A 72,089-nucleotide genomic window follows, 5' to 3' on the forward strand; every position below is an offset into this window, starting at 1 on the left:
GCATCATCAGGCAGAGGAAAAACAATATTATCCAGTCTGGGATATTGTACTCTGGAGCCTAATAATCTAATGTACACTAGAGCTGGTGTCATTAAAGTGCCAGTGGAGCTGTAGGAAGATGGTAGGTACACATCTGTCTCTTTCTGAATCCCCACTAGTGCTCACATTCTATCCCACCACCTGCCCCAAAACAAACACACACATACGGAGGAACAACACAAACGCACACTCAGTCCCAGAGCTATTTCTCTTGCTGTTGTGGTGGTCTTTCCAGTAGGAGGCAGAAGAAAGTGAGTGGAAAGGCACTGAGCTTCAGACTCATTGGACACTGGGACACTTTGGAACAGAGAGAAGTCCATGATAGCCCCATTCTGTCTGACGCATAGACCGTACACTACTGGGTGACTGATACAGAAAAAAAATATGCATTTTTTTTGTCAGACTGCAGAGTAATATGTGGCTGACAAAAGTGGGCATTCAGGCCTTTCATCCTTGATCTGAAAGTCTTACTCTAAAAGTCATTTGCAGGCTCTGGAGACGGACAAGAGCAGCAAAATCTCCACAGGGAACTCCACAAGTGCCGGACTTGCATTTACAGTAAATCTATGACCTAAGATAGGAGTCGACTTTAGAAAAGTGTGCACATTTGTTGAGTCACATCCGACATTAGCACACTTAGTACAGCGGTTAAGGAGCATACAGATCCCGTCTTTGTAGAAGTTGGTATCTTGTGAGTGGTCTCCTGATGATGATGGGGTCATCTTCCAGACTGCCTCTGCTCATCTGAAATCAGCGTTCCAAGTCTCAAATAGTTAAACCGTGCATGTATGTGGCAGAAGCTTTACAACTCACCTCTTTGTACCTTAACAAGTGCTTTTGTTAAAATAATGAGTAAGGAGGCAGTGAAGCACCGGACTACCCAGGTGGCGGCTGCAAGGTAAAGGGCAACAAAACAGTGCCAGTGTTGGAGAATCCATAACTCATCAGTTTCATGAGACACTAAGCCTCTGTTTCCACAAATCACATACAGTCTATATGCTGTAAACTTGTACCTGTAATAATCATTCACTGCCCCAGTTTTTCTATTAGCTTTTGAGTTTCATTATGGGCATATTGAGGTATAGATAAAACAACTCATGCATTACTGCTAAACCCTTTGTTCATTGACTTTCTACCTAATAAATCAAATATTTCCCTTCCATCTCTAATGAAATTTGTGATAATATGTGGACAGGTAGTTGATAGGATACTGAAGTTGGACTGTGTGGTTTGAATGTTAAAAAATGTGGTTAATTGGTTAGACAGATGTGAGGGAGCACCAGGTGCAGGCATCAGTGTAGTGAGTGATCGAGATGAACAGCTGCTGTTTGTAAAAGCAGGAGTGTGAGGTGGGCCCTTTTGAGGAAACAGATACTGTGGCAGGAAGACAACCTCAGTAAGTGCTTCTGCTGATATTCATTGATCGTAGTCATAGCTACAGTACAGTGGAGAACATACTGAGTAAATGCTCAACAATAAAAAGAACATAGGCCATCACGTCTGGCAACAGAGAAGCCTTCAGAGGACGGCACATAAATTCAGGACGGAGATGTGGTGTTGTAGAAAGGCCTTGGACAGTGAGAAGGATGAATTGATGCTTTGATAAGTGGCAAGTTGGAATGATGTATGTGCTTGTCGGAGAGAGAGTTTGGCTGAATGTGCACCTGTGCATGCATATGCATGCATCCCTGGATTTATAACTACTGTGTGAGTCTGTGCACAAACACAAGCATGTGGCGAGACAAAGAGGACGGATCATCTCAGAGCACCAGTGGACTAAAGTGGAAAGTCATGCTGTGGGAGTGAGGTGTGTGTGATAAATAATGGGTGTCGCCACTCAGTGGAGACTAGTAGAAGCGAAGTGGAGGTGGCTAAAGGTCTGATGGGGGAGCTCTCTCCATCTGTGACTGAAGTGTGAAGGTGCTACTCCCTACACACTAATTTTCAACTCAACCTCACTGAACAGACACAACAAATTGGGTCTTCTGATGCTCTCTGTAAGAGTCCAATGAATGGGAATCTCCAAATGTCACCTTCTTATGCCAGGCCTCCATTGGCTTATCAAATTCTCTCATTGACACACAAATCTATGAGCAGTTCTTCTGTGGGTTTCACACTACACAGTTAATCAGTAGTATGTCCTTCAAGTTACAACCTATGGCCTGATTTTTAAAAATACTTTGTTGCTTCATGTTATACAGGCTGCACGGGTTATTATTATCACAAGGAGTACAGAAAGTTTGTCCTCTTGATATCTAAAGGTCTACTCTGTTCAAAAGTGCCTGTGTGAGGATTTTATTTCTCACTATGACATCTTGTAATTTAATGCATTTATTGTTTGAAGACTAGTGAGACCACTCAAAATAGGGCCAAAAGAGGAAACACAAAAGGATATACTGCAATTTGTGGTTCCTGAGGTAAGAACTGAATTGGGAAAGACAATGCTCCTGCTGCATGGAACAACCTACAGTCTAATCTCAAACTTCAAAATGTAGTATCCCTGAATAAGTTTAAAAAGAAGGTTAACTCTGTCCATGAGTCCAGTTTGTCTGTGTGCACATGTTTTCATTGAGCTTTTCTTTGTTTTGCAACTCTGTGATTTTATGTTATGTTTCTATATTATTTCCCATTAAGACTGTGCTGCTGCCACTCTTGGCCAGACCGCTATTGTAAAAGAGATATTTGATCTGAATGAGACAACTTTGGTTGAATAAAGGCTAAAACTTTTTTTTAATTTTTTTTAAAAAGGGCAAAATGGGTCAAATTTCAGAAAACAAATCACATATACTTCACTGAATTAGGTGTAAAGGCTGTTGTCTCAGCAAAGGTTTAACCACAAACATGTGTTCATGTGACAATCGGTGATATTAACTGAAGATTTACCAGTTTTTCCTAGGAAGAAACACACTGTAGCACACAGAATGTATCCTTGGCTTAACAAAGGTGTTGAATGCATTTCCTTCCTCATCGCCCCTTGTTGCAAAGATGAAGTTTTGATCATTTTGAGAACAGTAGAAACGTGTATTGGTTCACCCACATGCTCGCAAGTGCAAATGAAACTAGGCACCGCTCACTGTTGCTCCAGTCTGCTATTAATGGTCAGAAACTCCACAGGGTACATTTAATGTTGCACTGATATGCGAGTCAAGTCATTATTAGGAAGTTATCAATTATATAGATGGTGCTGGTTATACAAGTGGTCCACATTATATGTTGAACACTGTTGAGAAAGAAGTTGTGTAGAAGTCTGTGTTGTTAAATGACAGAATTATTCCTCATAGTGCTCTGTTAAATTTCTGCGTTTGCATTGAGAAAAGTCCTATGACTGGATGCAATGTGATGATCATAAATGATGATGTTACAGTATTTTAATACCAATTCAATATGTTCCTCAGTGACAAAGAAAGGGAGTGAGTGCCCATCAGCGGGCAGAGCCCCTGGCATGTAAAGTCCATACCCTCAGCAGTGACTAATTGTTTGTTATGTCAGTGCTCGTGGTGCCCGTTTGTCTTTAATGGAGTGTAGTGTGGTGATCCATCAGGCTGTCGAGCAAGCCCCATGTCAGTTGAAGTGGCTGTGTGTCAGTGGGGCGAGCACGCCGTGCAGATTTGATTTACTGCCCTGCTTGTTGCGTCGCCTTGTGCCTTTCCTCTTAGCCACGCAATGCAGCCCACTCCTCTCCTCTTCCTCGCTTTCCTCTCCTCTCACCCTAGATTGATTACCACCGCAACTGGCTCATGACACTCGCCATCTTCTGGCAACCTTTTAGTGCCGTTTTATAGATGGTTAGCACACCTCATTTGGCTATTTATACATCTGTAAGTGCCCATGAAATATAGATTTGTCTTGATGGGTGTCAACATTGGAGCTATGGAAGCAGAGCTCAGTGACACCTCGTTATTTTAATGGTGTGAGATGAACAGGCTACATGGCAGGAGTAATTTTCAAACACGGTTAAATGATACTGTTTTTATTTTCATTTAATGTTTGCACTCATATTTTACGGAAAGCATTAAGACCTGTTTCTTGCAGTATTTGGCTGGTAATGAGAGGTCGAGAGACGATGAAGCTGAAAAGCTACTGAGGATGGACGGGAACACCACTCTTCTCTGTCCTTAACACACACACACACACACACACACACACACACACACACACACACACACACACACACACACACACACACACCACACACAAAACCACATATTCTATGTGAGTGTCGAGATGGTTCATGGTGAGAAGAACCCTTAACAGTAACATGATGTGTGACCTGTCATCCACACACACGTATGCACATATTTCACTCCATTCACAGGCAAGGTCTCATAGGTAATTAGGTGCTGGCACCCACTCAGTGCGATGTGCTGGTTAATTGAATAGTTAACACATCAGAGGCAGGCCTGTGCAGATTGGAGGTGACACCTGTCAGGAAGCTGCTCTCTCCCGACCCAGGACATTTCCTGCTCTGCCTGATACATATGTCATCTTTGTGGAAATACCAAATTAGGGGTAGGCAGCTGAGTGAGTGCAGTGTAGCGGTTGTGGAGATAGCTTGGGGGTGGAAGAAGGCAGGTGCTTCTCTGCTGTGTCCTTCAAGAGAATTTGTAAAGCTCAGGGCACCTATCCTTACTTCACCTCAGGCCATTTCCAGGGTTATGTGACAGGAAAGTGACAGTGCTTTCTGTTGGTGTGTGTGTGCGTGCGTGTGTATGTACACGCCTCAGCAGGCTCTGCCCTAGAAGTGTGCCCAAGGCATCCAGGAGTGGAGTATGCATGCTGCAGTGCTATGCCGGCTGAGCAGAGGTGTCAGGGGTGTCCAGACTCAACCAGCTCAAAGACAGCAGGTAGACTGAAATCTTCAAAAAAAAAAAAAAAATTAGCTGTTTATCAAATGATACCTTTCATCCCGACGTATAGTAAAATTGTGTGTGGTTAGTGAGTTCTTTTTCTAGAGGTGCTGTATCTTCAAGAGGCAGGGGATCGGCTGCAAGCAGAGGTCCTGTTAGTGTCCAGTCCAGTCAGCAGGAGATAACGGCTTTGGAGCCGAGGGTTACCACAATGGAGCAAGACCTGAAGGCTGCTCACAGCCAATCCACCGAAAGAGAACATGTACCAGCTGGGGCAGGTAGCAGCTGGGACCTTCCCTACAAATGAATTGCGCAATTAACTCACACACCTACAGTGTGACACACTATCCTCATTATGTCCTCTCACTCCCTCCACAGCAGTGCAGTGGATGAACTGTGGCATCAAGCAGAGATGGATCTGTTGAAATTACAGGAGTCTCTGTAGAGAGGCACAACTGCAAGCAGCTGGAGGCGTGCACAATGATGGCAGTCCTCCATCGATACAGCACACGCTGACCCAGCATGGCCTCCGCTCAGCCCAGCTGCAGAAGGCGCTCAGGGAAGCTCAAGACCTCTGCAAGGACTCAGGTATGGGAGCACAGTGCAGCTGATGTCTCTACCTGATTGAGAAGGTGATCCCAGTGGTTTGTGTAGAAATTGCAGTGGTGGAAAACAGTGTGTCTGTGCGTCCAGGTTAAATGTGACACATCGCATGTCATATCTTTGCCCTGCATGTACGATGTTTCCTTGCTACCAGATGGGACAGTCGTGTCCTGAAGTCTTGGTAGAGAAGTTGGCACATTAGTTGTATTTGCTTTACAGCCAGCCTCTCACCAGTCTCTGTGTGTGAAATGTCTTTTTGAAGTGGCTGTTAAATTACAAAACAAAAGAAATGGAAAAGACATTGAAACCAAAGAGAATGACTGAAGAAGTCAGAGAGAGAGGGAAAAAGGAAGGGCGTGACAGTGACAGGCTTTTTGTGTCAGGTCAGCTAGCCTCCAGTGTTGGCTTTAATATATTGGGCAAGACAGTCACTTTGGTGTTTGATGTGGCAGCTGCTTCACCTGCAAGAAAATATACATCGATTTCAACCATCTGCCTTTTGTGTCATACACACATCTCATCAAAACAAAACAGACACTCTTCGAGCACTCACTCACTCTAACTATGAAAACAATCAAGTTTTAATGTATAGATTCAAATGGGGAAAAACATATACAAAAAAGTAAATACATATAGCATACTTAGTAAACACTTTTTGGAAACCACACTTTTAACTGTACAAATGTGTACACTGATCAGGCATAACATTATGACCACCTTCCTAATGTTGTGTGGGTCTCACTTGTGCCTCCAAAAAGCCTTCTGAGGGTGTCCTGTGGTTTCTGGCAACAGAATGTTGTTAGTGGGGGTATTTGGGTCCTATGGATTGAGGGGAGGGGCCTCTGTGGATCATCCCACAGATACTTGATCAGTTTGGGATGTAGTGAATTTGGAGGCCAGGTCAACACCTTCTGCTGTTTTTCATGTTTTTTGGGTTGTTCCTAAAATGTTGTTTTTGTGTGTGTGCCGGGGTCAGGCTGCATCCTGCTGGGGATGGCTGCTGCCATCAAGGAGTGTCATTGCTATGGAGTGGGGGTGCCTGGTCTGATCTAGGTGGGTGGTACATGTCTAAGTAACATCCACATTAACGTCGGGTCGAAACGTTTCCCAGCAAAACACTGAATTGCCACAAGATGGTCAATACCCAATCCCAAAGTGCCCAAAATGTTATGCCCAATCTGTGTATTTTGGATGTGTACTTGTGTGAGAGTGCGTATATATTTGTTTTTATATATGTTCAGTTATAGATGTCTGCCTTCATGCATATGCTGTGGATCTGGCGTGACAAGTAGAAAGGTCGTTGTCAGCAGATGGCAGATGGCAGATGGCAGAGGTTGTTAGAAGTGAGTATTAACTGCAAAGCTACAAGTATACTGAATTCCCTACAGTGTTTAGTGCTTAACCCAGACATATTTAAATGATATGAAGTATCATTAGGTTGAATTTAATTTAAATCTCATATTATTACCAGTCACTGTGAAAAAAGTCAGGAAGATATCTGACTGCAAATAGATTAGAAACCTTCCACCTTCCGGTGATTGTTAGTGTCCCAGTCGTCCTATTCCACCCCATCCCTGTGTGGGCCAGTCGCTCAATAGTCGGATCATTTCAGGTCGGAGCCCTCGTGTGAAATCAGATGTTTAACTGGGCAGCTGAAGCGGGACAGGAGCATCTTAACCGGCACCTTACCAAAGGTCTCATGTTCACTCAGCCGCTGGGGCTGCTGTGAGTACGCCTGCCACCTGCCAATAGGCATTAAGGTGGATTTAGTAATTAAGTGATAGGCTGAGGACTAAATTGGGTGTTTGTGGGCTGGCGAGCCACCCCAAGGTCCCTACAGCCATGCAGATAGGGGATTCTAATTGCCAGGAATATTGATCAGCCTGGTGAGGGGGGCGCGCGGGGAATTCACCAGCCATCGATTAGCTGTTACTGCACTTCGCTTGTCAATGGAAGAGGGAGGTGAGCATTGGAAAGGCTTCGGGCTTTTCCCACACTATCCCACTACCAGCTCCTGACACACGCACATGCAGTCAGAGAGTGACACAGCGTGTTGTCATGAAAACACTCCATAAACTCTTCCGTATTTGTGAACCAACTTTCTCTGAGTTTGTAGAGCCTCTGAATTGTGGCTGTGTTCTGGTTAATGTTGAGGAGAAAGTTTGCATGTCCTCTGATATTTAATTAGTTGCTCCACCTTGCAGTTAATGGGTCAGAGCTCACACACACGTGCACACACGCTTTGATTTTAGTTCTATCACTTATGCTTCAGTAACACGTCATGATCGAATAACAACATGCACGAGTGCAAAACAACACTGCACGCAGAATTTTTAAACAAGCTCATTAAATGTTAAAGCTTGCCTGGTCTGATTGAATCTGTCATACATCCACACATTGCTATGTATTGATTTAGTTCCATGCATGACACACTTACAACACTTTAATTTCCCATGACTTGGCTGAATAGAGAAGAAATTGATTAAGGGAACGATTTTAGGATATTGATTTGAATGTAGGTGGACAGTGAGGTCGCGGTTACTGTTGAGAATTTTAGGAAAATTATATATTATCATTATATTTTATGCACAGATTAGAGATGACAGGAACAATGAGAGGACAGTTTGAAAAAGACATGGAACAAAAGGCTCCGGCTGGATGTGAAGTGGAAACTTTTCAGCTTAATCTTAATGATAGGGTCGCATTACGTTTCCATCGTACAAACAGTTTACAAATTTAAATTCTCCAAGTTTACACCATGGACAAAGTCAAGCACATATTTCTTGTTTTGGTGCCTCTGGTGGATTTGCAGGTCAACGATCACTTTTATTCAACCTTTCTGGAGGGTTTGTGCTCAGCCAGTGGACATATTGATCCCTTGTGTCCCTAGTGTTTGCTTATCACCTTGTTTAGTACATTATCGCATGGCATTACTACAACTGTCTTACTGTGTTACATTTTTTGATCACTTGATAAATATTCATTATGCCCACACTGACCCGTGTTGTCACATGTAGGTCGCAAGTGTGGGGCGATTTCACTGACAAAACATGTAATGTCATCATACCTTTAGGCAACTAGGGTTCATTTGAGTTTGTCATTTGAAGGATGAATCTCTGTACTACAGCTGCTGATGCTTTCATTAACCGTGTTTTGCCAGCATGGCTGATGAATAGACATCTTCACTAACTCAATAAATCACAAATCGTGAGGCGGTGTTTTTTGTATTTGTCGCTTGTTTTTGCATTTAATGGCTTTTTTCTCTCTCACTTACCAGCTTTTCTTTCTAAATCTAGCTTGGGTTTTGTTCATTTTTTCCTCAATTACAGTGTGTTTAGCTCTTAGAGCCATTATGTTTAAAAGTTTGTTACCATCCAAGTGGCATTTCTGAGAAACCTGGGCCTCCCATCACCGCCACCAAACGCTAAACCTGTAGAATTAAGAAAAAGCAGGACAATAGGATGAGTTGACTTTAAACCAGTCTGCACAAAAGATGCTCTAATCTCAGTATTTACACAAGGCAAATACAGATCAACTGAGAACCTAGGTCATCATCATGTTGTATTCTTGAGACATCAAAACCGCTTGAATGATGTACATGTTTTGAATCAAACATGTTTGTAGTGGACTATTTGACATCGTTTAGTTTTTCAAAGCAGGAAGTGTTTTATATTTGTGCTGAGATGCACTGCAAAAACAGAAGCAGTGAGAAGGTTTGCTGCCCAGCAGTCTCAGCCTGAGTCATTTAGAGCCTATTACAAAACATCAATATATTGATTGAAGTAAGTGTCTCAGTGTACTGCTCTGTAAACACACAGTTGGTTTGGTTGTGCGTGTTCTATCTGCTTGAATCTTATCAGGATTTAAATCTTTTCATTTTCAGTTTCATTAATCTTGGCATTTGTTGGCTTTGATCCAAGATGTGAATCACTCCAACTCTTTGATTTGTGGGATTGAATCTCACTGGCAGCACAATGTTGATGATGTTGATGTTGCTTTTTTTAATCAAATATACCTTTTCATTTTTTTTTTTTCACTACAGTTCCATGTATTGAAATGTCCACATATAGTACATGATTGTTCCTGTGCTGACACAATCTGTAATCTGCTTTTGTAAAACATGCATTGTAAGAAAAAACAAAACAAAACATTTATCTAAAATGGGCGAAGCAACAGGTCAGAAAGATAAGAATTACTGGAGAGAAAAAAAAATCAATCATTAGAGGACAGAGAGTAAAATCTTGACTCGGCTCACAGACAGGTCAAAAGATGAAATCCTTGAATATATTAAACTTCTACAGTAATCAACAACTCAACATCTATATTTTCCACCGGAGTTGTAAGGTATATTGAGATATCAATCAACATAATCATATTTTATATAAAAATGTAATTTAGTTTTTAATGCTTCGAAAATGCAACCACTAGAGTCAGTGGTAAATATAGTTTGGAGTATATAAAGGAGTATATAAAGAGAATTTAAAGAATTCGATAAGAGAAGTAAGTTATTATATTATTATAACTAATGAAGTGAGCATGTAAGTCCATCATACGTGCACTCAACCCCGTGCAGTTTATGCATGTGACAAAATAGACATTACCTGTTTGATGGTTTGGCACTTTTGCGAAAAGAAAGCATTCTTCCAATGTTTATCTGTTAGTATTTGTGATATTCAGCAGCATCAAACCTTATGTTGAACCACGTTGTGGGATTTCATGATCTCATCTCAGTGTCTGAACTGTGTGATTTCCAAGGTCATTTTGTGATCTCTTAAGGGGGAATGTTCCCCCATGCTTGTCTTCTGATTGAAGCCTGGCTACAACCATTTATACTCCGCTCAGAGTCACCCTCCAGCCATGCTCACAAATTGAATTAGTTTCAGTCTGAATTTGTGTTTCAAAACTAGTAATTATTTTTTAACCCCAGAGGAAGCCAAGAGAAATGAGTCAGATCTTCACAAGTCATGAAATTTGACGATATATGATTTAACACCAACCAAAGGGACACAAGCCTGAAGCACAGCAATTTAGCAAGCATTCATCTGTTAGCAAATTAAATCACACCGCATTTGACGTCTTTCAGAAAGTTGGATAAATCTGATGAAAAAGTTTTTCTCTCAATTACCATCTGAAATTAATCTCCTTAATCCCAATTTGATCTCTTTCATGCATATGAGGGGGTATCTTCATCTGCCCACCTATGTGTTTTAAATCTCCGCCACAGAGTTAAGATGGAACGTGACTGTAAAACTTAGTCCTACGTGAAACTGCCACACTCATGCAGCTCCATGAGATGAGAGCGCTGATTAGAGGAGATAGGTGCTTAACTGACAGCCGCTCATTATCTCTTTCTGTAGATGGCGGAGTCTCCAGCAATGTGTGACAGGGCAGGAGAGTTGCAAATTTTAACTGATGTTTCATTTTTTCTTCTTTCTTTTTTTTTTTTATATCAAATAGAACAATCAGGAAAGGAAAACTAAGGTCGTAGAAACTACTTACTCGAATGCTTCCATTTTTACCTGTTTTTTCCACTGTGGCACATTTCAGAATGACACATTGTACTTTCAGCTTCACTGCATTTGACAGCTATACAGTAGTTACTTTTAAGATGAAGATTTTACACAGTGGACAACATAGCAATCTTTTAAAATACAGCACAGTGTTACATATTAAAACAGTGGTTTCCAATCTTCATAGCTTCTGATTTCTTGAAGAAGACGGTGTGTGATCGAGGTCAAATTTCAGATGTCTGCGTGTTACCAACAGTTTCATTGTTACAGTAGTGATTGTTCAAAACATCCAATATATTCTCAGAAATTACAGAAAAGGGTATAAAAGCTGAAAACGGATTTCTGTATCCAAACTTTTTTTTATTGTTTCCTCTCCTATTAATCATCTAATGACCCTTCAGATTTATCTGCTGTCCCTGTGTATAAAACTTTATGTAAAGTAGATCAAACTGGTTCCATCTCTAGCAGCTGCACTGACATTCTTGCATTAACCATCAAAAGATCTTGTTCAGTATATACTTATAATTTAAAAAAAAAAAAGTATACTTTATATTTTTATACTACATTTAGCTCTTAATACTTAATGCATGCGATACTTTTACTTTCAAGATGATGTGTTTACACTGCTGTATTCTTTTACTTAGGCAAAATATCTGAAAACAACACTGTAGGCTCTAATGGACAGTAGCTTGTTCGAGGGAGTCCTTTCCTAGAGCTCACAATAAAGAACTCTGAGCAAAGAGGTGGTTATTATTAGCGAAACTGCTACTGTTATTGTTTGGATATATGTGAAAGTAATCTGTGCTTTTTCATGTCAAGATTTTAAAGCGCTACATGTGTGAGAATCATTTGATATGGCTTCTGAATTTACTAGATTTCGGCCCTACTGAAACTACAGTGAAGGATTAGAATTAAGTCGTGGTGTACTGAAGCTGTTATATGCAGTTCATTTTTTCCTGTTCATTTTACCCATCTGCACCTGTAGAGTGATTATTTGCTCCCCTCAATATAACATGAATAGGAGACAGGCACATATTTCCCTTTAAACCTTCAGTCCTTTATTTTTATAAAAACACAATTGCCTATAAATGTACATGTAAATATAAATAAAAAAAAAAACGTGTACATTTAGCTGTTTTACCTTGTGCTTGTGTTCGCCATGGCAGGGAAGAATCATGGGGTGGCAAGTCTCCTTCGTATTAAGTCTCATCTGCAGCAGAGGGGCTTCCAGCTGACAGGGTAGGCCAGCAGGAGAGGACTTGGCTGGAAAACTAAAGAGCTGATCAAACTACAGACCACCAGCCGGCACTAACATGGTGGTTCAGAACATTCACACTCACCCAGAACTGCTCCCAGCATCTGAGCAGCTGGCACTACTGTTGATACTGATCAGGCCTAGTTACGTACCGGCTCTTCCCTCTTTAAGGAGCACTTTGAACACCCAGTGCCCTACATGCCCCAAGGGCCGCTGTTATGTGAGGGCCTTTATAATAGTAAAGAAAAGGAGTCTCATCTCCTTTTTCAGGAGTGGTATTAGTTTAAAATAGCCAGAGCTGACACAGGGGCAAAATGCTGGCCTCTTCACAGAGCATTTTGGTCATTAGCGTGGACCACATAGCCTGTATAGTGGTAACCTCCGGAGGTCACTCTGTTCACTAATTGTACACCACAGGCAAGATCAGATTGCGTTGTCAAGAAAAGGGGAGACTGGTAGCTTTGCCCTTTTTGTGTATTCCTGAAGCTGATTAGATAATGAAGTCTTTTTCCGGACTCAAGGCCTGAGTGAGCAGTGGTTAGACACCACTGCTTTCTGATATCGCCAACTCAATAGTGCAAGGTTTCTAATGTACTATGGATCTCATTTAGCAGCATTTTGTTGGTTGTATGTTTGTTTTTGTCTGTTGTACAAATTGTTACAGCTGCAGTCAAAATTATTGAACTCCCATTGCACATTAGGTTTATTGGTAAAATGTGCAAACTAGCATGTGTTTGCAATAAACAAATCAAACAAGAACAATTTAAATAGCTCGATGCAACTAATATTACATGCGGTTTCTCCAAATTCAACACAAAATGCCACTTTTAATGACTACTGTAGTGTCAAAATTATTCAACCCTTCATAACAAGCATCTTTAGTACTCAGTAGAGCACTCTTTTGCTGTTATGACCTGCTGCAAACGTGATGCAAAGCCAGACATCAGCTTCTGGCAGCGTTCCTGGGGAATCTTAGCCCATTCCTCGTGGGCAAAGGCTTCCTTACAGAAGGCATGACATTTTCTCCCAGGACTTCTTGATACTTGATTGAATCCATCTTGCCTCCTCCAGACATACCGCTGATTCATAGGCCCAAAAAGTTCCAGTTTTGTTTCATCGCTCCACAGAACTGAATCCCAAAATCTCTTTGATTTATTTATACAGTTTTGAGCAGATTGGAGCCGACTTTTCTTGTGCTTTTGGGTCAGTAGTGGTGTACGCCTTGGAGTTAGAGCATGAAGATCCTCAGCGTTTAGTATGTGCCTTACTGTGGAAGCTGAAACCTCGGTCTTGCTGCAGGTCTTTTGCAGTCATTTGAGGGTTTTTTTGACCACCTGCCTCCTCAGGAATCTGGTGGCAGCCGTTGATCGCTTCCTTTTTCTGCCACGTCCATGTAGTGTAGCCACCAACTTTAAACTTGCGAACTACGCTTCCAACTGTATCTCTAGGAACATTCAGTGCCTTTGCTAGCTTTTTGTATCCTTTTCCTTGTTTGTGCGAGGCAATGATCTCTCCTCTGAAGTTTTTGGATAATTCTCTTGCCCTAACCATGTTTCTAACATGCAATCAAATGTCACCGTCAACAGTACAAGTGTTTGAGGTGTTCTGTCTTAAGCACACCTGATGCAACTAATGAAACCCTTGATTGGTTGTGTCAGCTGTGCTTGAGACTACACCTGATTTGCAAAAGTGTGCTATTATGAGGAGTTTGTTCAGGGAGTTGAATAATTTTGAGGCGGCAGTAGTCATTAAAGTGGCATTTTGTGTTGAATTTGGAGAAACCACTTGTAATATTAGTTGTGTTGAGCTATTTAAATTGTTCTTCTTTGATTATTACAAACAACTGCTAGTTTGTATATTTTGCCCATAACACTAATTTGCAATGAGGGTTGAATAATATTGATTGCAACTGTATTTGTCCTCTGCTCTACAGTGCCATTATTTTTATTGATGCATGTGACTGCATGCATGATTGTATACATGTATGTCTCTGCATGTGTGAGTCTGTGTGCGCTGACTCCAGAGCCAAGTGCACATCTCTGCCTTATCTGTGCGGCCTGGCGTCAGCCTCCTTAAGTGCTGTCAATGTCACATGGCAACAGCAGCGCTGCAGCCTCTTAATTGGTTTAGGAAAAGCATCCTTGTCATTTTGCGGTCAGTAAACTCCGCTAGAGAAAATGAAGTCCAAGCTTCTGCCACCTCCTTCAACCCCCACACAGCCAGCCCAACAAAAAAATAATGATTATGTGCCGTGTATATTTGTGTGTTTGCTGTTTTCACTTTTTGCTTTTAGAAATAATTGCTGTTGGTTGTGTGGCAGCATCAGAGGGAGGGCATTAATGATTCTCGCTGGCTGCGAGGATGCAATGCGCTGTGGAGGGCGGCGGAGAGACCAACTCATTTTCTACTGTAGAACTAAACGTGTGTATTTGTGTGGGTGTGTATGTGTGTATTTTAGTTTCAGTTTTTTTCTCACTTTGTTGTGCAGTGCAGACTGTATGCAGCCGATAATAATTACTTTAGCAGTGTGTGCAGATACAGTATGTGTATATCTGATGAATTTAATAAATGTGTGTACGCGCGTGTGTGTGTGCGTACAGTGTATGTGCATAGCTGTCCTTTTTCACGGATTAGCTGGTGAATGCTGCAGGAGGATGATCAGACTGGGAGCACACCAGGGTTGCTCTGCGATCACACAGGGATTATGGGGGATATGGAGCTGTAGTGCATTCCAGGGCCGCCTCCAGTTAGACTCATCTCCGCCACGCTCCCCTCACACACACCACTTTAATTGCCTTTGCTTCTTTCATTACTTTTATTGCCTCTCCTCTGCATTGCGTGCTCCCTGAGCTTGTGGAAAGGTCATTGTGATGGCGGTGGTGTGCTCACAGCCACCGTCTCTCTGACTAGCAGGAAATGGCTATGGGGCTGAAGCTGGGGAAATGAGGGACACACTGTCACGCTGTGCAAAGATTTTCATCACAGAGTCTGTAATTCATTATTTCAGTATAAGTTTTACATTTTTAAATGCCACACAGTGTGTGTCATTTCCAAAAATAAGAGTGATTTTGCTAGGCAACAATGACAGTGAATAGGAGGAGCCGTGCAGAAATACAATTATTAAATATATTAAAGGCACTGAAGGCAACAACATAGCCCTTAGATATGCATGTGCTTTACTGCCTCCCCTGTGCACAATACTGAGGAAGATACCAGTATAGGTGGTGGATGGATCCTCCAGTGACTTGCAGGTTCAATTGTGATACAAAGTTTGACAATTAACAATATGTGTGTATATATGTCCTTCACTTATATACTCACATATTCCTCTGTCCTTCACTCCCCATCTCTCTCTTCTCTGTCCCAGTAAAAGGGGGAGGTTTTGCGTCCAGCCAGACTTCTGGTATCTGGTATCCATAAGATGCTCTCCACTGTCAACCAGTAGGTTGTAAATGTAAGTATGGCTTTAATACACACCACACTACTGCTGAGATCTCTCTGCACTTGTACAATAATTGGGTTTCATCCCAGCAATAGCTAATGCTCATTTTATCATATCCCAACATTGCTGCAGGCGAGCAAATGAAAAATTGGCACAGAAAATAAAAGAGCAAAGCACGAAGATAATCCATCTCCGCCAAGAAAGAGAAAGTGGACAGAGGAGAGTTATATTTATGTGATTTTTGTGTGTGTTTGTACTGAATATAATTGCAGGCACACATGAATCCTGATGCAGGAGGATGCAGAAGCTCAGAAAATTGCGGTGGAGACTCTATTCTGAGTGTTTCAGGTATATACCGCAACAATATACTGTGTATTCATTTTCAATATACTATTCATTTTAAATATTATTTCTGTATTACTAGGTCATCATACATTTCGAATGCTTCATTTTAACTTACGCAAAGCTGGTCACTGAAATGTATCATCATTTATCATCTTACCTTTTATTTGGCTTAAATGATCATTTACACTGCCTGGCCAAAAAACAGTCACCACCTGGATTTAACTAAGCAAATAGGTACAAGCCTCCTATTGGATAATTAGATAATTGGTGATTATCTTTCAAGTTATTTAACTCCAACTGATGCAATCAGTAGCTTTTCATTTCTTAAACAACCATGTTGAAAGACACATCCGTGGTCGTGGAAAAGATGTTAGTCTGTTTGAGAAGGGTCAAATCATTGGCATGCATCAAGCAGAGAAAACATCTAAGGAGATTGTAGAAACTACTAAAATTGGGTTAAGAACTGTCCAACGCATTATTAAAAACTGGAAGGATAGTGGTGAACCATCGTCTTTGAGGAAGAAATGTGGTCGGAAAAAATCCTGATTGATCATCAGTTAAACGCTTGGTGAAATCAAATTGAAGAAAAACAACAGTAGAACTCAGGGCTATGTTTAATAGTGAAAGTAAGAACATTTCCATACGTACAATATGAAGGGAACTCAAGGGATTGGGACTGAACAGCTGTGTAGCCTTAAGAAAACCACTAATCAGTGAGGCTAACCAGGAAAAAAGGCTTCAATTTGCTTGGGAGCATAAAGATTGGACTCTGGATTCAATGGAAGAAGGTCATGTGGTCTGATGAGTCCAGATTTACCCTGTTCCAGAGTGATGGGGGCATCAGGGTAAGAAGAGAGGCAGATGAAGTGATGCACCCATCATGCCTAGTGCCTACTGTACAAGCCTGTGGGGGCAGTGCTATGATCTGGGGTTGCTGCAGTTGCTCAGGTCTAGGTTCAACAACATTATGTGTCCAAAGAATGAGGTCAGCTGACTACCTGAATATACTGAATGACCAGGTTATTCCATCAATGGATTTTTTCTTCCCTGATGGCACGGGCATATTCCAAGATGACAATGTCAGGATTCATGGGGCTCAGATTGTGAAAGAGCGGTTCAGGGAGCATGAGACATCATTTTCAGACATGGATTGGCCACCACAGAGTCCAGACCTTAACCCCATTGAGAATCTTTGGGATGTGCTGGAGAAGGCTTTGTGCAGTGGTCAGACTCTCCCATCATCAATACAAGATCTTGGTGAAAAATTAATGCAACACTGGATGGAAATAAATCTGGTGACATTGCAGAAGCTTATCGAAACAATGCCACAGCAAATGAGTGCTGTAATCAAAGCTAAAGGCGGTCCAACAAAATATTAGAGTGTGTGACCTTTTTTTTTTGGTGGCAACTTTTATTTTGACCAGGCAGTGTATTTTCCTTTGTTTGAAAATAATAACATGATGTTTTATATCTTTTATGTGAAGTAATTCCAGAAATAAATTTCAGAGACTACAGTATTCACTCTCTATCTAATCATGTGAATGCATGGATCTTTTGTTCTGTGTTTGTACTGAGGTCGAATTTAGTGTAAAACATCACATTGCAAAAGCAAACAACAAGAAGTGTTTGTGTCCGAATAGGATGCATTATATTTCTATTTTACAGCATACAAAGCTACTGATTGAAGTTCGCCTTGCTGCAGTGATGTTAGAGCATACGTGAGGTTAGGTCTGAACTGAAACTTTGAATCAGGACAGGTCATACTGTTCAGCTTGGTGTTAAGCTACTCTTTAAGGCACAGGGGTCTCTGGGAGTGTGAGTTTAACAGTATGACATGAGCTATTGCTCGCTTTGCTTCATTAAGAGATATTTTCATTAGTATCAAGCATGTGTCTACATGTTAGCACAACTACCATAGACACAGTCTCACCATTCTTTGTGAAAATAGTTTGCTTCCTTTTCCCTGCATCCACTGACCAAACTGACAAGTGAGACATTGCAGACTCTGCCTTGATACAGTTCTTGATTTGGTGACTGTCATAGTCCTGGCAAATACATCTGTTCTCTTCCAAAAGAGGGGCAGCAAATCTATACAAGCCCCTCTCTGTGACTACATGTTCCCTGCTTTTGCTCTGGTCGACTCCAGAGACAGTGTCAGTGACAAAGAAGTGAGCTTTCAGCCAGGGCGTGAGTGTTTCTGGAGTGGCTCATCTGAAACACGGGTCAATAGAAACACTCACCAGCACATCACAGACACTGAAAAACCAAGATGCTGCATAACTCCCAGGATTTTATTGGCTGTCATGTTGATTTTTCTTGTTCTGGGATTAGCATAGGCCTCAGTGTGTTTGTGTGACTAATGGCCTGTGTTTTCCGGCTGTGAAATCCGCAGCCTGAGAGCCCTGAACAGTCTGCACACCAGTGTTTAAAGTCCTCCACCCCCCCTGGGTTGTGCCTCTGAGTCCTGCTGCTAATGCAGCCACAGCACATTTCTCTCTTCACCTCAGACCAGAGGCTCTTCTTTACATACAACCATGTTTAGCACTTCTCTCCTTCTGCACCCACAGTGACCCCCACTATAATCTGCTCGGCTCTAGCCAGCTTGTGTCATCCTCACCTGTGTGGCCCAGCCTCGACTGATGGCTAAAGCTTGTTAACACTGAAGACACATTTGTGCAGTTAGCTGAGAAATGTGGAGGGTGGCAGAGGGAGTCGGTGATCAAAGGACATGGAAAGGCGGCAGAGGAAGCGGCGTCACCTCGCTGGTGCAGTTTGAGCCTCTAGAGTTGGCAAACTTTTCACCTAGCTGACCCAAGGACACTCTGCCCTCCAACTGATAAGTGTTGGTCGCTGTTAGTGTTCACCGAGACCCCATAGGACGCTTTAAGTAAACATGTCACTCAAACATCACCATGGAAACTTTGACCATTTTCTAAATAAATATATTAATAAAATATTATTTTTATATGTTGCTTGAGAGAAGGCTATCCTGTGGTGGAATGGTGTCCCACAGACGACGCCATCTCACATTTCTTAGCCAATATGACAGTGCTTCAAAGTAAGCCAGGTTTGTGTTACCTGGCATTTGCCTGCAACACATTTTTATCTGACATCCTCTCAAAATTGAAAGCAGGGAAATTGGGGCTGATTGAAGGGATAAGTTTTTGGTGATGGAAGGACAGAGGCAGCATGAGAGCGAGGGGAGAAAGATGTGAACCCAATCTCCTATGTGTTGACTGTACTGATTAGAGGCTTGTGCTACGAAGAGCCTCTCGATCCCCTCATTCCTTCTGTTTACTTTGAACCTCACCAGGCTTCTCAATCCAGGCATCACCGCAACGAGAGTCCCCTCTCAATCCTTCTCAACTACAGCAATATCACCTGCATCACAGGAGGCACAAGCACTCCTTTGTACGCCATCTAGTCCAATTAAAAAGATGACTGGGGCTAGGAGGGGTTTTGTTGATTTTGTTATTCCATTAGGAAAAGTGGAGTAAGTAGTGTGATTAGTAATGTGAGGAGATCTGTGACATGTCAGAATATTAGCTCAGTTTCCGATGGTCTAACGGCTCTTCATGCGTGTATATTTGTGGAGACCGGTTGAGAGCAGATGCAAACTCAGCCCATTAATGGCTGCAGGGTTACTGGAGCAAAGTCCAGCTAATGTTTTGGTGCATTCAGAAAGCCTACAGGGAGCCAGGATTACAGAGCGGGGCTTAAAAGCAAACCAGAAACCCAGGGAATAATAATACATAGATAAATAAGGGATGGAATGGCATGGGAGAAGCTAGGAAAATAGCACACCTATTCTCATACCGCACGTTTGTTTATTTATGACATCTGTAGGCCTGGTCTGGATGCAGGATGGGGGGCTGGTGAAATGCGTGCACGGGCTTTCCCGCTCGTAGACCGGATCCCTAGCTTTCATTAAGTGTCATTACCAGTACTTTCAGAAGGCTGGCCGGGCTGAGACCTGACATCCCCTCTACAGATAGTTGGCCATGCATATGGATGTATTTCTGATCCCTCTTATCCAACACTGAGGAGGGGGAATTAGGCCAGCGAGAAGGAGTAGAGGGGGCTTAAAGGGTGTGTCCATATCTGACTTTAATGGCGAAGATGGAGCTATTACTTCAGTTGAGGGACAGTATCTGTGCTTGGTTTGTTTTTGTATCACTTAAGATTCTCCCTTTCTGTGACCGTATGGGTCATGTACACCCATTTATGCACCGTCAGATACAGTTTTTGAAGAATTTTGCAAACATCTTGTGCAGAATTCATCCAGTACAATAAACTCACAATGCTATTTTAAAATGTGCATTTCTAGCACCATGGTATTCATTAGCAATTTGCTGTTGCAGTTCACTTACTTTGAGAGCGTCCCCTGATTGATGGTGGGATGGTGGGATGGTGGGATGGTGGGGGGGGGGGCTTGTTGTGTGTATTTGTATATTGGAGAATGAAAAATTCATACTGTACGCTTTTTCGAGCAGAAGTTATCTAGATTCAGTGTAAATGGTACTTGGGATTAGATTTTCACAGCAGATTGCTGTTATTAAGGAGAAAAAGGCAACTCCTTTGAGCAGTCATCTTCCTGGGAGGCAATCTATTTCTCTTTCACGCAGCCCGAGTGCTGGACCAGGCTCTTAATGCACTGAAGCAAAAGTGCTTCGGTCCGCAACCTTTCACGCCTTCAGCTCTCCTTTATGTGATTGAATAGTTAATAACTATGAGTCGCCTTTGAAAGCTCTGTGCCTTGGTCCTTCTGAGGCACTTCTCTTCTTTTTGTCTGTTTGGCTGCTGTACTTGCCCATTGCTCTGTCTGCCTGCATGTCTACTTGCCCCAGATGCCAAGTCGACTGATAGCCCACCTCTTCTCCACCAGCCCCTCTTACTTTTATCTTTGTCTCTCGCCTGACTTGCCGTTTGTGTGTCTGGCTGTCTGGCTGTCTTAGTCTGTACATCAGAATTTTGAGGGCTAGGGATCAGCTTTTTCATCCACTTCCTCCTTCCTATTCACACTCACATAAATAGACACACACAGAGTCTCACACAGCTCATTAGCCCATCCCACGCTCACAGCTCTGGCAGAATGTGACCCTGCCTAATTGTGTACCATGCTCATTTGTTCTCCCTGCATGATGTGACGATTGCTTATTTATTCTCCTCAGGGCTCCCATCTCACATTAAAATGATTGACTCATTTCATTCACTGCACATTTTCAAGCTTTATTTGATAAGCTCATTTCCCTTGGCATTCAAATACCTCCTTTTTCCCATGCTTAAAAGTTATAATGTTCCGAGGCACATTATTATTCATAGTCGGGATTGTTTCTTCGGCTAATTATCTGTGTTAGAAAATAATTTTGAACGTGTGATTCTGTTTATTCCGGTGGAATTGAGCAGCACAAAAGGGCAGACATTAACTATGCAGCTGGAATAGCTCAGGAGCCAATTGTGTACACAAAGCTGGCAGACGCGGTCAACAAGAAGCTTAAGAGGGATTGGGACGCTGTCGAAACTCGGCCAGAATAAGCAGAGCAAATTTGCATTCTGTTAGAATTTACATCTGGTTAGAGACCTGTTTTACAAATGAAAAAGCCATCAACCTTTTTGTCCAGTCATGTAACAAGGGAGTGTTTTGACACTTAAAAAAAGCGTAACAAGCGATGGCTGATAGGGGATTTAGGCAGCATTGTTACAGCAGGATTTTAGCTCTGTGATTTCTCCAGCTGACAGACGATGTTTTCTCCTTCCAGATACTGTGTATCGACCAGGCCCCGGTGACACGGCACCTGCTGGAGACTCTGTCAGTGCTCCGGTAGGTCAATACAGAGCGTGATTTGTGATAGTGACAAGCATAAAAAGGTGTGACTGGCAGTTAATACGTTTGAGGGATCATTAGGACTCATCTATATTGGTGTTAACCAGAAAGAAGTACAGGAAGTTGAATTAAGAAAGAATGTTTGGTCTGATCTTTAAGTGTATTCACTAATGTCTTATTTATTCTAAGACCCTTTGATTGTACTCCAGCAATACATTATTGGGATTTGGTGACTCACAAAATTGAAGCAGCAGAGATCAAGACATGCCAACTTTCAGAATCAAACATGGTTCAGGTTCTGAAAACACTGGGTGTGATCTTTAGTTTCTCTAATTGGACATATGATTACATGTTAGGGGGTTATTTTGGCACACGTCAGAAAGCTCCTCTTGTCACACTTCAGAAAAAGTTTCTCGTTAGTATCAGAACCAGAACTCAGATTTCAAGATGAATATATTGACAATAAAACGCGAAACAAAGCCCAGCCATCATAAACCCCCAAATAAAGATTAATTCAATTTTAACATCCTGCGTTTCAAACAACCTTGATGGTCTTAGATCATCACTTTATTGGAATGATGACTATGATGCCTTTTGTTCTTTTGCAGTGATTTGGCTTCAAGAGGAGTTCTGATTAGAAGATCAGAGAGTCTGCAGAAGAAGAGAAGAATCACTGCCAGCCTCTCCCAGCCTTCACGTTCCCAGCTTGTTCGAAGATTGGGGCAGAGACGGGAGAGTGTCTGCTAAGGATTCTGTCCTTGACGGGACCTTAACCTTGACCAAGCAGCTCTCAGATGTGATGTTTCCTTTTTTTTTTTTTTTTTAACTTTGTCTGCGTTTCCAATCCAAAGCCCATTCAATTATAATAAGTGACAAACAAAAAGACTTAAGTTGGCAGAAACAGTAAGATAAAGATATATTTTCTAGACATCATTTAGAATTTTCAGTTATTTGAGTATTTAACTTGTCTTTTCTTTTGTTGAGATTGGATTGAGGGTTCAGTTTTGCAATTTATCAAATGAAATATTTAAGCTGTTGGACGTGAGATACAAAAAAGATGATACTTTATCTGTGTAGGTAGAACATTTGTTCCCAGCTATTTGTTGTTTTTTGTAAAAATGTCCTCAATCGCAGCAATGTTTTTGTTTCAACTGTTTTTTTTAGCCCGCTTCAGTTGAATAAATGATGAGCTAATAGGAATATCGATTCATATTTTATTATTAGTTGATTTCTACAAAAGAAAAGTTGAGCCCTCGTGTTCTGAGTTGAAGCATCTACTAGATCAACAGACCCACAAGCCAATGAAGCCGAAATCTTAATGAATATGGCCAGATAGACAAGAAATTGCAGCCAAATAAAAGAATAATAAAGGCATCTAAACCCTAACAAGTCTGCCTTTGTTCTTCCTCTCCACCCACCACAAGCAGGCATTGTTGCAGCTTTGAGGGCAGCTCTGAGAGTTCCATGCCCATCGGCCTTCAATCACATGGGATGTCTGAGTTTGACAGTATAAAGTCTTTCTTCTAGAACAAAATAAGACCCCTAAGCAATAGTGGATGAGCTGTTAGTAACCGTACAGTCCACAGGGAGGTAGACCAAGCATGGTAGTACAGTATACACAAAGTGCTGGTTAGGGATAAGACAATGGACCAGTGAAAACATTACAGTATGCCGCAACATTTCTTACTATTTGCCTCTGTTAGCATATCTGTCTGTTGTGTTGGCGAAGACTGCATCTGGCTTCACGCAAACCAAAAATAAAGCTCACGAAAACTCCAAGTTAATCTGGTTAAACTCACTGACTGATGAAGAAAAAGTAAATTATTCTTTTGATACTCTCTCTCTCATCTCCCTTAGAAGTCTTTTTCCTGCAGCATCCTGTCATTCCATACATTGAGTTGCGTTCATTTCAGATTTTTGAATCTCACTGAGGATGCGGCATGAGTCACACAGCAGCCTTGTACTGTAGTAGGTAAGTTATTCAGTCGCTGGCAGCGTGGAAGGATTAATTCCAGCCTTACACCAAGAGGACATCATCAGTTCCTGCCTTGGCCAAATCAATAGGCCACATTCTTCGTAGCATAGCAGTCAATACGCAACACTTAAGGTGTCCGAGGAAACCAAAGAACACCAATAATTGTTATTAATGCTTTGGATATCCCCAAGCATTGTGTTTAGAAGCGGTCCCCATCTTAAAGACATTCAGCCACAACATCCTGCACGAATGTGTCGTCTCCCTGTCTATGACTGCACTGTACAGGAATGTCAACGCAGACCCATATAATATCATTTTCTCCACGAATGTCGCCGGTGTTTAGCCTCACAGCCAGCATGAATCTAATGATGATGCTTTCAGTGGTGTAGAGTGAAAAATTAGGGCTGCCATGAAATGTTCTGCGTTCGTGGTCTCCAGAGGAGTGACTGTGATCACTGGTCAAGTGCAGTGACAAATTCATCACTTTCTCATCTGAATCTGCAATCTCCGAGCCCTAAGCTAAGATGTGAACACTATAACACTGGTATTGTCTTTGTAAGGAGATGCTGATACTTGGTGTTTAGCACCGCTGTGCCAGAGTGCAGTTTGTTTAACATTCAAATTGGTGCTTGAAATGAGTTTGGAGTACAGCGTGATTTAAAGAGTGAACAGAATCTTTCACAACAGAAACAATGTGTACTCCTTTAGACCAGAGGTGTCAAAGTCATTTTAGTTCAGCTGCCACATACAGACCAATCTGGTCTCAAATGGGCCGGACCAGTAATATAACAGAATAATATATATAAATAACAACAACTCCACATTTTTCCCTTTGTTGGAGTGCAAAGAAATACACTGAAATATTAATGAATAAACGTGTACGTTTAATCAACTATTCTTTTATAAAACATTTTATGAACAACCTGAAAAAATAAGTGCAATTTTGACACATTGACGCACTAAAACAATGTAACCCTTAGTGGACAAATTAACATGTGGTACAAGTATTTTTCATTAAATTTCATGTCAAATTGGACCTTCTGTCAGTCCCGATTTTGGCCCACAGACCATATGTTTGACACCCCTGCTTTAGACAAATTAATTTCTTTTTGACCCGTTCAATCCCATACTTTTCCCTGCAAAATTCAGTCCACATAATATTTATGATTTTTTTTTTCTATTTAATTTTGGTTATGTTACTTCCAAGTAATTTAAATAATGTCCGTTAATTAATAATAAAAATAACTTTTTATTTCTTGACTGTCAGCATAAACTTCTGCTTTTCCAAAATCCAGTGTACATTCAGTGAAAACACCACAGTTCAGTGGTTTATAAATCTATTTTCTTATTCTCTGAACAATATGCAGCGTGTTGCAGGGACACGAGACACAAACGGGCTTTAATGCACCAACCGGCGCTGCAAGTTCCACGCTGTACACAAAGTCCCACTATAACCGAGTGCAGCATGAAGTGAAGGACAGCTAACAACAAGCGCATGTTGCCTCCCGTTTCCATCATAAACAACATGTGGGTTCAGGACTGTTGAAGGTAAGGGACTACAGAAAACAGGGGGGCGAGATGCGGTGTGTGTAACATTCAAAATTCAATCAAGTGAAGGCCATCTCCAGCAGGGTAACGGCGTGTGGAGGCGGGGGGAGATGAGGGAAAACTCAGCTGAAGTTTCCACTGGGCCTGCTGCGCTCCTAATGCAGCCTTGGATGTAATTGGGTCCCAGAAGGCTGTTCATTATTGCGGGCGAGCGAGGCAACAAAACAGAACGGGGCAGAAGGAGAAAGAAAACGTCTCATTCTTTGCTCAGTGCCTTTGTCCAGGCACCATTATGGGACAAGAGTTAATTAAAAGAGCAGTTGATGCCTCTGTTTTTCACATCAATCTCACTCCTGCTCTTATTAAGTTTGTAATGACAGCAGAGCTTGTCCCTGTCAGCCACCAGACACTCAAGCAAGGGGGGGGGGGGGGGCGAGAGGAAGACAAGGGCGGGGCAGTTAATGTGAGGGACAGCTCATTTCAACAAATCTCACAGTGGTCAACAACTAACATTCTCTGTAATCCCTCCATCAAATCTCAGGGTGACGACATGTAGTCTGGAGAGGATAGACGTACTCTTATGAAAAGGCAGCTTCTTTATTTGGGGTGCGACAGAAGAGCCCCTTTAAGAGGCGTGGCTTTGCACCCTAATCCTGTGGCTCCTATCTGCGCCACCTTGGAGGCCATTTTAATTCCCTCCATCATTACAGGGACCTTCCCTGGAAAGCTTTAGTAAAGGTGACTGCTGACACTGTCATTCACAAGGACTATTTCAAAATGTCAGCCCATAGCTGAGATTTGTCTCATTAAAGTTGGTGGAGTCCGTAATATCCATCCCCTCCTCCACCTGCCACACTCAATCAAGACGACTTGGATAACTGAGGGGGTCGAGGGGACGCTCAGAATGTGCTTATTTGCATGAGGGTTACAGTGAGGCAGACCATCACTGACCAACAAGAAAGGAGTGAAGCAGAGGGACTGAGCTAAGAGAAAAACATTGCCAGTGGTTGCACACGGCATCTGAAGACATCACACACAGGCCAGCTTCTTTTTGTCTTTCCTTCCAAATTGATGCAAGCCTTCAGCCGAGAGGCATCACAAAAAAAATGTCAGCGCAACCGTGATGAAGACACGGGAACGCCACGCAGGCTTTCTGTTCAACAGTCGTGTGACCTGAAGATTTACATACAGCTTCAATAAAGCCAGGCGCAGGATGCTCCCTCATATAGACGGGCTCTTCATCTAAAGCGTATCAGCATCTTTACAGCTGAGGGGTTTCAAAGCCCGGGATCACACATGTAGATGTGTGGCTTACGTGGGCGTGAGTGCCGGAGTGAGGGAGGGACAGATCCGTGCTTTTTGTGTCTCTCTGATCAGTTTTAGTCGCCTCAGCTCACAATTGTAAAGGCGACAGGAGAAAAAATAAAAATAAAATAAAAACAAATGCTGGGAATTTCATTATGGCCATTTTAGTTATGCATCTGTGGTTTAGGTTACTTCCATTTGCACATTAAAAGAGTCAAGTTTGGATGTTCAGCAGGTGATGGTAAATATACTCCCAACCAGTATAGTCATCACCTCTTTAGTGTTAAAATGATAAGTCCGTCAACAGAAAAGCAACCATCACATAGTTTAATGATTACTTCATTGTTTCAGTCATGTATCTAAAATGTCAAACAGCTTCCCAGTGAAGATACGCCACTTCTCTTTCCATGTAACCACCTTCGTTTTGGTGAAAGTTCCAAGTGTTTTTTTGGGCATGCCCAAATAATAAGTGGAAGCACATGTCCCTCTTTTTGGCATTTCATGAGTTTATGAAATACTGTGGAGATCTAAACCACCTAGATCATCCAATTAGATTGTTGTGCTAGACCTGCCACAGCAGAGAAAGCAAAGGTGTGTTGCATTTCACACTTAATACACCTGTGATATCCCTGCAATGTTAAAAAAAAAAAATCAAGATATCTGCTATGGTATCCATCACAGAATGTTTACATGCACAGCTAACTTCTAAATGAATCGTTTATGATTGTTTTCTTTTCATAGTATAGATCATTTAGTATAGATTCACTGAAGCTGGCCTACTTGGCACCATTTCACTTATCAAACTGGTGAAATGAATTTAAATGCGTATACATAACTCACAGAATTACAGCAAAACACACATTATGGACTGAAATATTAAATTAAGTGACCCCGGATTAAAAAAATAGCCAACATTTATTTTTTTTTCCATTTACAAAAATATGTTGAAAGGGGGAAAAAAAAAAAGTGTGAGTTCCACGTAGAAAAGACAGCGCAGATGGTACTGTCCAAGCACGACCTTGGCTAAACAGTTTTGTTAGAGACAGGCCGGTCTTATGTGAAGCTGCGTGATATTCTGATCAGCGCACGTCAACAAAAGAACCGTTCCAAAAGACAAAACATTTGTTCCGAGTAAAACCGCAAAGGTAAGCGGTGCCGTTTTGAACACGGTGACCATGAAAATAAAACATGTTCACATGTTTAATCCAGCGTGGTGAAGTTATGAAGCAATGCTGTGGTACGTTACCCTGTTGGAACAAGGTCAACAGAAAGTAGAAGAGGGTCAATTGGCTAAGCCTGCATGAGTGTGTTGTGTGTATTAGGGCACACTACAATGCAACTCCACAGTCTGTAGACACTCATGCCACAAGTACAGTTTGAATAGTGCTTCAGCGTCTAGTGGAGCACTTGAAGGTGGCACATGTTGTTCGAGGGACAACACTACAGCAACTAGTAAATGCAAGGACAAAGACAAGCAACACTGAAATGATACCACCGTTTAGCAGGTGCCCTCTGACAGTATGGTCAGGAATATAGAAAAGTAAGTTTTAGTTTCAGCTCAGGTCATTACAGAGACCTCTCACTGTAAAAGCCTCTCACTAACATATAAATATTGAATGTCCAAAAAACAACAGTTCTCTGTTCCTTGAAATATATGATGGAAGCAGCTAGTGGCTGATGAAGGTGGAGGGAGGCATTTTGATCAAGCTGGTGGCTCTCTGAGTTTTGTGCCTTATACAAGTTCTCACTCTAGTGGTCAGAACAGGAACTGCAGTTGGTAGCGGCCATGCTGGGAGGGAACCGATGGCAGGAAGTTCAGGTGTTTTTGCTGAGACTGGACGACAGTGGCTCCTCTGGGTTTCTTTTCTTCCTGGATGGGTTTTACAGTCCAAAGCGTGCAGGGGTGCGTCTGGGTGTCATGGGAGCCTCTTCTCTTCTTCCTGGTGTGCAGATTTTTATTGGCCTGAATCAAGAAAAAAAAAAAGAAAAAAAAAGAGTTTTATTTTTGCAATGAAATACATCTTTCTTCAGTCCTCTGTTTACTCAAATTCTCAACATCTCTTAAGCTATCTGTCGGGTGCAGCTCAATGCGAACATGAAAGCAGCAGGACTCGAGGAGAGCGAAAAGGCAGGCTGGTGTCTGTGTGAAGAGTGTTGGGACGCAGAGCCTGACGCCTCTGACAGCACAATCTATCATCTTTAATTACAGCGCCGTGACACTCTGACACTGCCCACACTTGCCTCATCTCTCCCTCTTGCTCACACACCTGCAGCAATTACAACCATCAGGCCATAACCCCCTTCTGTCACTGTGTCCCCCGCTCTCCGTCTCCCTGTTCACTTGAGGAGAAATTGTTGTGGTTCCTTCAGTACACAAGCTGCTGGTGGTTTCATGACAGCCGTGCCGACAAATGCAAGAGTAAAGAGTTTGTAGCTCGGCAGACACACATGTTTGAGTCTTCCCTGGGTTTGAACAGGGCCTTGCATTAAAGGTTTGTGCCACCGGTTTCTACTGCTGTGTACTATGTTTCACAAACAATATAGGAGCACCTGCATTCTATTCATTTCTGTACAATACGTAAATCTAATAATGCCCACACTAAAAGCTTAAGTTCTGCGTTTTTAACAAAAATCAGTTGAAACATTTTTGTTGTAATTGCATCATAACGGAGTCTTTAGAACTACAGTTATATAACACATGACAAACACACAGCCAGACAGCTGCCTGGAATTGTGAGAACAATATCTCCATAAATCTACACCTGAATGATGAGGAAAATCTGATCAATCTGAAGATTGAAATGTGCCCAAATGACTTTTTAGTTGGATATTGGTTTCATATTCAACTTTGAGGAATATGGAAACTTCTCAAACACAGCATGAGGAGATGTATGTGTACAAAACTGAAATAAATGTATTTATAAACTATCTATCTGTAAAATAATGCAAATCTGAGCAGGATTTGAACTCCAGTTAGCACCAAAACATGACTGAGGTTTGATACCCAGCCTTGAGTAAACATGGCTGTACTTACAGAGCCAAAAGTTAAGTGCTACATATGGAACTCCACCAGCCCCCACTGTACACCACTAATGTGATTCTAAAAACACAGTGTTGTATATACACATTTATACACATCACCGGTGACTGGGCCAGCTGCTAATTCACAGCACCGATGTGTGCTTGCTGCTGAGAAAGGAGACAGGTGATAAGCGGCTGGCGCATGAAGCTATACCCGATGAAATATTTCATCCTGACCACGCTGAACTCAGAGAGGAGACGCTTGTGAGGCCTGCCGGAGGACAAAGGCAGCCACGAGCCCAGGAGAGCCTTCAGCTTCATTATCACACATCCAACTTCCTCTGCCTAAATCTAATTCTTAATCCTATACCTCGAGTGTGATTATTTTCAACATATCTGTCACAGACGTGGTCACCCTAAACTCTAGACAGATAAACCAGCTGATTAATTAACAATAAAAGTCCTTTTTTAAATCTGTCTTTATAACCTTATTTCTCTCTGTAAAGCTGGCAGATGGGTGTGAAATTAATTTTTTGGTCTAATTTGAAAATGAACGTTCCCCTCCTTTCTCTGTTCTGCTATGGCACAATTTAAATTGCTGCAGTAATGGGGGTCAGCCAGGAGTCAATATTATTTCTTTTTGTCTCGTCTGGAGGGACCAGAGGTGAGAAAAGCTCATCATGAAGAGTGAGAAAGGTGGAGTAGAGAGAGTGGGAGAGGAGGAGATGGAGGGAGGGCTAAAGATATGGATTGGCGGCTGGGTAGGTAAATTAAACGTTTCTAATCTTGGCTGTGTGTGGAAAATGAGGGCCACGGGGAACTATTGTTGGATGAGGAACCAGCAGGAGGAGATGTGTTGCTGACTTACTTAACGCTGCCGGTGTTGCTCTTCTTCTCCTGCTCTTCTCGACGCGCCCGCAGCTGCTCCTCAGCCAGGGCCATCTCCTCCTCCATGCTGGTGATCTCCTCCTTTGCCCGACGACGGTTCTCCTGGAAGAGCAACACAGACAGATGAAAAAGTTATACGGAAAACATTATTATGTTTATGTTAGTACAGCAAATGCATGTACATGTAGAAGATATACGACCAAAAGCAGGAGACCCAAACATTACAGCTATGTTTGATTGATACTCATATTGTACTTTAACAGTCTCCAGTCCTCTGGATAGTCCTACAACCAAGCAGAGTCGTCTTGTTGTAAACAGATTCAACTCCACAGCACATATGACATGTGTGACTATGTAGCTGTTACTCTTCTGTCCATCACTGCATGAAGCCCAGCCAACCATTTGACTGGCAGGGCAAATCTTTGCCATCAGTTCCCAACAGAAAGACTGCAGACGGCAATTCGCCCACAAACAAATTACAGATGGGCTGGTTTACTGGCTAATCATTGTATGCTGCCACATTAAATTTACCCACAATCATCGATAGGAACTTTGCCTGTACTGTGAAGGCACCAAGATGCACTGAGCACCAATCAGCGTTGTCTGAACGTACCTGTCTGCTTTTTCCCGCTTGTTTGACGCTATAAAACATGGGCCCAAGTTCTGCCAGCCACTCTCCGTCCACTGCCGTCACACACTGCATGTACTCCTACAAAACAAAGCACAAGTTAAAACATCAACAACGTCTATATATCATTAGTTGTTGTTATGCTTGCTGAGCTCTCATCAGACATTTTTACCTTTGTGGTCATGACAAGCTCGTGGTAGATGATGTAGTCAGGAGTGTAGCCCATTCCGAACAGGGAGCTGGTGGGATGGAGGTGACATGGCATGCCTGTCCTCACGTTCACATATTCACCGATGCCCTGGGAGCAAACACATGCATAAATAACAAATTAAATGCGCCATTCTGAATTTCAGGATGAGGAATAGACGACCCTGGGTGCTGTAGTGCGCTGAAGTTTAAATGTGTATTTGTGCCTGCATCTATGGGAACACTATAAGGTCGGAGCAAAGCAGGTCACCTGGGCTAATTTGCTTCTCCACCTGGCTGAGACAGCGGGGAAAATAAATTTAAAGTATATCCAACATTACGATGATTGCTTGGGTTAGCTGGCTACTCATAAGTCAAGTGGAGAACCTTGATTATATAGTCATGATTTCAAATTCCCTTTCAGATTTTAGTGCTGTATTAATGTGAGGCCAGAGGGGATATTCCACCACTCTGTAATTATGCTGCTATAAATCTGCCACAACCAGTCGCCACTAGGCCTCAACATATTAACTGAGGAAAACCCAGAGTGCAGAAAGTACCTTCAGCTTTGCAGCCTGGTGGAAGTAAGCGGCACAGATGCACTTTCTGATGATGTCCCAGTCTGAGCCGCAGGAAACCAGGTTCATCCTCTGCTGCACCATGATGTCCTTTAACTGCGAGCGCACCTCACGCACCTGCAGGAAAACAACATTCATTGGAAGATGAACCCAACTGAAAATAAATCGCAAGCTTGGAATGGATTGATTGTTACTATATTTCCGTGCATCAGTGTTTAAATAACTGAGCAGCAGGAACAGGATAGGCCTCACAGGAACAAAAAAGTATTCAGAAAATGAAGATAATCCACAAGGTTACACAATATTTTCCCCATAATAATACTGAAATGTTAGAATTTAACAAGTGCAAACCAAATGACAGAGGGTGTTCAGAGAGAGAACAGGTGAACCGGTGCAAGTCTGACCTTGCGCATTGCCTTGGTGTGGATGAAATGGTCATTGCACCAGACGCTGGAGTAATTGTTGTTCTTCCACTGCATGTAGACGTTAAGGTAGGTGAGATGGTCGCTCTCTGGGACTGAGAACTTCTCCCTCACCTGGTCACTCTCCTCCTCACGACCCTGCAAAGACACACAGTTTGAGTTTAAAAAGGTTAATGAGTATGTTAGACCCCATCATCCAACCAGGGAGTGTAATCAAGCCGTGTACTCAGCAAGTACTCTGTTGCCTTTTAAGATGATAGAGCAAATGTGTTAGCAAAAAATTTGAATATGCACGCATCCAGCAGATTTAGAGCAAGAATGTCATTCATATGGACTCATGTTCTGGTTCACATGGCAAGTCAAAGCCCAACATTTCATCTCTTTAGCTCTGTATTTGGTCTCCACAAATTCCTGAGAGAATTATCTGGCTCTGAAGCTGCTCGTCATCGACTTTGCTGTTTCTTGGTACAGTGAATTTCTCTGAAAAATCTATGAGCAAAACCATGGTAATAATGGTAAGAATAAACCAGAATAGAAATTTTGGAGGTGGAAAACCTATATAAAATCAGCTAATAACTGTGGGTTTGTTATCACAAAAATCTACTCTTATATACAGTAAAGTCATAGACACTTATTGTTAATATACAATATGGATTATTGATGCTTTAACATAACAAAATATATTAATACATTTCGATTTTCCAAACTGTCTAAAGAGCCTGAAACTGCTGGAGCAAGCACTAAGGCAGGGTCAGAAAAAACTCCCTTTCAGGACCCTCCTCAGCCAGATAGACAGAAACAAAAGAGGGAAATGGGACAGGAGAGAAGGGAGAAGAAGAGAAGAGAAAAAGAGAACAACAACAAGTTGATTAGAGTATCTGCCTCTATTATGCAATAACTGTCAAGTTAGAAATATGGGGTGACCTGATGTCCAAGTGGTTCAGGAGCATATTAAATGGGTATAACAACCCTTAGCAGCTGGCTGCATGTCATTCAACCATTTTCTTTCCCATCTAGCTTTGCTTTTTCAATCAAATAAAGGCAAAATGCCAAAAAAAGATTTACCTTAGGTCTGTAGAAGATGGCTGGCACAGACAGCATGGAGACAATGATGAGGATGTCAGCACTGCAGCCCATGTCACAGGACACTATTAGCATCTTGGAGAGGGCAGGGTCGAGGGGAAACTCCACCATCAAACGGCCTGTTGGTGTCAAAGCACCTGAACAAACAAAAAACACAAATACAGGGTCACATGTGTAAAATATAACAGTACATAAGACGTGAAGTATGTTGAAGGAAGGGGTGAGCATTAAGCCGAGTGATAAGCTTCTTTTTCATCAAAAGCCTGCTGGCGTAAGGGGGAAGCCGCATAATGTGACACTTATTTATCTATCACCATGAGAGAGCAGGACGAACTGCTGACAGCTGAGAATACTTGTGGAGAAAAAAAAAAAGAGAGAGTGAGATCAAAAACTTTACAGTTTCTGATTTAAATGATTAGACGAGGGAGTCTAAGAAGCTTATGAGGAGGAAAAGCAGAGTAGCAGTGCAGCCAGTTTGGGGCAGGTAAGCCTTAATCAGAGATAATCTGCTGTTAACACACCATACAGGGAATCATCAAAAGTCCCCCCTTATCCCCAAATCCCTAAATCCGCTGGAATCTGGCTAAGGATGAGACAGAAATGAGACCCGACCAGTCAAATCAAACACAGGATCAGTTACCAGGCAATTACTCTACTGGCTAAAACTCACAAGTACCTCCTCTGGGCCTGTTTGCAGTGTCTGCATCATCAGCGCAGCATCCATTAAATAAGCTAGTCTTCTGCCTGTGTTTGTGGTATTGCCATTACCATGTAGATGCTCAAAGCAGCGCTGAGGGGAAAATGCATTCCTCAAATACCCAATATCTTGTGTCATCACTTCAGGAGGATGATTTATTTTGTTTGGCCCTACTGTATACAAGACCTGTCTAGGCCAGCCATGGCCTTCTACTACAGGCAATTAAAGTACAAAATGGTTTAAGTGTATACACGCTTTAGTCTGCACAACTGCATTCAGTGGAAACAGAATATGTGGAAATTAATGTAAGTTCAGACTTAATTATTTTAACGCCTATTTTTAGTCTGTCTACTTTACAATCCCATTTAACTGGAATAAAAATACCAGAGAGAACTAATCTGACTTGACCTTTTACCTATAATGTTATTTTATGTTGTATTTAACTTTATTCTATGGATGAAAGAGATTTGGAAAAGTCCTAAAGAACAGATTTCAAATAATTGCTTTAATCTACCAAAAACCAAATCTCAAAAGTTTACCCTCTCGGAAAACCAAGGAAATAATCAAACTCTCACCATAAAGGCAATTTTTTGATTGAAATTTGTACATAAAAATATCATAAGGTGTAGATGTATGTATCCTCATGATACCTCTGAAAACTCCCCCTTTTTCACTACACACCTGTGTTGTCCAGAGCTCCCAGGATCCAGAGCTGGTACATCGAGTTGAGCATGTTATCCTCTGGTGGTGGATCCATGAAGTGGAAGAGGAGCAAGTCCTGAACACCCAGAGACTTCAGCAGGAGAACTACGTTGGCCAGGTTGGTCCTCTGGATCTCTGGTATGGTGGTGGTTAGCATCTCATTCTTAAAGGCGCTCTGAGTGTACAGCCTGGATTTGGGGGGAGCAGACATGAAGGCACAAACAAAATGAGCATAATATTTAAACCACTTTTTTTGATTCTGATGTAACTGAAAACCTAGAAACTCGTAAAGACTTGGAAGGAGAACACTCTCTTCTTGGTCACTTTTTGATGTGGCACTGATGTAAACTATTTATTTTCTGTGATATGTGCACAGGCGTCTTTGGGATTCTCATTGAGCAGTAAGCACCAGACGTAGCTCAGCCGCCAAGGAAAATTCAGCAAGCTACAATTTATTTAGGGAAACATCCAGAGCCCGAGTTAAAGTAAAGGACCGTCTTTTTCAACAATTACAGTGTGTGCTTATAATTACGGAATGATTTGAATGTGTTTGAAGGTTTTGAGCTTCGATGTGGGTGCCTGCAGTAACAGCTAAAAAGAGGTCTTTGAGTGGGGAATTCTCCATGCGAGCTGAGCAAAGCAGCGTGACTGACTTCGTGCAATTTCTAAGGCATACACAAATCCACAGCTACTCAAAACACCTCGAATGTGCTCAGTGTGAAGATGCTCCACAACTGATTCTTCATAGATTTCTATGAGCTTGTGTGTAAGAGAAGGGGGGCAGGATTTATTCTGAAATGGGGGGGGGGGGGGGGCGCGCGCTTTCATAAGCATCAAAGCTCATTAGGAATGCAAATTGTGTCACAGTGTGTGTGTGTGTGTCACCCAGTCTCAATTTAAGTCACTAAGTTAAAGAGAGGTCAAGTAAAACCCCCGACAAGATATTCTATGGCAAATTTCCCTGCCGTAAACAGAATTAAACTGCATGAAATTATCTGGAAATTGTGGTTCTGGCCCTCTCTCTAGCTTCTCTTTGACCGTCTTTAAAGCATGGCCATGTCACAAATCCAGAACCCAAAGCACACCATTTGAAGCCACCACTAACATCAACAGGCTGAGGGAAGAAAACACAAAACTATTCAGATCGCTAATTTCTTAAAGTGAACGGAGATAAATACCAGAGTAGCCAAGACACCTACCAAAATGTCCAAGTACTTACAGCCTGGATTGTATATACCTGCTCTGAAAAGGCCATAAATGAGCAGCCTAAAATCTTAAAAGTAAGAGAGAACTCCCAGATCCAAACTGTTAGTTTGAGGTGGTCTTTGTATTGGACACAACAGAAAGACGAAACGAACTCCAAGGCACTCTCTCTTAACAATAATTAAAATACCTTTATCGTCACTGCATAGTCATGTTTAATCTAATCAGCATCAAGCATTGGTCAGGAAATCAAAAAGTATTACCTGAAACACTGCCCTGGTCCTGTACGTCCTGCTCGGCCAGCACGCTGGTTTGCATTAGCCTGACTGATGGGATAAACCTGCAGAGCATCCATACCAATGCGAGGATTGAAAACCTGATGACAAAAAGAGAAATATGTAAAACATCAATCGTCTCATGTTTAAAATCTTGCACCCGGGAAAATTATTTGTTCATGAGGTGAAAAATACACACACAACATATTTACAGTGTGAGTAGAGTACCTTAAGTTTGCAATATCCTGAATCCACTACAAACATGATTCCATCCACAGTGAGGGAAGTCTCAGCGATGTTTGTAGCAACAATGCATTTCCTCACACCATCTGGAGCCTAGCAGAGGATGAAACAAAGCCAAGCAGCAGGAGGTCAGATATGTTTTGAGAATGGTAGAAATCTGTGCAAAATAAATAAAATTCATTAACAAGTCAAAACATTATGAGCAGTGACTGATGGAAACCTTCTGGAAGATCTTGGCCTGGAGGTCAGATGGAAGCTGGGAGTAAATGGGCAGCACTGCCAGAGGGGGAGCATTCTCCAAGTCTTCCAGACGCTCCACGATCTGATCTGATGTCACCTGTAAGGACAAGTAAATATGTTAATTCCCTCAAATACACAAAAGGGACAACGCCATGAAATACATGCAAAATAACACAGTACAACAGCTAAATCATCATTTATCAATTCATGTTTGAAGGAATTTGTTTAAATTGTCTGAATTTATGTAGTATTTTATAAATTAAACTGAAATCTTTTATGGCAAAATTAACAACAATTTGAGTAATAACAAGAGACCTCACCTCAATATCCTCCTGCCCAGGCATAAAGATGAGGATGTCTCCAACCATCCCACTGAGGTGGATCTGCAGGGCCTGCTTCACTGCTGCTTCTACATAGTCTTCCTGAGGAGTCTACATAGCAGTAAAAATAGAAAACAAAAAACACAGAAATGTTAGAAACAACTCTGATATGCCAAATATTACGTCACAAATTGAAAGCTGTGTTGAAGTGAAATTATACAGTACATCACATATTTTTGTCATATGGACTTTTCTTATGGCTAAACACATTCAGTGTCGCTTAAAATTAAAGTATTTCCACCTCAGAGGATTTCAACAAAAGTCCTGAAAGTAGACAAAGACAATTTCGTCAAAACAAAGATATTATACTCTATATTATACTTTATCACACATTGGTGAGGTGCAATAGTAAGTGCACCTCCAGGATTACAAGTTGATTTCAAGGCCAAATTAGAGTCCATCTGTTCAGTGTTTCTAATCAGTGTAATGAGACTCAGGCGTTGTGCAGAGCCCCGGACAAATTAGGGATTTGTCACAGTCTAATCTTCACAACACATGTTTGTGAAAGTGTGTGATGGCACGGACAAAGGAGTTGTTGTTCATCATCAGGCTGGAAAAAGTTACAAAACCATCTCTGAGGAGATTTCAAGATGACTAGTACCCTCCAAAGGAGTGGTTGACCAACAGAGATCCCTCCAAAAGCATTTTGATCAACATCATGTGGACAAGTCAGAAGACTACTAAAATGTTTTGTGGACAGATGAGACCAAAGTAGAGTACTCTGGTTTAGAGGCTCATGTCTGGAGACTAAACAATACTGCATTGCAGCATCAGAACCTCTTCCTGTCCATGAAACATGGGGGTGGTAATGTCCTTGTTTGGGTCTGTTTCACAGCATCTATGCCATCATTGATGGACCAATGAATTCTGAGTTATACCAACCAATACTCAAAGATGTCAGGACATGTGTCCGTGAGCTGAATCTTAAGAAACTGAGTCATGCAGCAAGGAAATGACCCCAAGCACACAAGTCCTGACCATAATCCAAAAGAAATGTTGTGGTAGGACCTGAAGCAAGCATTTCATGTGAGGAAACCCACCAACATCTAAGAACTGAAACGGTTCTGTACTGAGGAATGGGCTAAAATCTCTTCCAGCTGCTGTAGACGACTGATGAGAAGTTATCGGAGACGTTTAGTTGCCGTTATTGCTGCACAAGGGAGTCACACTAGGTACTGAAAACAGGGGTTCACTTCACTTTTCACAGCTATGTACATATCTTCTAATTTTCTCAAATAAACAAACACAAAAGTGCAATATTTCGGTTTCATTTGTTTGATTAGGCCTCTCTTTGTCTACTGTCAGGACTTGTGCGACAATATGCAGAAGTTTTGACTCATTTTTATGCAGAAATGCCAAAAATTCTGAGGGCTGCAAATACTACTAAGTGACACTGTACTTGCAAGGCAATGAATTGCAATAAAATCTAAGATGACTGCATTCTGAGTTCATATAAAACATAAACATACCTTGCTAAACAAGATGTCTACCGGAAATGTTCTTCCTGGAATATGGAATATGGGTACATTGCCAAAAAATGCTGCGAATTTGTCCGAGTCCATAGTTGCAGAGGTGACAATGAGTTTCAAATCAGTGCGCCGGGATACAACCTGGCAGGAAACGGTAAACAGAAGAGAAGTGGTTGCATCACATCGTATTTACAGAATCAGAGAAACAAAACATCCTGCCATGAATTTTTTATTAAAGCAGAGAACTGTCTGTCAGTTTTGGAACAAACAAAAGTAAATCTTTAAATCTTTAATGGAGTTTAGGTAGTTGTGTACTGACCTCGCGCAGAAGGCCAAACAGCACATCTGTATTCAGGGAGCGTTCGTGAGCCTCGTCCATTATAACAGCACTGTAGTGATCCAGGTCTGACTCCCTCAGTGATTCTCTGAGCAGGATTCCATCTGTCATGTACTTTATCAGGGTTTTCTCGGATGTGCAGTCCTCAAAGCGGATTGCGTAACCCACCTGCAGGAAACATTGACAGAATAATAAAATAAAAATCATATGCAATGCCAAAACTTTGTCACACCAAAATACTGTTCTATTAAATGAACATGTTTTATAAATAAAATAAAATAAATCACATTAATTAAATCATATACATAGATTAGTCCCACTAATAACCTATTTCCCCTTTACTACCAGTTCTCTAACGGCCATTTCATTCTCAACCAAAGTCCAAGCTGCTAACATGCTTTTTATCTTCCCAAGAACCACTAGATGGCAGTGTTATACAGCATACGATTACTGTCTAGTTTCAAGAGTTACTACCTCAAAAGAAGCATTATTTACTACAGTAACAGCAATTCTAACTCCAGCCATTCCAGTCCATAGATTTATGATGTCTGGGGTGTTAACAGAGGTGGCCATTCAAGTTAAAGCTGCAGCAACTACTTACTGATTGATCAAGGACTTGATGTCTGTACATTGAAAGAACTGGGGACACATGCCATTTTTTTAAACCAATGGTACAAGCTATAGCTAACAGTCATGTTGTCAGACTTCTTAATGAAATTATACATTAAATTGTTAAACAGGATTTTTGGCAAAACTGGAAAAAAAACAAAAAAATAAAAACAATAAGGTAATTAATGTTTGGAGTATAAAAAAGTGAGTATTTAAAAAAGACAAAATAATTAAGGGGAAGGTTGTGTTCAAGGGCTTCAGCTGATGCAATATGTTAATGCTAAAATCATTTATCTTTCTACCAATATGACTACAGAAAAGAAATTTGTTGTAGTGGTCCTTAACCCATTTAGGCCTAAATACTCTTCTGTAAACCCCCTCTCAAAACCTGAGGTTTTTCAAAATATGTCAACGCTTACTAAAACCTTAATTTCTCAGGCTCTGTAGCAGATAAAAACATGAGATGAAAAGCATTTGACAGCTTACTTCTTTGGCTTTCAACTTGACTGACTTGCTAGGGCATAATCTTCAAATGCATTTTTTTAAAAAATCAATAAACACCAAACATTTTTAAAATTTTGAAAATCAGTAAAGATCTATTTTTTCAATTACTTCGTCAATATCACTTCCTTCACTTGAGTCAGCCGTGACGGATCGCTAGCACGGTGTTTAAAATTTTCGACCAAAACATACTCCACGTGTAGGCTTATTTCGACCAATCACAAAGCGTTTTATTAGTCACATGAGTTTAAAAAAAAAATCCCTAAGCATCTCTGTCACTCACCCCAAGAATATTTCGGCCAATCACAGTGCATATAATTGGCCATGTGCCTCGAAAAAGACGACAACGCTCAAAATGACACAGACGCGTTTGCCGGCCGTAACTACGCATAGATGCGTGATCCGGTCTTAAAGGTAAACACGCACAGATGCGTGATCCGGTCTGAATGGGTTAAATGGAGAAAAAAAAACATGGCAAGTCTCACCTCTTCTCCAAGGTTGGTGCCGATCTCCTCGCTCACTCTCTTGGCCACACTCATGGCTGCCACTCTTCGGGGCTGGGTACAACCCACCATGCCATACCTGGTGTAACCATCCTCATGCAGGTACTGAGTCAGCTGGGTGGTTTTCCCACTGCCTGTCTCACCAACAACAATCACTATGCTGTTGTCCCTGTAGATTGCAGTAAACATATAGACAGTCAAAGATGCAACAGAGTCAACAAATAATTCAGTTTTGATATAATGTGAAACACTTTTATATCTATACCTTATGATGTTAAGAAGTTGCTGTCTGACAGCAAATATAGGCAAGTACTGTCTCTGCTCCAGAAGGCTCTTTTTCTTAGCAAACTCACTGCTGGCCTCATTCTTCTCTTTCATGTGGTCTGCAAATTTCTGCTCTGCTCTGTAAGGCAAAAGAAATGTCAGACAAATTGACATTACAGTTCTACAAGTCAAACTGGATTATGAAAAACAAAATGTGAAATGTCAGTGTGCTCACCTGTAGTCTACTTTGCCGTCCTCGCCTACTTTGCCCCCGGACCCGTCTTCATCCTCTGTTTTTTTGATACCCATGATATCCCCCAACTTGGTGCCTGCCAATTCCCAGTGTTTGTGCTGTGCCTGAAAATAAAGTCAGTCAAAGACATTAGCACATGGAAAGGACTGCACTGACAAACATAACATTTAGCATTTTTTGCTTTTTTTAATCATAAAATGTAAAAAATAAATGTGTGGGTAAAGTGGTCAATGCATTGTTTTTTTCTGGAATGACAGATTTTCATTCTGAGAGGTAGAGGATTTACCATTAATTACAAGTGTTATGTGATTGTAATTCTTCTATTAAGCCTATACCAATGTTACGTATACATAATACTGTTTTAGGCACTTTAGAGGTTTATATTCTTGTTGATCATGCAATACCAGACAGGAGGTATATGATCCATCCCAAATTCACTCATGAGACAATGATGTCAAACATGCAGTCAGTGTCATGGAAAACTATCTTCAGAATCAAGCAAGACAAAGATTCCTGCAAACTTTCCACGCAATTCACACAATGGTAGCAAGTTTTCCCAGATGCTTTAAACAACCTACCTGACAAGTACATTAGTGCCTTTAAAGGTACCGTGTGGTCATACCAAATATTGATTTAACTGCAGTGGACTTTAGTCATGTCATTTTTTGATAAAGACGAAATTTATGATAGTTTCCTCACTTCACTTTGAGTGCCTAAAATATCTGCAAAGTGTGGTATATAATATAGAGAATAGCATAAATGTTTTCATGATATGAAGTCTGGCTTGGTGCAGGAACAGTAAATCTATTAACCACTGTAACTAATCCAGCCTACCTTTTTACGTTCCTTCTGCTCACGGTGTTTACGGACAAGCTGGCTGCCCTTTCGAGAGATGATGGCCATGTCGGAGGTAGCATCTTTTACAGGGATGACAGGCTCTGGCTGCAGGAGGAAAACAGCACACACATACCAATATTAAAATCATGAATAAACTCAATGAATTTGTGACACAAATAAAGAAACATGGCTTCCATAGACTCTTTTACCTGCTTAGTGAAGACTATTCGTCCATCCAAGAAGGGAGGGACCAGGTTGTGAATGATCAGGTGAACTTTAGCTGCATTGTCCTCCTCAAAGTCTTCATCCACTTCCAACCTTTGTACCACACCACTGGTCAGCATACGGTTGGTCTCCCACCGCTCATTGTCCTGAGACAAGAAACACAGCTTGTTACAAACATATCCCAACACTACCACATGCACTAACAAGACAAATATGTAAAAGTACACATGATATTCTTGCGAATACAGACACACAGTTCACAGTTGTTGTGGAAACTATTGTGAAAATCTTCAGCTACCTTCAATACAGAGATAGCATGTATTCAGTGTCTTTTAGTGTTTAATTGCAGGAAGAGAGACGGTGAAAGATTTAGAGCTTGCTGTGTCTCTGCCTGGGGCACAGGATTAGTAGTATTTATAGGGTTATGCAAACGAGAAGAAGGTCAAGGTTCAACAGCACCATATAAGGAGTTGTTTTTCACTAGAGATTTAAAAGCTGAATACAAAGGATATATAATAATAATCTATATAAAAATTATATAGATTATGAGTATATTTTCATTACACAGTTAAGTTAGAAGCACAACAGTACCTCGTTGATCTGTCGCTTTTGGGCAGATATTCGTTTTTGTGTCTGCTTCTGTAGGATCTGCTCTCTCTTCTTCACATATTCCTCAGAGGTGGAGGTGAAAGGATTGTGGAATTCATCATAGCCTTCATCCATCATGTACCAGTCTCTGTCAGCTTGCTGCAATTCAATTAAACAATTAAAGATGGGGACACCACTTATCAAACTGAAAACAGATAATAGTTATTCATAGAGGCATGAATGAGGGATTAATGTAATGCTCACCTTCTGGTCCTCTTCCCAGTCTTCTTTCTCATCCTCATTGTCAAACATAATTCCTCCTTCACCACCTTCTTTCCGACCTGAATAAATGTCGGAAAGAAATGTTAACAGACATGCAGTATTTAAATTTTGCATGCAAGTACAAAACTTTTGACTCATACCTTTTCCTTGTGATAAACGAGGTGTTGAACCCAAATGCTTTCGGTCATTGGCCCACTCGTTGTATTTGTAGGATGGGGTAGGCAGTGGTGTGTCGTCAGGGTAACGACCTCTGACTGACCTAAACACACAGCAGATAATGATTTTTAACAACACGGAGCTTAGCAGTGTAGTTAAACATTATTCTAAATGCAGTGAATGACCATGTATTGTGTGCTACCACAATTCAACTCACAATACATGACATTTGCTTACCTGTCTCTCCTCTCACTCTCCCGGCCAGAACGTTGGCTTCTTTCTGAGCGATCTGACTCTCTTTGAGACGGCGCAGGGGACGGAGACTCCCACTGGGAACGCCTTGAACTTGAGTAACCACTGTCATCCTCATCCCAGTTAGAATGTGAAGGTGTGAAAGAATCTAGTTAAAAAACAAAGAAAGTTTAGTCTGCATATTAATAAATGTACTCACAGAGATGATAAACTGATGCAAATAAAGAAATTACAACCTCTGGGACGTTGCTGTGGTGTTGGGGGTTCATCTCTCTTGCTCCCTCGGCTGATCCGCTCACTCCTGTCACTGCGCTCCCAACGCTCCGACCGGCTGCTGCTGATGCCACGGCTACAGTTGCTTTCACGTTCATCTGGCAGAGAAATGGGAAAATTAATCTCAACAACTTATAAAACCTTTGCTTTTAATGTCATTTGATCTATCACTTGATTACAGTTCTTAATGAATTACAATACTTACAAGCCAATTAAACTTCTGTCCATAATTAGTCAAAAATGTAACTGCTTGTTGTTCTGAAAAACTATATTACATTTACAGTATGTTACAGACGAACCAAGCAGATCCTCGCATTTGAGAGTTTAAACCATACCAACTACAACCAAATGTCCAGCTTAATGTTCACCATTACCTCTTTTCACTCGCTCTCTGCCTTTATCTCTGCTCCTTTCTCTGTCCTTTTCTCTGCTCTTGTCCTCTTTGGAGGACGCGTAGACTCCATGTTCACGTCTGTCTTTCTCTCTCTGCTGGTGTCTGCGTCTGAACTCTTCACTGACCCCTCCAGGGTTGGAGGGCGTCTCAGAACCAGTCACACGATACTTCCTGCTAGTGAGACAAAAATAACATATTCAACATTAATCACACTTTACACATGTGTACACCCCTAGGTTACATAAATTGTTTATGATGGGGATCTGCAAAGTAATGGTAGATTGTAAATCTTTATACACATGCCACAATTAAAGTTGACTTTTCAATAAAACAATGTTTCTGTGTTAGGTACTTTCACTTACCTCTCCTTCTTAGCACCTCTACTTGTATCATCTTCTTCTTCATCAGACCCAGAGTCACTTTTATTTTCCTCCCAGTCCTTGTAGGAGGAAACCTTTGACTTCTTTTTATGTCTGTCATCGCCAGAAGAATCATCTGATTCCTTAGTCTCCCGCTCCTTCCTCTTCTGGGCAGCCAGCAAATCTAAACCCAGCAAAGATGTGCGTGGAGTGGGTGCCCGAAAAACATGGGGCTCTGAAGCAGCACTTTTCTTCTTTAGTATCAGCCCACCAACTTGAGCGGCTGGATTTGTCCCCTCTAGCCTGTGCATAGACTCATCATCATCCATTGTCTGTGGGTAAATAAATGACATGTGGAAGAGGTGAAAATGTGCAGAGCTTCAACACCTGGTCAGTACAACACCTATTAAATTAATTAATGTTCAACCAGTGTTGTTTTAAACTAATGCTTTGAGATGTAGGGCATTCCTGGGGTAGTGTTACAACTTGTAGACAGGTATTATTATTTATCATTATGTTTTGGAATGAAAATAAAACTTGAAATCATAATTTGCTCTACTCAGTTATAGCCCTAGTTATGACACATAACATCGTACATAATTCCAAGATCAAGGGCCTAAGCTTAAAGTAGTTGTCTTGTTTCTGTCTTCATATCAATAATAAAGTCAGTCACTTAAAGCCAACTTGAAACCATCGTTACCATGATAATGTTCTTTCCCGCATTGGTTGGTATTATTGTGTTAGGCAACTCTTAAAAGAACGTATCTGTAAAGGGGTTATTTCTTTCTTAAGTTTAATAACAAATAACATTAAATTGCGTACCTCAGTCGGAGAAGCTAGCGTTAGCTAGCCTGTGAGCCCTTTCTGTCACGACAAAGACGACAAACTGCGGGAAAATACCGCTCGTTTCTTTGAGACTAAAATGCACAATGTATCACATAAAGCTCAGGCTTTTAGGTCAGTTAATGGAGGGGAAAGTATCCCGGAAAAAGAGAACGTGTGGCGGCCTGGAAAAAATGACTAGACAGCGGCTTTCGCAAACACAACGCGTATGTTTACGGATGAGAGGGCAGCCATTGCAATCCCACAATTCCAAGGGGTGAAAGAGAAAAAAAATGTGAAAACTTTAAACTTTATTTAAACGTGTTCCGTGAACACAGAGAGAGGTGAGGCAGGAGAATCACACATGCATAGGATTTGTATAAGTCGTCGATGGTATAAGCTCACAGGATAAATAAAGCAGGAAATGAAGAGTAAACACAACAGAACATTTTCTAAACAGCAATGAATTCTTAATACATTTGATTGTCCATAAATGGTATAATACTCTCTCTCTCTCTCTCTCTCTCTCTCTCTCTCTCTCTCTCTCTCTCTCTCTCTCTCTCTCTCTCTATATATATATATATATATATATGATACAAAGATACTGACTGTTGGACTTTGGGTGGGGTTTGTGATATGGTTTGAACTTCAAACAGTAAATGAGTGTTTCTGCTGCATGCATAGAAATGATTTATCTGTTACATTATGTGGACAAAAAGTCAGAATGCTTACTGTCTTCTCTGTTTGAGTACCTCCCCAGTCTCATAAAAGGCTTTGCCAGATAAGATAAAATAATACATAATAATAATTTATCTCAGAGTGGGGATACATATGACTGCAGAAGAAGAAGTTCATAATTTGTATGTTGGGCATATGGCAGACCACTGGCAAGTACAGTACATATCTGTCACCATCATCTTGTGGTTGATGCCCTGACCTATCAGTAGAATGCATATGCCTTACATGTCTCATATCAGTGCAGAGAGCAGCACATCTGAAAAAATAAATCTATCTTGGTGCATGACTGAAAGCAGCAAAGTCCATCACAACTCTTTTTGCCATGTGCCCAAATGTAAAATCACTTCACTAAAATCATAGTTAATTCACATTAAATCCCACAAGCTAAAAACTGTTCTCGGGACATGTCTACCAATAAGAGAACTTTCTGTTTAACTGGTGGTGGTAATTTTTACGTTTGCATTCACACTGGCAATGACTGAATGAGGTGTGTAGTACCCAAGAAACAAGAGACAATTTTGTGTGGAAAAATGTAAAGATTTTCAGAGTTACATGTAATCTGTGAATCCACAGTTTTAGGAAGTGGTATATATGTACATTATTTTTGCACACAGTCTGTTTTTTCGAATTAGACTATATTAAATGTTTTAAAACACTATCTAAGTACAGAAAAGGTTACAAAATGACAAATAGGTAATAGGTCAAATATGTAATGACGTTAGAAGAGCATAAGCGTTTATGCGCATTGACAGCGCACATTTGACAACCTTTGTAAATATCGTGGTGTCATCTGGGTGTCATGATCATCGAGTGACTGATCTGATTGGTCAAAACCCTGAATGTCGACTCTCATTGGCCACTGGCATAGACAGTCTATGGCCACTGGTTGGGTTTGCGCTTGATAGTTAAAAAAGTCCATGTCATTGGTCTGTTTCACATGCCTGCTGATAGACCCGGCGTAGGGCACTTGAGGCTTTCGTAACACAGCATTGTTAAGCATTTGAGTTGTCTTTACACTGACTCTTTTCTGGGGCGTCTTTAGGCCTAATGAGAGTTTGATTGACCTCACCCGAACGGACTGAAAGCGGACCTCGGTGTAACTAGCTGGCGTCACATCCATACCCGGCTAATAGAAGCTACGATTAGCTAGCTTTCGAGTCGATTAAGATTATTCGCACTAACGTTACAATGGGCGAGGAAATTAACGACAACCTTGTTAAAACAGGCGATGGAGCTGCAAATAACACCAGTGCTGGAGAAAACGGCGAAACAGTAGATGGCGTGAAATATTACACACTAGAGGAAATAAGAGTGCATAACATGAGCAGTGACACATGGCTCATCATTCACGATAAAGTATATGACATCACAGGTTTTCTTGAAGAGGTAAGAAACACTTTATACCTGCTGGCTGCATCTACTTTGGCAATATTGCTTTTAGTTTTGGAGTTAAGCCACTTTGGCTCAGACTACTTCCTGGAACTACAGGGCGGTTGTTAACGTTATGTATTGACGTGTACTGTTTGCTGACCTCCGGCAGCAACGGTATCCAGCATTCAGAGCCTGCCAGTATAAAATTACAAACAAATACTTTATTTACGTTTCTTTTGTGCCAAACCGTACAAGTGGAACAACTTTGAACTGCATTAGCTAAAGCTAACGTTAGCTAACAACCAACAGCAGCTAATTCAAGTGGTTGTACTGGGTTTTCTTATGGGCTGCTGTCATATAAATGCATAAAATTAACCTTAAGCCCTACACTGTTGCCAGTGTAGCTTTAATTGTTGGTACTTATGGTTACTTGAGCTAACTGAGCTGGTTTTGTCAGAGTCTGACACTCACCCTAACATAAGTGTAACGACCCTAACAAAGCACATCTGTAAAGCAGTTGCTTTGCTTAAGAAACACAAGTGTTGTACTCAAGAGTTAAGTAAAATTAGAAATGTCACATATTTAAAAGTATCCATTTAAGAGAAAAGTCTGTGTTCAAAACTTGGGAAGTAGTTTCACAGGTGTGTTGGGAGAATGTGACCTTTTGCTTGTCCTTGCCAGAAGTATAATCCAAATTTTCAACATGATACTACATTATATGTACTATTTATCACATTATATATTGTATAATGTAGCAGGTTTTATGCTAAAAACTAAATGCAATTACTTTATATAACGCTGATTAGTCAAATACAGGTGTAATATTTTGTCAATGGTGATCAGTTATTTTGTAATTAAAAATCTTGGCCTGCAAAGTAAGTAGTTTTATCCCTCACTTGCCGTGGGTGGAAAAGAAACCCTAAAATATAGTGGTGCAGAAACATGATCGTGTACGGGGAAAAACACACATCGCACAAATACAAATGGATTTACTTTCCACTGTAGCAATAGCAATTAGGGTGCATTTCACTATATTTCGAGAAGTAAAATAAAACCGTATGGTGTTGTGAGTGTGACATTAATTACATAAATACTCTGCATACTGTGTGTTTTCAGCATCCGGGAGGTGAGGAGGTTTTGTTGGAGCAGGCTGGTTCTGACGCCACAGAGAGCTTTGAGGATGTGGGTCATTCCACAGATGCCAGGGAGATGCTACAGCAGTACTACCTCGGGGAGCTTCACATGGTAAGAGGAAAAACTTTGGTTTCCCGCCTTCATCTCTCTCCTTTGCCCATTTCCCTGTTTCAAACACTAAAGTTAAACCCGTAACAAAGTATTATATTGCTTAAACCTAATCCATGAGAGTAAGTGGTGTCACAAGATCTCTCCACATAAAGTTCCTTGTAGTCACAAGATGGTGCTCTAAAATAATTACGGTTCTACCCGCTTATTATCAAGTAAGGGACATGAATACAATGGAAATCAGTTTGTTGCACCTTTAGATGGGTCTGTCTTGTGAGCAGTATCTAATGAGTTACATAGAGTTTACCTAATAGCCTAAGCATAGTTTAAACTAAGTAAATTTCTCATATCATAGTCACTTTTTGTTATTTGCCGGTTTTCCTCTGTCCATCACTGAGGACATATATGAAAATATGGAGGATAGTCATCCGAACGTAATGAGCAAGAGCTATACTGCAATTGGAGACCATGTCATTAGGAAAGCAGGCATAATTGCTTCATTCAGAGGAAGTCTTGTTTACCATGTTCAGGACAAGAGATCCTGTTCTTGGTATTCATGACCTTGTAAGTTGATATTTCCCAGAAACGCCTAAGTTGATGAGACGTAATGCGTTTGAAGTATTCAAGTATGGAAAAGGTGGATGGTACTTTAGTTATATAGTGTTTTTTATATATATATATAAAAAATATGTTTGGGGATGGTGTTGATATACCCCAACAGCCTCACTCTTGCATTGTGCATTTCAATTTCCTACCTTGAGTTACCTGGCTGTAAGCTTGCTGAACTTTCAGCTTTGATCTTTAGATCTTCTAGATGCCAGCCGGTGCCTAGCAGCAGTGTTTTCGCAACTCATGGCAGATATTACCACTTGAACACCTAAAACACTGTGCACATGACTTCCCATATCCCAATCACGAATTGTGTCGAGTTTGAAGGCAACAATAACAAGTGAATCTACATGAAAGAGTGGCAAAGAACAAATCATTGTAAGATTAAAAGCATGGGCAAGAAAGTGATGATGTGAATATGTGAGAATATGAGGCTAAAAATCTACTAAGCACACTTAACAAGTGCTTGTATTGGTTTGTGAAGCAATAGTGGCGTGTCTCTATGAACATGGAATAAACAGATTTGCTTGCTTTAATCATTCCTTGTATACATACTGCTATTTATAAAAAAAAAAAAAAACTTTACAAACATGCTTACACCAGAAGTAATCAAAGACAGTGGTCAGTGTAAAAATACAAGCCAGTAAAACTTGTGTATTTTCTCTGTAGGATGACAGAAAAAAGGAGGCGAAGGTAAGTTCTACTTCCTATCGAATCAACCTTGAGGCAATACCAAGTTTTTGACTTTCCTACAATGACCCTATTGAAATTGTATCCTTTTATCTCCACTGCAGCAGGAACATGACAAAAAGTCAGGGGATTCCAGGTGAGTCCTCATGATGCATGTATTTCAGGCTCATTGTTAGTGTTTTCACAGCTGATGTCTGTAAGCAGTTGAAAGTTTCTTGCTGCAAGTGAATATTGATCACTTTAGTTTCTTGTAAAGAAAGTTCTCTTGGAATATTGACAGCTCAGAAATGCTCGTTTCTGAAAAAAATGTCTGGAAGTACAAATGACTAGCTTTGTGAATCCCTGTAAGTTTGTAAACGTGAATATTTTATTTTTTCCATCAGCTCCTGGACCACGTGGTTGATACCTGCCCTTGCTGCAGCAGTTGTTGGTGTCATGTATCGCTTCTACATGTTGGAACACAAGTCGTCTTGAGTGCTGGCGCCCTGTGTTCATCTCATTCTTCTCATCTGGAGGCCTTGAAATGTTTGACCAAATCCTCCTCACACCGGACGCACACAATTAGGAGTGTTGGCAACGATAAGAGGGAGGGAACAGTTTGATAAAGTACTTTTGTCCTTGTCCGTGTCTACATAGAGTGCACCAAATAGACAGTTGGGCAGAGACTTTATTAAATTGTCTGCTTCACTTTCTTTATATTTCATTGTCACTATGCCTGTTGTCCTTTAACTTAAACTTTCATATGCATTTGTTGCTTTCTGGATGTTCTTTACCCATTTGCCTGTTCGGAGAATGCTTGATTTTCATAACATTACAAATACAGACGTTCTACTTTTTATACAGGATTACACCTTCAGTAATCTCCAGTGCATTGTTTTAGGTTCAATAAAGTGTGAAATGTTACTGCTACCAAACTTGGAATAAGAATCATGAGCATTGCATTTATCACTTTGCAAACACATAATCCTTCCAGTTATGTAAATGCGGTGTCACAAATCTAAGTGTTTATTCCTTTTTCGAAAATCGTGTTTTGTGTCAGTTATTATTTAAGATAGAATGTGCTCTGACACTTTTCAGCAGTTCTCTTATCAGGAATCTGTCTAGATGTTAAAAATATTTAACATATGTGTGGGGTATATAATACGATATAGTTTTATTAATCGATGACACTGAATGACCGAGAGGATTCCCTTGAAAGAACATTTGTTTTAAAGTGATATTATTCCTCACTAAGCAATTTGTTATTTAATTGATGATTTTAACAACTTTGTTTACATGTAATGCATCTTAATTTCATGTTTTAGTTGGTTGGTACTGTCATTGGAGGATTTTAATTGTATTCATTGTGTATTGCACATTGAGGGACAGTTTAATAGTTGAATCAATTTTATTTACTAAACCTCCCTTTTTGCCCTAGGTTGCTGATTTGGATATATTAAATATGTTTTTGTTTAGATACGATTTGCATAGCATTTCTAAAATCACTTAAGTTTATTTAATATGCAGAAATGTCATTTAATTTGCTATATAAAAAAGGCATTTTCCCAATGACGTCCATTTGAAGTACATCTATCAAGTCATAAAGGTTTCTGAATAGAACTTGCTGCTATTTTTACATGTGACTACAATATTACTTGTCAAAAATAGTTGGTTGACCTTAAAGATAAACATTTGCCATCTTTGCATTTCAACTGCCATTTCTTGTCATTAAAAGTCTTTGCATACAATGCATCTTGTATTCATTTTGATATGTGTGGAAAGGTTTAGATATGTTTATCTATTGTATGCTGTTTATATGTATCCAACACAATATGTGAAAACTCATTCTGAATAAAGTGCTTGTGTTGTTCACCGTTAGATTGTTTTTGAGCCTGTGGCAGTACAGGAGAGCAGTGATAAAACTGCATCAGAGACAAAGAAAACTTTGACTGCAACGCTAGCATTTATGTAAAAACAGGTTTATGTGAGGTTAAGGGAAGTTTTGCATTAGAGTTGGTATGCAGAAAACACAAATAAAATATCATAAAAAAAAAGGATTCAAGGAGCCAAGACATCCTGAATGTGAGTGCCTGAGGAGAGTTGCAGACCAATTAGCTTACATGTGCTTAAGAAACCTGTTAATCTTGAAGAACAAATATTTGAGGGTGTTGTGTGAATGAAGCATGCTTTCTAGTTCTTTAAAACATATACTTTAATATTCATTGGCTCCATGAAACATGGGGGTGATAAAATGTGGGGATGATGTCTGGAACAAAGAATAAGACTGAACACAAGTAAAGTGTAATTGGGACAACAACTGCAGCTGTCTGGATGTTTACTACAACAAACACCTGACATGGCAGAGAATAGTCATAATGTTGCAGCCTTGTGTCCTGTGTTCTATATAACTGTAACTGCATTAGCACATCCTTTATACTGTACATCTGATTAGTCTGGTTTACATAATGTTAATTGTAATTAAAATAAAACCCATTTTGTATTGGTGATTAACAGATAATAATGGACAATATGCCACTGTAGTACTGTGCTAATTTGAAAGGAGTACAGATGTGAAAATTTAAAAGCAGGATTAATTGCACTCTGTGGTGCTGCTATTGACTACAGTGGCCGTGAGAATTTGCACATAGCATATTACGCAAATGCCACGTGCTTCTTCAAAATACAGCATTAAATACCAGACAGCCCAACACTGTAAAATAGGGTGGTGACAAGGCATTATAGCATCTATTTATATTTTAACCACTTTGCTTATATGATTTAATGTCAAAACTGCAGTACCAGCACAAAGCAAATATTGCTGGAGCCCTTCACAAGCCTGCACCTTTCAGCTATGGTTTCTAGATAAGAGAGAGGTATAAGTGGAGAGGAGCAGAAAGGAGTGATTGAAGAGCCCTCACAGCGTGAGTGCCCATGACCAGCAAACCACAGAAAGCTCAAATCAACAACCACTGATCCATCCCTTTTAATCATGTTTAATCAGGTGAAACATATTTAGAACTGCTCCTAGCACCGAACTGTTCGAAGAGAATAAAGTCTTTCAGTTTATTTGGAAATGACTCCAGTGCTACCAGCAATAATGTCAGTTGAGCTTTTTGAAACATAGTCTTTCAACCTCTGACAAGGTCTGAAAAGGAGTTTTGAATAATGAAAAGAAAAAAAAAAACACTCACAAGTGAGGGCAATTTGTTTTCTGAAGCACCTCCACAACAGAAGGGCTCAATGTTTTGTCATGCTATACTTAATATACACACAAGATGGCACTACAACCTCAAGCTTTTCATGTACCAATCGTTTCGACTGGCTTTTGAGAAAGCTGTGAAAATATATGTATTAAAATGTCTAATCTGACTTCTGCACCCACTCTAATAATTCACAGTAGCATTTATCTCCAGGTTTTCAGAACAGCAGAGAATACAATAAATATAAAGCAGTCACACACGGTGTGGAAGACATTACGCAATAATGGAAACAACAACCTGCAAAACTGTTACTGTGACAGTGTGATGCTGATAAAGACTGTGGACAATATTTAAGAGACAATACACAGGGCAAGCATCTGTGCTGTCCCTTTCCCCTTCTGCCTATATTGGAAGTACTGTGCTTGAAAACGGATTTACAATAGAGGCATACCGACTGTACTGACTACATTTTATTTAGTAAAACACAGAAGCAATGCATTTGAATTCTATGTATGTATATCTTCTCTGCTTTTCAGCAAAGGTCAGATTTGACATTCTGGCAGGAATTATGACCAAAGAGACTGACGAGCTCTTATAAAGCATGAGCCTTCAGATAAACATCATTCCCCATGACTGAATCACCTGTCACTTCTATCAGCGGCGATCCTTAAGGAGAACTGAGGCTGCTAATGCACAACACTCTAGTGTCCTGGGAGACCTGCTTGGCAAAACCCCCAAACATGTAGAAAACACTCACTGATGCTGCAAGAATAAACATGATTTCTGACGAGTGTGGTTGGTTGAGAAGGTCAGATATTAATAGAATACATAGCATGACTTGTTTTACACAGGGTACCGTTAAAATCAGGTTTATTTTCATGCATATACAGACATTACTCTAGCTGAGACACGCAAGTGTCAAATTTTGTCTGCATACTGAATCCCAAGTGAATATTGCAGTATTGACAACTGCCTAAAAGGTTCACTAAAAACACTTAACTCTCACAACAAATACATTCCCTGCATGACGGGAAGGATTTGGCACGATGAAAGCACTAAATACACAGACTAAATTAATGTCTTTTCCTGCCAAGTCACGTTTATGAGCCTTGGTCTAATCATGTATCACACCACAACAATATGAGTCAGTAAAATATTACAAATGTATTAGCACATTTGAAATAAAGTGAAAAGCTACACTATACTGCCAAAAGTATTCATTCACCCATCCAAATAATTGAAGTCCAGTTCCACAAGTCAGGTGCACTGCTCCGCATGGTTACTTAGACAGATGTTTGTTTCTACGGTGCCGCTTAAAAGTGTTTGCACCCGTCTGAATTTTTTACATCTCTGCATAAAAATGACTTAAAACATTAGCAGATGTTCACACAAGTCCCGACAGTAGACGAAGAGACCCAATAATACAAATGAAACTGAAATATTATATTATGGTATTCGGGTTTATTCAGGAAAAGTACCCAATATTACATATTACTGTGAGGTGCAAAAGTAAACACATCTCTAAGATTACTCTGAGGATGGAAAAAGAGCTGCTGTTGATCATCAGGCTGGAAAAGGAAACAAAACCATCTCCAAAGAGATTTGAAACTACTGTTACCCTTCACAGGAGTGGTTGACCAACAAATGTCACTCAAAAAGCAAGATGCATAATCAAGAAGCTGTTGCGCCAAGTCAAAGAGGTCACAAAGAAGCAACTTTCTAAGCAACTAAACTATCTCACATTGGTTAATGTTTATGAAACAAAACCACTGCTCTCCAAAATTAACATTTCTGCCTGTCTGCAGACTAGTGGAAAAATGAAAGGAGAGAGTAGCTTGGTTTAAATGAGAGGCTCATGTCTGGAGATGAACAACACTGAAAACCAGCATCAGAACCCCATGAAACATGGGGATGGTAATGTCCGTGTTTGGTTCTGTTTTGCTACATCTGGACCATCTGCCACCATTGATGGACCAGTGAATTCTCAACTATTACTATAAGAAAATGTCAGTACATCTGTCTGTGTGCTGAATCTTAAGAAAAACTGGGTCATGCAGCAAGAAAACGACCCCAAGAACACAAGTCATTCTACAAACGAATGGTTCTGAGGAGGACCTGACACAAACAGATCATGTGATGAAACCCACCGACATCTTAGAACTGAAACTGTTCTGTACTGAGGGATGGGCTAAAATCCCTCCCAGCTGCTCTAGACAGCTGATTGGAAACATTCAGCTAATGTTATTGCTACATAAGGGGGTCACATCAGACGCTGAAAACAAGATTTCACTCACAGGTTGCACCTCACAGATATAACATATGACAGACTGATTAGGAAACACTTCACTTTCATTTTAACATGAATATCAAACTGAGGACAATTCAAAGGCATCATGCTTTATTTCATAAATCAATACATTACCAATTTGTTTTACAATGTTTATCATACTATCAAATAAGAAACGTATAAGTATATACATGCAAAGTCCGATATTAAACATGTTTTTCTGAGGCTCAACCACCATTTGCAGCATCCTAAAGGCTAAAATAAATTGCATAAAATGTTTTTGGGCAGTGTATTTGGAAAATGATACTCTTGGATTAACTTTAAATGGAAACAAACCAAGACAGAGCACTGGATTCAGACAAAGATGACAATGTTCATTGCCAAGTTGTGAAGGTGAAAATACTGAAAATCTTGGGCTTAATATCTCAAAATAAACAAGCAGAAGTTATCCAAATTATCTCTTCCCAGCACAAATGTGGTGACCTTTCTACAGTGGAAATGCTTAATTACTTTTTTTCCCCTGCATACACTGAAAGGCTGTGACTTAAAGGTTAACTTCTCATAGCGGTTATATGCCAAGGTCTTTGACGCAATGTTTAAATCCAAGAGGTGTCAGATGGCCTCAGCTGTTCAAAGTGCTTTTAATCGGATAGTGATGTTCAGAAATGAAAAGGAATAAATATCAGTTTCTTTTGATGAACAAATCGTCGGACCACAAATGTTTGAAATACGTTAACCCAAAGGTCTAAATAGGCTGACGCTATTAAAAGGCTGATGACATTGCTGCATGCAGAATAATGGTAGACATTTCTGGGGCAGAGACAAGGTTTAGGACTAACTATAAAACAACTAAAAGGTTTTTTAAGAGGACGTATCCGGCAGTGAATCAAACGTTGGAAGCAGTGTATCAGAATGTGAGTAAAAGGGAAAAAAAATCCAAATAACTTATAAATTATTATCTAACACTGTGTTTAGATTGAAATTTGTCTAAAAATAAAATAAAAATGAGAAAAAATACAATTATACAATAATCAAGATAAATTATGATGTACTGTACAGTGGTTATTTTAAATATTTGCCATCTTAGTCTGCCCAAGTATCAAACCATTTGCATTGCAACCAGTGTGACCCATTACTCTATCTCTTACCCTTCATACCTTTTGTGGGGGTATGTCAACAATATGGCTTCAGTTGTCCAGCCCAGCCAGAAGATACAGAGGTCACTAACCGTGTCCTTTAGCATGCCAGTGGTGCTCTTCAGATCCAAAGGCCCTAGGCCAAACTCAGCAGGGTGCAGGTGGAGGATACACTGGAAGAGCGCTCATGGACACTGTTGTTATTATCCAGAATTCCTGACACAAACTGTGTCTTGGAAGCGCTGCAGCATCCAAGTGTGTTAGCCAATTCAGGGCAGAGAGAAAGAGCCAGCTTCTGGAGGACTAGGCGGAATTTCCTGCGAAAGCTTCGGTTTATCCAGAAATAGAAGATGCAGTTAAGGAAACCATTGGAAGTTGGCAGCCATACCACCACAAACTCAATCCACTCTGGTGCGCTCCTACCCGAGACTGCTGTGGGGCAGAAAGCATGGAGACTTAAATCAGGCAAGTATCCAGAGTGTGTCAGCACAAAAACAATCACATTTGGAGATGCATTTCCTAACAACTTAACATTTATCGTCTTGATCTAAAATCAAATTTGGTGGAGATAAAAATATAAAAACTATAGACTCACTCATTTTGCAGGATTTTCATTCATATCAGATAAATTACAGCCCTCTTTGGGAAAAGGTCTTTATTTCTAAAAATATTCAGCTGCAATTCCACTTTTGGTCTTGATTACTCCAAGACAGCACATGGTTTGGGTGAAAGAGAACAGTCAAAAAGGTCTGAGTCATAGAACTGTGCTTGAATCAGTACATTCATGCCCAGTATTACTGAAATAGCTCATACAGCTACTCCTCTTAGAACAGTCCTAGCTGAAATCAACAGAAAGGTTTGCAGAGGGAGAAATGGCAGCTGAATGGACAAACTCGCAAATAAAAACATATTTTTGAGATCTTTTGTTACCTTTGAAAACCAGAAAGCATAAAATTGAAAGAATTTGACTTGTACCCGTTATATTCAAAAACACATGACCCAAAACAACTCAAAGTGAAAAATCTACCAGGAGATTTAGAATTGCCCAGGCTGTAAAATATGTGGAAAGAGCAGTTATGGGATGTTTTGCAACAGTAAATTCCTCCTAGTCTAGATATAGACATAATTAGGGTGCATTAGCTACATCATTCTCCATGCAGGGGCACTGATACACTTTTATATGTGGAAATTAATTTGCAAAATCGATCAGAATTTGCACATAGACTGGAAACAAATGTGTGGAGAGGGTTCAAATGAGATAAATGTGCAGACTGAAACCAAGCAAGAATTTGTTACTATTAACCATACAGGTTAATTTGAACTTAACAAGTAGATCTATGTGTGTTAGAAGCAAGGGCCATCAGCAGATTTTGCGAAGGATAAAGAAGTCATTTATAAACGACAGGACCTTTCACCTGAACTTTCCTCCTCCCCGTGATGTTTTGCTTACCATTGTAGATCATAGCTGCCATGCAGGGTGTCCAACAGGTGTAGTAGGCTGCCATCACAGGCACAAGCACTCTGGACGCCACATTGTGCCTGCTGCGGCGCGCACCGTCATACTTGCGCAGTTTCAGCCTCTGTCTCTTGGCTGCGCACCACACTCTCAGGTTGGCGTATGTCATGATGATGGAGCAGGGGAAGAATATAAAACACGTCAAGCTTAGGGAGTATCCAACATTTGTAGAGTATGATGGATTGCAGACTAGTGATGCGGTGGAAAAGTGAACCTCGATAATGCCGTCCGGAAATGATATCGGCGACAGAATCAAGGGAGGGAAAAACCAGGCGAAAGCAATCAGGAGCAACGTCCTTTTTCTTGTCATCATAGAGGAGTACTGCAGCGGGTAAAACACTGCAATGTACCTCTCCAGGCTTATCGTGGCCAGCGTGTACATGCAGGTGGAGTAGACGGTGGCATTGCAAAAGGCCACGACGTGACAAAGAGCATCTGGCCCTTCAGTGTAGTCCTTCAGCAGACTCACCCAGAGATTCAAGGGCATGACCAGCAGTCCAAACGCAGAGTCTGCAGCGGTGAGAGACAGGAGGAAGTACCGAGAGTTTCTCGACCAACCTGCCACCGACGAAGTAATAACCATGAGAACTGCAACATTGCCCAAAGTGATCATCACTCCCAGAACGATTATTATGCCCACTTTGACTGATCGGTGGGTCAGCTCCTGCAGCCTCTCAGGGTGAACATCTGACAGGTTGGAGTCGTCAGAAGCTGAGAGGTTAAGAGTTGTACACATTGTTCTTCACAGTGGCATAAGTGCGTCCGAATCATAAATCCCGCCAGGCAGTAAAGAAAGAAAGAAAATTTGTTGAGCGACACTTAAAGAAATCAAAAGAAAGAGCAGAGATGTGGAGTTATATTAGAGGTCAGCGCTGCAGGTTTCTTTTGGTACAAGTACCTCAACAATCAGCATCACACCTGGAACAATTAGTGGCTGCTGCAGCAGTCCGCCCTCCAAAATCCTTTATCCACTCCAGCAGTGGGCTTTCACAGCTGCTTTCACAATCACTCACTTTATTTTATTATACATTTTATCACTAATTATTTGTATTTTGAACAATAGCCACAAAAAAAGGCTATCACATTTTTATTTTCCTTACTTTCTTTAAGCTTCGCAAAAACTCACTCACAACGTCTTGTTATTGCAGTTATACAACAGAATGTTTTTATCCATTTAGTCAGGAGTGTCGTGAACCAAGCAGGGTTCTGGAGACGGTACAGAATTAGGCTGGAGAGTGGAGGTTATTTTTGTGTGCGTCCATTTTTCCCCATCCGATTGTATTTAACTTAGGGATACTTTTAACAACAGAGTAAACTTCTCAGAGAAGAATTTTGGTGAGACCACACTTTCAGATGCTCACCATAAAGGTAAAAATGTGCCCAACATTAGCTACTTTTTTTCAAAAACAGTTTTTCACATGTTTATCTATATAATTGGAATGTGCAGACATGTTTTTTGCAACTTTAGGAAGCAGGGAACATCGTAGGTTTTATCTTAGGTTCAGGAAGGATCAGTGTGGTGTAAAGGATAGGTGTGTATTTTTTATTGCACGTATGCCATAAGTCTGTTAAGAGATTTATTGGTTATTGGTCAACTGTGACACAAATTCTTCTTAGATCACACTCTTAGTCAAATACTCAATAGATCAATAACTCCCCCAAAGCATATGCATGGTATATGAGTTTTGCTTGGAGTTGGAATCGATAGAAAGTAATTGAAGCTATTAGTCAGTCTCACAAGCACTGTCCTTGATCTTTTAATGTTCCCCATTATGCACATTATGCAGATGTATTAGCTTAATATGTAGAAACTGACCAACTTTATTCGCATCAAAGATGCCATGTGAGTGTAAAGTGATTGCATTATCTCTATTCATATTTTATCTCTCGATAAAATATTACAGTGCAACATGTCTTGTAAACTAAATATCTGTGCATGTTTTCATTATCCTTACTATTACAAAGTGGGTCTTGTATGCAAATTGAGGTGGAAGTGGATAAAAATGTCACTTCTGACTGTGTTCACAAGCTGTTCCATCAAGCTCCAAGTTTACAGGCCACTCCATCTTGCCAGGTTTCATCACCAGCAATAACAATGAGTCAGTCAACAATCCATCACTACCAAAAAGGCCCCACAGAATATGTACACTCTGTCAGCTTGACATCTCACAACCAATCATGCTCCAATTTTCACGCTCACACGCCATCAGTGTCAGGCTTTCCTCCACCCCCTGTTTCAAGCTTGTCGGCACTGGTAGCTGGCAACATCACTCCCTCAGAAAGAAGGAAAAAAAAAAAAACAGATGACACAAGGACAAACAAAAAGGGCAGGAAAGATTGTCAGGGATCTTTTCCATTCAGGTAACCATCTGTTTCAGAGGTAATCTTCTGTGTGACAGCCGCTCCATTAAACAGAATATATCAACACATTCTTCCCATCTGCTTTTCTGCACCAGGGACATGAATCCCAACTTTGATCTCAGTGCCCTTTAACTACTTAAATTATAATTAACTTTTGGTGCATTGTGAAAATGAGAGGGACTTCCTGTGTTATTTTTTTATTCTGCATAAACATTTAGATCGTGCAATAATTGTAATGCAGCATTAACTTAATGATGTCTTTTTCCTGCACTGACTTCTTCTATCTCCATAGAATCCACAGCTAATATTGTTGATAACTGCCCTACAAAAGGTGTACAGCCCATACACAAGAAAGACTGTAAACACACGTATATAGAGCACAGAGGTTGAAGACGCGCAGCTTTTCTGTTCTGCTTCAATGGCCAGATTCCCCAGAGGAGAACTGACAGCTATCTTTGTTTGATATATGGGCTTCTCTGTGTCCTAATGAGCATATTTCTCTTTGTGATGTCTAACACTTGGCCCGGAGGAGGGGATGGACTGAGGCTCTTGGGTTAATATTCTCACACCCCTTCCCCCAGTTTGACTCCTTCATTTTCATTGCAAAGTCAATACTGTGCCTGTTACCTAATTCTGTCACAGTTTGATGGGATGATGAAGAACCACTCACCAATATAGCACAAGATGCTACACTTTAGAGTACAAAAGTCTGAAATTTAGTTGTTGCTTTTTAGAAGCATGCCGCTACACAATGGTGCAAGCATTCTTACTGACCTGAAAATATCACAATGTAGAAATATTGTGTTGCACAATAAAATTAAAAAGGTACAGCAATCCAAATGTACTTGAAGTACCAAAAGGAAAAGTACTTAACAAAGATCCATTGTTATAGTTATTATTTGGAATTTTGGGAATTGTAGGAAGATTTTAACTCATTTTAAAGCAACCAGGTACCATAAAATATACCATTTAGCTATTATTTTCTGCAACTATTAATAAACAGAATTTAACTATTACTCCATCTGTGAAATAAATGTGGCCAAAAGTACTTTTGTTTCTTAAATGATTTGTGGTGGCAGCAAAAGGTCAAATTGAATTACTCAAGTGAGCTACATGTATTTCAAAACTGTACTTGAATAAGTGTTCCTATGTCAAGTTCCACCTCTGCCTTTACCAGAATAAATGTTGCTCCATTAGCTGTTATGCTCCATTAGCTGTAAAATATTCACTGCTTGTCCTCATGACGCTGCAAAAGTGACCCACAGCTCATAAAGTGGTTTGTCAGTCTATATCTCAGTCAGGAAAGAGAATCATAATTCACATTTTGAACAAAAGAAGGAACTGCACTCCGGGCCATTTTCATATCCTCGCAGTTCATTCATAAATTTAGCTTCGTCTTTTGCAGTATTTCTATGTGGCTCAATTCCTGAGGGTTTTTTTAATGCGACAGAGATGGAGTGTTTGTGTTTCTATGTTGGGTCTACATGTGTGGGTGTGCACACACAAGAAGTACTTGCCCAAAGGTGCATGTGTAAATGTGGCTGATCCCATGCGAACATGAGTGAAATAGAGAGAGGATGAATTGTACATGCTTGCAATTGAATATCCTGTGAGTGGGTGGCCTCCTCCAACGGCCACCTACTGTACAGCACTTCCTGATGTGGAGGAAGGTAGCCATTGATTTGATCTGTCTGTGCATGTGTGTGTGTGTGTGTTTGTGTGGGCAGTAACACTATCTAATTCTACCGGCGAGGGTTGATGCACGATGTTTAGGAGAGATAGTTCAGCGGGGAGGTTTGATGGGCGATTGTGTGAGAACTTGATGGCTGTCTTGACAGTCCGTCCGACTGATAACAGGGCTCTGCCAGCATAGACAAAACCAACCTGGCAGGTTGAAAGTTATTAAGTGGTGGTGTCTAACATACATCCTCTTTGTGCCTACACACTGGTGTTTACTCCCTGTGGACTCACATAAGGAAGAAAACCACATGCTGTGTTCAGAGATAAGTGCAGAAACTGAACAGACAGAGTGTTAGAGGACTGCTAACACATAACCCTGTACCATATATATATCGAAGAAAGAAGTAGCATGGATGAATCACAGCCAGATTTGACTGTTCACTTCCACACAAATTATATTAATCTAACTACTGTACATTGGCTACTGTATATTCCTCCCATCATTATTAGACACACACTGCATCCAAGATCATTAACCACCCCACACCTAACCTCTCAGAACTCAACCACAGAGCTGTCACACGCCTCGCACGGACAATATCCAATGACCCGGATCACCCCCTCAACCCACACTTCACACTGCTACCATCTGGGCGCAGATACAGAACCCTAAAGTGGAGAAGGGCGCACTTTAACAAGAGCTTCGTACCCTCCACTATCATGGCACTTAATAATCTGCCCCATTAAACCTTGTGCAGACCCAGCCCTCCTGAGTGTGATGATATCATGTGGTCTTTTTGTTTGTATGTATATGTTGCTCATGTCTGCATTATATGCACTGTTTTGTGTTTTTTCTTGTGACAGACTGTGGAAACAAATTTCCTTATGGGACAATAAAGGCTATCTATCAATCTATCTAGACCAAATGCTTTAATCTAAAAAACATTTTTTTTTGTGTTTAATGGACACATTGAAAGAGAATATACCACATGTGCGACAGCGGTTACAAGACAATGGTGATTAAGTTTGATTAATTAAAATGAGACTGTCTTGAGGATTTGAGAAACAAATGCTTTGTGTGGACTGATCTGCTCCATATTCCTATAAAAACAATCCAGTGTAATTTAAGCAGCACATCTTGACCCTGTTACACAATGTTTATATGTGCCTCTGATTCTCTGCCTTGTACAAAAATACCCACACTGAGGCTAGAATTTTAGCCTTGTAGAGCTTTTCTCCTCCCATTCAAAAGACCTGGCTATTGGATCTCATTGAAGATCACTACTGGATTCAGCTAGCATGCCTCTTTGTAGTTGATCTTATCCAACGGGGGTCTCATTTTCTTCTCGAAAAAGGAAGAGGTATCTGGCTAAAGAGGGCAAATCCTGCTTTGGTTCTGACTTTTCAGTTTTTCACAAATGGTTGCTTCTTACACACAACCACACAAGCCAGGCAACCACACAATCCCTTGGTAGCGGTACAGCAGCTTTATTTTAGATCCAATTGCTTGTCTCTGACCTTGCCAGGTACCATGGCATTTCATTTTTCACACAGCTTTTATTAACAGTCCACCATACTGTAACTCTCTCTAATATTTGGAGTCTTATATTTGTTTAAGACCAAAATATGAAAATGTATTTACAGCTCATCTGAGCCATTCCTTGCCCCAAATATAAGACAACAAATTATACACTGATGCTGAATGAATACTGCCATTTCATAGATTAAAAATTGTGCAAATGCCTCAATCCTTGCAGCAAATGATTAAATCAAAGCCAGTACATCCGTCAATAAGATCTGGTTTTCTGGTTGGTTTTCTGGTTGGATATGACATTTAATAGTGCTGTGAGAGGATGCTGTTAGGGTACAGCATCAGCAGCATGTCCTCCATAAAAAACATTTTTTTCTTTCTTTCAATCAATTTTGGTCAAAATGTCAGCAACACTCAGCGCTTGCTATACAAGAGTGAAGGATATGCACAGTATGCTTTTAGCCCACAGCATTTGGAAAATCTGCTGATGCGCCGTGTTGTTTGGTCACTGAAATGGAAACATTTGTGTAGTTGCACCCCAGAAGACAAAAACTTGGGACGATTGTTCTCTCCATGCAAGCAGAAGTCACCTCCACTCTACTGCCTAATTCTGTACCGTCTCCAGAACCCTGCTTGGTTCAGGACACTCCTGACTGAAAGGATAAGAATTACTGTTGTATAACTGCAATAAACAAGACATTGTGAGTGTTTTTGAGAAGCCGGTGAAACTTAAAGAAAGTAAGGTCTTGAAAATATTGCACCTGTGTTTTCATGTATAGCACATCCTTGGCCATGTCTGTATAGCATATTTAACCCTTAAAATGATTCAGAGTTGTTTTGTAAAGTTTGGCATTGGAATGATAAATTTCACTGGTGAAGGTCAATAAGCCTAAACATGCTCAATGATAAACGTGTGCTGCAGTCTTGTGAAAGCTATAAATGGGAAGAAACAAGAGGGACTATTCACCTTCCTCACGTAGTTTAATTCACCAATATTTCTTGGACTAGAAATCACCCAGACCTCTTCCATCATCTCAGAGTGTGGGCAAAAGGTCAGGCCAGGAGAGAGAAAACATGGTGTGCAGCACTACATTACATTCACTACATGCACTACACTGTACTGTAAATACCAAAATATATGATCTAAACACGCATTGCATTTATTTAATATACTGCTGTATGCCCAGACCTCAGCTAAGTTCATAAAACAGATAACAACGCTGGCCGGCTTTAATCAAAGTCTTCTCTCTGCAAGCATAACTGGTGACTTTTATCAGTTGGTCCCTGATTGTGCAGGGAAATGTTTGTTATGTGACGTCATCCCATGTGTGCGTCAAACCTTTGATGCTGAGTAACGCGCCGTGAATAACAATGAGCCTGCTGAGTGAAAATCGGGTCTGAAAAGGCTGCCCATTACAGCTATGGCAATAATTTTCTCCCCTTCCTGGAGCTGTATTTACTTCAGAAAATGCAGAGTTTATTAGCAGGCTAATGTGGCGTCATTCAACGTCTATCCAGCAACAGGTTTTTTGCAAACTAGTTCGAGGGCCATCAAATATGAATGTTTTCAAAATGAGTCTGTGGCATACAACATTTATTTTTTTTCCCCACAGGAAGAATTCCAGTGTGTGGAACATAGTAGTTTCATTATAGTACACAAAAGCACTAAGTTAAAACACGCTTAGTGTCTTAATGGCGGAAATATCAACTGTTTCCCGCCCAAACCTGTCCCCTGACAAGTAAGAGTAAGACAAATACACCAAAGATACCCCACAAGTAACAGAAATTAATGCAGCCTCAGCTGAGGAAATAATTGCAAAGAGTACTATAGCTCTATGAGTACACACTTTGACACAACATTGCTTTGAGCTGAATTGTGCACTGAGGAGGATGATAGGGATTCCCTTATTTCTGTGTTTGATTCGGAATCAAAGCATTCAGCTAGTGTGGTTTAATTAAGTTTCATACAGTTGGTTTAAAAATAAAAACTGAGGGGGTTTATCAGCTAGTTTTGGTCCAATATGCATTTTTATACAGCCCACATACATGTCTAGTATACATATCTAAAGCTGTAAATAAGTTACCAATATTAATTGTGTTATGTGGCATTGTCCTCATGTCATTTTTAAAGCAGACACACACACATACAGTATGGTTCATAGGCTCTTCGTTGAAATGGCAAATGCAGAATGGCACGTTTTACATATGGTCATAACACAAACATCAGATTTATTTCACATACCTTCAGTTTGTTTTTTTTTTGTCTCCAGCCTCAGCACTGATGCCAAGCTTAAGAATAACCACTTACTATGAAACCTGTCTCTTAGGTAAAATCACTTTACTCGCAATGCTAACAGAAAATTAGACTGTAGCTGCCACAGATGAAATCTTGCCAGAGAAAACAAGAACACATTTTAAAGGCCTCTGAATGAAGGGAAGAATGCCCATCTGCCACCCGAGTCTTCAGCACCAGACTGAGATAAGAGCCATCTACAGGCTTCATCTGCAAGCTCAGATGGAGAAATGCTATTTGCTTTATTACCTGATAATGTGGTCCCGGTTGCTGTCAAGACTCAGTAATGGTGTTGTCTGACAATACAGCCTTTATTGCACATTGAACTGACTTTTTTTTTCAACTGCTGCCATCATATAGTTGATATTTTTGTCAGCATTACTGGTTGATAGAAGATGTTATTGGTTTCTATCATTTTAATGGAACTATTTCCTTCCTGTGGGTTGTGTATATTAGTTTGAAACCATGGTGAATTTCCATGCTGTGTCTTTTGGCACAGAAATAAATCACCCAATACGTCAAAACAGTCCCCTCAACGCTGCCAATCTGGCCACATTCCATATTTTCAAAGATCTGATGCTGCGTGCTTTTACTGCCCATTTTACTTTAGATATCACCAAACTGTTCCTGTTGAATAATAGGTGCTCTATACACTTGGAGAACACACATGTCTCCCTATCTTTTCTGAGCCTCCTCCTCAGTCTGCATCCCCTCCTGTTCTGGATTCACTGCTGTTTATCTAAGTAGGGGCAGTTGCTTGCAGAAGAATCCCCCAGGATTTCATCCTCCTATGAAGACTGTTTACGATTCACATACTGGAGCCACATTCACAATCGCCATGAAACTAACTGCAGAAAGAGCAAAAAGATGGATTTCACTACAAAACATGGCGTATTCTATCAGTGAAAACAGAATAAAAGGAAGGCTGACACAACACAAATATAGTCTGCCAGCATGATACAGTTGCTGCCTAATCTACCTTTCTGCTGATAAATGAAAGTGGGTTTTCATTTATTCGCTTATTTTATTGCCATGCTTCCTCTCTTTCTACTATTCTTTCATGATAACTATATAAACCCTATCTATCACTGACAGGTTGCACAGAACCACAGGTACAAGATGTCTGTGTCTGACCTGTTCAGAGAACACACTGCCCTGTGGTTGTTAGGACCCCGGTGAGTAGAAAGGCATGTTCCATCCAAAGAGACCATCGGTAACAAAATGATTTCTCCGTGCACATACAGTAGATTGCATTAATTCATGAGTACATGCTGAGTTATAGGTATTGTAATGTATTTTCCTCCTGTTGACTGAACTGTCCTCGTAAGATCTCTGAGGGAATAAAAATAAAACTACAAAATAGAGGAGTAATGAAAAAAGATGCTTTCAGAAGAAATATTTCTTTATTCTGTTGAGTTTAACAAGAATGTAGAGATCTTAAAGAATGCTTCCTTTTAACTCTCAAAAATATCTTGGTAAACATTGACTCAGGGACTGTCAATACCTTGACTAGCAATGATAATATCAGACAATATGTAAAGACAGAAAAAAATCTAAATTAATGTTTTGCAAGCGCAGAATCACCTGTGTGAGGAGTTTCTTGTTTTTCGTGTCATGTTGTTCTGTAATTTCACCTTTGAATATGTAGATTTTGTCAGTGATTTCTTTTAAATTTAAATGCCTATCTAACACATGCCATGTTTCACAGACTGAAGAAGCTGCTTTCTGTCGGCAGGTAAGGTAAGCTAAAGTTTTCTGGATAAATTATACATGTACTGTACCGGGGATCAAGAATAATAAAGGGAAAAATAGTTCTGCTCTAATGTGTGGGTTATAAATAAACTGACAATGCAGCTCATCAGCGGGCATTTTGCCAGGGAGGCCTTACGCAAAACCCATCTAACCCTTCACATTCAAATTAAAGGAGTGATATGAAAAAAAAAAACTAACCCATAATGCCAACACATAACAGACATTGTTGCGCATCTCTTTACACTCTTTTGACCCTAAAAACCCTTAAGTATCAATATGTGCTAAGAACACATCGCTAACAAGAGCAAGGAATCAATTAAGAATTGAATTGAAATTTAAAAGATAAGATGAAACATAATTTATAAGCTGAGATAAAAATAATCAAATGAAAATGACAGTAAAAACAGTTACTTGTGTAAAATAAGAGAATTAGGGACTGCGCCGGAATTAAGATGAAGCTCATAGATACTGAGGCAGGGCTCCTTAAATCATTGCACAGTGTGAGACAATGAAATTTGGATTGCATGGCCTTATTAAGCCCTCAGGTTGCACACAGACTAATCAGATCATTTATCTGCATGACTTACTTTTAGCAGTATGTAGAATTTACGAGGCCAACAATTAACCACTGAACAGATGCAGGCTGGTGGAATTACAATGAGGCTAAACAAAGGATGACAGCATGTTATATACAATATACAATATACAATATACAGTATATAAACTGTAGTTCTCATGGGAAGAAACTACTATATAAGTGAATGGCTTTCTGCTGACTTTTGTCTAATACACACAATGTGTTCAAGTCAAACTCTCCATTATGCATATTTAAAAGACACATAGGTTTGTTAGAATTTAGAGAATTCACTTGTTTTTTTAATAAAGTCTCTTCTCGAAATGCTCACTCAGTCGTGAAGAAGAAAAATCAACTACACAATTTCCCGTGTTCCCCATTTCTTTATGCATCTTTACTGTCAATGTAAAGGCCTTATAAGTGCTGGTAGTCTAACAATAGGTCCATCAATGAATCATAAAATGGCAGCAGTGGCGGTAATGAATATGGATCTTGGCAGCATCACTTCTATCAAACGGACGCTTCGGTATGGGGATGTTGGCACAGAGCGAGTAATGTGTTTTTTGGCTGCTGCTATTGCATCCCATGTGTCACAGACTTGACAACTCTCTTTCATCCACTCCATGTACTGTCATTTCTACTCGCCCAGCACCTGTGATTTTTCATGGCTGCGGAAGTGAAAAAGAATATGAGATTAAACAGAAAAAGTGGGTCTTAGTTTACATTTATGTGCTGATTAGATGGGAATAAAGACTGTGCAAAATATAAGCAGGTGTTAATGTTGGAGTAAACACACAGAGAGCATTTATATGGACTCTAGTATCCCGTTAATGATTTGAATAACAGCCCATAGATTAAAAATACCTCATGTAACCACCTGGCCTGGTCTGAAGGAATTTGTAATCGGATTGAGTGGGCTGGAGTGAATCTCAGATAATTCATTTAATAGCATCCAAAGAAAAAAATCTAATAACCACGTAAAAGCTTGATCCGATCGTTTCTCTCTGGTTGGAATAAATACTTTATTTCAACACGTTTACACTGCGTGACTGGTTTCTGAGAGGCACAGAAGCATGCCGATACTAAAACGGAGGTGGTAAGATTTCGAAAGGACAAATGAAGCTTGAATCGACGTGGGCAGCACTTCTTAGGTTTAATTTCTATCCGATTTGACGATCCATAGTTGTCAGAAGCACCTTGCGCAATCAGAAAAAAAAACCATTTCTGATGTTCTGATTCTAATGATGACATATAAACACACTTTATCATTTTATTTAGCATATCCGAAAACGATAACGTTAAGGCAACTGAACTTGTAGAGTTTCTTGAAGACGTTTCACCACTCATCGGTGTAGCTTCTTCAGTTCTATAGGACTGGTGTGGAGTTGGGGTTTAAATAGGAACATCTGTGGGTGTTATCCATTAGAAACTTGCTTGACTAGTGTCTGTTAATGACCAGATACTTACAAGACTAATGTCTGTTACCGGCTGGATACTAACCGGCCATTGGGGGAGACTGTTTGTCCCCGTCCACTTTCTCCAGTGAATGCGGCACTAACAACTCATTATCAGTCCAAGGCTCCAGTCTCAAGGTGTGAACGGGGGTGAAACTTCTTGAGGACAAATATTAACACTTCATTGTAAACTGATGACAGATTATATCTCAGTTCTCTGTTCAGAGAAGGGTTTCCCAATTTGACATAGATGGCTTCCTTTACTCCTCTTTCAAACCATCTGTCTTCTCAGGCTAAAATGTGGAAATTAATTTATTTAGCATAAATGTAAACCGTTTTATCTATATTGGCAATGATTTCAATTGGGTTGAAAAAACATTGTCCATGTAAACATAGCCAATGATAAAACTTTAGCGCAATGATGCAGACCCCAGATCAGCCTTTGTCCCAATGACGTACATAGAACCACGGCTCATTTAATCCCTAACGGTGTTCACTGTTATGGCTTGCTGGAGCTGTAAAAGCAAGGTAACAGCAGTACATGAAGCAAGAGTTATGTATGTTTTTATTGTGTCATTTGATAAAGTGGCAACACTTTTGTTTGCTTCCCTCTTCATAATGCATTAAATTATCCCATCCCATTTGTTGCATTGTGCATTGGATAAGCATGTGTATTAGTATGTACAGTATATTGTTGAAATTGCTGCAAACCCAGTCTCCCTACAGGAACAAATAAAGTGTCTATTCCACCTTAACAGAAAGGCAGCGTATGTGAAAACATGACCATTGTTTGCTTTTAGAATGAAAATGTGTACATGATTTTAGCCCTGCCTCCAGCTTTTATTGTGTTTTCCATGACCGGTAAGATTGGTAAATGTCCTTTTATGAAAATGTGTCTATCCTTGCTGTTTGAGTGTTATTATTCTTGCTTGTGAAAGGACAAGCATGAGATGTTTGTAAATGGATATGTGAAATCTAAGATGTTGCTTCTAGCAAAACATCCACTTTGAGATGCAATTTTAATCAGTTACTGTGCAACAATTTCACAACCACCAAATTAAATTATATGGCCCCTCTTACCCCAGCACTCACTGTAAATATCTTGCAACAAATTGTTTTGGCATCTTAATGATGATCTGGATAACAGATGTTTCAACAAATATTCTCTTCAATATGACAGTACAATCCTATAACACCTTCAGAGCGGAGGCATCAGCTTTTTTCATCACATCTGTAATTAGTTACGATGTTGTGATCAATGCTGCCTCTTCAATATATTGGCATAAAAATAATTTCACATTCCCAGTGTCCCCAAAGAAGCACTAAGAGATAGCAATCAGAGCAAACTGATTACATTATTTTTTCTCTGTTTAAAATAACAATACATTGGCAGTTTTCTAAATGAATAATCACTGAAGTGTGAGGAAAATAATTCATATTCTAACGTCAGGATATTAAATGCTGAAATGAATCCTAATGAAACAACGGCCAACCTGAACAGAAACAGTGATCTCCTTTGAGAGTGAATGTGGAAGGAGATTTAAATGGGAATGAGAAAGAAATGTGAGAGACAGAGCTGTATGCTACTGACCAACGACTACACATTGATGTAGTAATCCTAATTATCAGACAGCTCATTTAGGCTGACAGAATGATTCATAGCCACCGAGGGGGGAAAAAGAAAATCCATGCATCCATGGTGAAACTCTATATCAGACACAGACACACCTAGAAGAACAATAGAAACAGTTACTGTTGATTGATATGCTTATGTGTGGAGAAAGATGAGAGCTATCAAAAAAACTATTCCAGAGTAATAGAAACCAATGGAGCTCCACTGAATAAAATGTTTCAGTTCTTCTGTGGTGGTTAGCACTGATGCCTCACAGCAAGAAGGTTCCGGGTTCGAATCCAGTTTGCATGTTCTCCCTGTGTCTGCGTGGATTCTCTCCGGGTACTCCGACTTACTCCCACTGTCCAAAGACATGCTTGTTAGGTTCATTGGTGATTCTAAATTTGCTGTAGTTGTGCATGTGAGTGTGAATGGTTGTCTGTCTCTCTGTGTTAGCCCTGCAATAGACTGGAGACCTGTCCAGGGTGTACCCCGCCTCTTGCCCGATGACAGCTGGGATAGGCTCCAGCCCCCCCGCGACCCTTCACAGGACAAGCGGTTACAGAAGATGAATGAATGAGTTCTTCTGTATTTTATATCCTGTTTTTAGATCAAAGACATTTGGTAAATGTTCATCATTAACTTCCCTGGTTCATGTCTGAGTGCATGTCACTCTCCCTTTCCTGTCATATCTAATAACT

The 72,089-nt window shown here is 40.5% G+C and overlaps 3 protein-coding genes across 4 annotated transcripts; 1 reads left to right on the forward strand and 2 right to left on the reverse strand.

The window, feature by feature from the left end:
- Positions 1 to 26,888: 26,888 nt before the first annotated feature.
- dhx38 (DEAH (Asp-Glu-Ala-His) box polypeptide 38) lies at positions 26,889 to 45,833 on the reverse strand. Of its 2 annotated transcripts, none has more exons than XM_084575039.1 (27): positions 45,364 to 45,833; positions 44,545 to 44,873; positions 44,163 to 44,353; positions 43,752 to 43,886; positions 43,501 to 43,663; positions 43,248 to 43,366; positions 43,090 to 43,166; positions 42,829 to 42,984; positions 42,222 to 42,383; positions 42,010 to 42,117; positions 41,158 to 41,279; positions 40,924 to 41,061; positions 40,641 to 40,827; positions 39,028 to 39,213; positions 38,709 to 38,849; positions 37,180 to 37,290; positions 36,840 to 36,956; positions 36,605 to 36,712; positions 36,365 to 36,477; positions 34,878 to 35,086; positions 33,482 to 33,636; positions 32,399 to 32,554; positions 31,977 to 32,111; positions 31,403 to 31,528; positions 31,216 to 31,311; positions 30,583 to 30,704; positions 26,889 to 28,656 (listed from the first exon to the last, which is right to left on the reverse strand). In XM_084575039.1, exons 2-27 carry the CDS (start codon positions 44,868 to 44,870, stop codon positions 28,575 to 28,577), a joined length of 3,741 nt encoding a protein of 1,246 aa, XP_084431165.1. In that variant the 5' UTR covers positions 44,871 to 44,873; positions 45,364 to 45,833; the 3' UTR covers positions 26,889 to 28,574. The 2 variants fall into 2 exon arrangements, with proteins under 2 accessions (XP_084431165.1, XP_084431164.1); XM_084575038.1 differs by having other exon boundaries at positions 44,163 to 44,356.
- A 983-nt stretch (positions 45,834 to 46,816) lies between these two features.
- cyb5b (cytochrome b5 type B) lies at positions 46,817 to 52,423 on the forward strand. Its single transcript, XM_084541174.1, has 5 exons — positions 46,817 to 47,487; positions 48,589 to 48,717; positions 49,993 to 50,016; positions 50,118 to 50,149; positions 50,397 to 52,423. Exons 1-5 carry the CDS (start codon positions 47,290 to 47,292, stop codon positions 50,485 to 50,487), a joined length of 474 nt encoding a protein of 157 aa, XP_084397300.1. The 5' UTR covers positions 46,817 to 47,289; the 3' UTR covers positions 50,488 to 52,423.
- A 3,155-nt stretch (positions 52,424 to 55,578) lies between these two features.
- LOC311485426 (adenosine receptor A2b) lies at positions 55,579 to 59,026 on the reverse strand. Its single transcript, XM_084540823.1, has 2 exons — positions 58,066 to 59,026; positions 55,579 to 57,047 (listed from the first exon to the last, which is right to left on the reverse strand). The coding sequence occupies exons 1-2, from the start codon at positions 58,865 to 58,867 to the stop codon at positions 56,752 to 56,754; spliced, it is 1,098 nt and encodes a 365-aa protein (XP_084396949.1). The 5' UTR covers positions 58,868 to 59,026; the 3' UTR covers positions 55,579 to 56,751.
- Between the last annotated feature and the right edge of the window lie 13,063 nt (positions 59,027 to 72,089).

This window comes from Chelon labrosus (assembly GCF_963514085.1).
Source record: "Chelon labrosus genome assembly, chromosome: 3".
NCBI classification, from domain to species: Eukaryota; Metazoa; Chordata; class Actinopteri; order Mugiliformes; family Mugilidae; genus Chelon; species Chelon labrosus.

Bases quoted from the DNA above. Each gene is read 5' to 3' on its own strand.
- dhx38 (XM_084575038.1), bottom strand. From the start codon at position 44,870: ATGGATGATGATGAGTCTATGCACAGGCTAGAGGGGACAAATCCAGCC. The intron at 42,118-42,221 runs GTAAAAGAGTCT...TTCCTCCTGCAG, and splicing joins GAATAGTCTTCACTAAGCAG to CCAGAGCCTGTCATCCCTGT. The intron at 39,214-40,640 runs GTGAGACTTGCC...TGTTTCCTGCAG, and splicing joins GCACCAACCTTGGAGAAGAG to GTGGGTTACGCAATCCGCTT.
- cyb5b (XM_084541174.1), top strand. From the start codon at position 47,290: ATGGGCGAGGAAATTAACGACAACCTTGTTAAAACAGGCGATGGAGCT. The intron at 48,718-49,992 runs GTAAGAGGAAAA...TTTTCTCTGTAG, and splicing joins ACCTCGGGGAGCTTCACATG to GATGACAGAAAAAAGGAGGC. The intron at 50,017-50,117 runs GTAAGTTCTACT...TCTCCACTGCAG, and splicing joins ACAGAAAAAAGGAGGCGAAG to CAGGAACATGACAAAAAGTC.
- LOC311485426 (XM_084540823.1), bottom strand. From the start codon at position 58,867: ATGTGTACAACTCTTAACCTCTCAGCTTCTGACGACTCCAACCTGTCA. The intron at 57,048-58,065 runs GTAAGCAAAACA...TCTGCCCCACAG, and splicing joins GGCAGCTATGATCTACAATG to CAGTCTCGGGTAGGAGCGCA.